Below are 69421 nucleotides of genomic sequence, written 5' to 3' on the forward strand. Positions count from 1 at the left end.
AAAAAAAAAAAAAAAAAAAAAAACCCAAGACTAACGTCTTGGGTCTCTGGTAAATGTGTCTCCAAGAACTACTGATTCTCAGTAAATCTTCACTAAGACCCTGGTTAAGCTTCAAGATTCTCCTGGGCCCTTCAGCCATATTTTGGCAAGTATACAACATCCACCCCTAGAGACAACTATTCCTACAATGTCTATTAGTCTATTCTCTCGTTTCTTTCCCTCCATAACTATTTCCACTTCTTTCCAAGATTGAATATTCACTTATTTGAGTAGATGCTATCCTATTACTTCTCCCTTCCAAATATCTCTGAATTCCAAGCCCTTCTCTCCCACAGCCTCCTCTGGTTCAGGTCTTTAACATGTCCTCCAAAACTGGAGCTCCAACCCTGTTTTGTGCCATGAACCTTTGGCAGCCTGGTGAAGCCCATGCATCAAATAAAAACATGGAATTACAAAGAAGACAGATTATATGGAAATATAGGTGTTAAAATATGTTTTAAATCATGATATAATAATTTGTACTTCTTTATTAACACATTAAATAACAGAATCTAGCAGTGGTTCTAATTACCTTAATTGTGAGGTAATGATGAGGATAAATAATATATTTACAATCTCTATAATGTAATATGAAAAGAGTTGCTGGCAAAATCACAGGCCTGTGAATACTACTGTGGTTTGTTACCAATTGCATACATATCAATCGGTGGTTAGTGAAAATAAATATGTAATTTTAAAAATCCACAGATTCTCCTCCCCGAATCCTCTGCCCTAGATCATGGACACTTAACTGGCCTCTCTGCCTCTGTTCTAACCAGAACAACTACTCAAGAGGCCAACCTCAGAGCACTTCAAAAATGCATCTCTTATCAAGTCTCTTCCCTGTATAATGACTTTTGTGGGTCCCTATCATTCACAGTAGCATTCTCTTCCAGATTGTAGAAATGGAGCTCATTTGAAATGCATTCCTGGACCTCCTTTGATTTTGGAGGTCTGGGGTGAGCCTGGGACTCTGTATTTTTAAAAGCATTGTGAGACAGTCTTGCACTGGTGGTCTACACACCAGACTTTGCAAAACAAAATAGAGTCCGAACTCATATAAGTATGGCCTTCGATACCTTCACAGTCTGCCTCACCGTGTCAACCTTTCCAGTTCTATTCCAGCCTCGTACGGTTTCCATTCATTCCCAAACAGTCCAGGACTTTCCCACCTCCCTCTCTGGAGAATGGTCTTCCCTCCCACCCCTCCTGCTGCTTCTGGTCCACAACATACAGGCATCCCTCTGCTTGTTTCAATCTTACTCATTATTCAAGGTCAATAGGAACTTTTTCCGTAAAGCCTGAATTCTCCCTGACTTCGTCACTCAGGCTGAAACAATCTTGTTCTCCCTGACACTTTCCAATCATACTATGTGTAATTATGTCAGGTCTCTGCAAAGGCAGGGGGCTTCAAACTCAGAGCTTCCTAAAAGATTGCTGTGAATTCGTTTAGCATTCACCATACACAAGAAGAAGGAGAAAGTATTGAGCAGCAATTTAGGTACTAGGTAAACTAGTCACTAGGGGAATAAGACAATGTCCTTACTTGCAAAGAGTTTGTGTTCCCTGTTCATCTTCCTCACTGTTTATCTACTCCAGCCCTTTCTAAACAGTCCTGAAGTAATCTATTTCAGCCCACATTAATCTTTTATTCTTTGACCCCGCCCCTAGACGGATAATCAGAATCAGGCTATTTTGGCATTCATTCATTCATTCACTCACTCAATCATGGTTTATTGAGCTCCTATTATGTGCTAGGCAATATGATAGTCACTGGGTATATGTAACATGGGAACAAGACAGTAATGCCCTCAAAGTTCTTAGAGTGTCGTTAACCGCTCTCTCGTTGCTATTTTTGTCTCCCTCGCTAGGCTGGAAGCTCTTTGAAAGCAAGGAAAGACTTGTATTTTTTGTAGTCTTCACTGCCACTAACCTAGCACATTGCTGACATAGCGAGTGTTCAAATACCCTTGAAAGAGTGAGTAAAATACTTCTTTTCCACGCCGCCTTTCCCATTCAGAGCTTCCCTTACCTGATACTGCTGATCTGAAGGAAAAGGAGCCTCTTTGTAGTGCCCTCGGGAAAAGCTCCTTCGAGAGCTGGAGGTGGGAGTTGGACTCTCCTCTCTCAGAATAACAAATCGCAAGGGCACAAACCGCAGCAACTCTGCCGACTGTTGCTAGGACGCATCCGTCGCTAAGAGAAAAGAGGCGATTCCTCTGTGAGATTGACAGAGAACCTCTACCAATACAGTGTCCGCTTCCTAACAGTCTCTTTCAAAGCAGGCTTGTGATTGGTTGCCACGATGTGACGTCACTTAACGCTAACGGGTGAGGCCCGCAGCTTTCCACTACTAAGGAAAGAGTTTTGTGGCTTCGGTATATTGATGACAGTGGCCCGGCCTGACCCTAGGTCTGACAAGCTCGGTCCATGCCTCACACCCACCGCAATCTCACCCAGAGAAGAATCTTTTTGGGATGTGGACCCTAGGAACCAGGAGAGGAGATGTTAAGAAGTCTGCCCACTCAGAATCCTTTCGGGCAGCTTTCCTGCCCACCCTGGAGCTGGGCCCTCCTAGGGAGTGGAGAGGAAGCTGCGCTCCACTGAGTGTCGTGGGCGCCCCAGAACCCTAATGGGTTACATTTCCCTCTTGTCAGAATAACTTTTGTTTATAATTTGATTCAAGCTTAAGTATGAGTCTCCGGGGAAGAAACTTGAATCCGTGAGTAATCCAAGGTTCATTTTAACTGTGATTAGAAGTCCTGTGAGATTCATACAGTGAAGCTTAACTCTCTGAACACTGTTCTCCTCCTTTCCCTTAAAAAAAATTATAACTGCCTAATTTGTAAAGTGGCAGAATTTAATAAAGTAATGTAATTGGCTGCTGTAATTGGTCTAAATTAATTTTTACACTCAATTTAAATAAAATATTTAATTGTGAAGAGGCTGATCATTTATAACATATGAGACTTTAGGGGGCTGGTGCGGTGGCTCACGCCTGTAATCCCAGCACTTTGGGAGGCCGAAGCGGGCAGATCACGATGTCAGGAAATCAAGACCATCCTGATTAACACAGTGAAACCCCGTCTCTACTAAAAATACAAAAAATTAGCTGGGCATGGTGGTGCGTGCCTGTCAGTCCCAGCTACTCGGGAGGCTGAGGCAAGAGAATTGCTTGAACCTGGGAGGTGACCGTTGCAATGAGCCAAGATCCGTCTTAAAATAAATAAAGAAATAATAATAATAACGTCCTAATTTGTAAACTGGCAGAATTTAATAAAGCAATGTAATTGACTGCTGTAATTGGTCTAAATTAATTGGGAAGAGGCTGATCATTTATAACATATGAGACTTGAAGGATCCTGAATGAAGATTTTCACATAATGTGCAGACAGATCATATAGATTCTTTCAAATTTCTGAAAAATTTGTGTTCACAAAATTCAAATAAATTTTACAATACAAATTATGAAGAAAAAAACAGAAAAAGAGGTATTATCTAAACATTTTTCCAGCTTGTCCACTCCCAGGCACTGGAAGATTTGTTTTCCCCTGGGCTCAGTCTTGAGTCTTCTTTTCTTACTCTTCGCACTCTCCTGGTGGCATCAGCATCATATATTCCCCTTAGCTTCAGCCATTACCACTAAACACGCCAGACTTCCATTTCTACATTCTCAGCCTAACATATCTCTTAAATTCCAGACCTGAATTTCCTCTAGCTACTGGACATTTCCAACTACCTGTCTAGTTCAGTTCATGTTGTTTAATACATGCTAAATAAAGATTAAATGTAGTGAATGAATGAATTGCCATAGCACCACAACTTAGCAGAGCCAAAGTCAATTCATTTTCTTTCAGGAAACTGTTTTTCCTTCTTTATTTCCTACCCTAGGTAATAGTGTCATTGTCCATCAGTTGCAAAACGAAATGTGAAAGTCATCCTTGACTCCTCTTCTACTGCCCACAGTCAACATATCATTAAGTCCTGTCATTTTTCTTTCTTAACTGTCTCTCAAATAATCTATTTTCTCTTAGCCATCCTCTGCCTCTGCCTTATTTCAGATATGCCTTGTCTCTCACTAGACGGTAGCAATAGTCTTTTGACTTGTTCTATCTCTTTCCCTCTAATTTATTTGCCAAGTTGCCACAGAATTTTCCAAATCATAGTTTGAATTCTGACATCACCCTGCTTAAATACGCTCAAGCTGGCATATGAAACTCTGTATAAACAGGGTTCCGCAAGACACTGGAAATAAATCTGAAAGGTAATTAGTTATTTTTCTAACCTCATTTCCTGCCTCCATCCCCAGCCCAACCCACATTTTAGTCCACTGCTTCTTAATTGAAGACCCATAACAGCCAAGGAGCAGGAAATCACAGGGGCCAGGAGTGAGTAGTAGGTTGATGGAAAGAAGGTTTATAACATGAAATAGACTCCTGCAACTGAGATATATTTGTTTCATATAAAGAATTTATGAAGTTTTTGCATTTGGCTCTGCAATGAATTCATGTTTGTTTCAATTTTTTAAAAAATGTCTAAAGCCACTATTAACTAAAATTGACAGAAAATTGAATAAACACAAAGAAACCTTAGGCAACTGTGACATGCTCATCCTGTGGTTTTGCACAGCCCCTGACATACTGCTGTGCAGGTCCAGGAGTGTGTGGGTCTCAGGTTGAGAGTCAGAGCTCTGGTTACCCAGCTCCTGACTGGTCCCCATGTGCTGTGCTGGGTTACAACTGTGTGTCTGCTTATTCCGCTGCCTCAATTTCTGCCTCTACCTCCATCTGCAATGCCTTTCTTCATCCTCATTACTTGGTAAATGACTATTTATTTTTCAAGACCCAACTCAAATGTCACCTTCTCTGTCCAGCCATATAGGCAGTCAGTAGAATTAGACACTCTTTCCTCTGTTTTTCCATTATAGCAAGTATTACATTGTGTTGCAATAGCTTGTTTACATAGATGTCTGCCCCTCTAGACTTTAAGGCAGGGATGGTGTCTCATTACTTTATATTTCCTTTACATCCTTTATATCACACTGTCATATAGTGTCAAACATAGGTTTTGGTTTGTTGTTGTTTAGAGAGGGGATCTCACTATGTTGTCCAGACTGGTTTTGAACTTCTGGGCCCAAGCCTTGGTGTCCCAAAGTACTGGGATTATAGGTGTGAGCCGCCATGGCTGACTGGACATAGGTATTTAATGAAGCATATATTTAATTATGTAATTGATTTACTATTCTTGCAAGTAAATCTAAAAGAAGCTCTCTAAGAGAAGCTTCTTTGTATTTTTCTAAATAATTTGCTTTCCATAAAAAAAAATTATAATCCTTCACGGTCAGATTTAAGGAAGTAAGAATTATAACCTTGTGATCTGGCTGAGACAACAAGCCCTTCTGTCATCTTTTCTTTAGAGACATGCCAAGGGGATGTCTATTTGATGGAATGAGTCATAAGTCACAATACTAAGAAAGTTAAAAGTTAAATTGGAAATGTTTAGAAATTTCTTCATGTTACAAATTCATGATTGATTGACTACCTATTCTTTCATGGGAGTGGTCAGAAATGAAATATCATCATGGTAGCTAGTGGATATGTCCATGCTCTTCCAGGGGAGGTTGAATTGAATTTCCCTGAAACTTGAAGATATGTAAAAATTAATTTTAGTTTTATTGATTGAGCAAACATCTACAGAGTCAAGAAGTCATAATTGAAAATATTTCCCTGATTCTTTAAGGACATCTTGATAAGTTTCAGATTGGGTTTACAAAAGGATCATCTGATAAATTGATATGAGGTAGATTTTTACTACTTATTATTTCGGTGAGTGACTCATCCTTTTTATGGATTATTTTTTAAAGAGTTAGCGCAGGTCTCTTTAGGCGTGGAGGACCCTATTTTATGCCTGGAAGGGAGAAGTTTTCTTGTTTGAGCCCTAAACTGCTGGGATTACTACATATTTTCCAAGCGCTTGGGGAAACTACCACAACCTATTGCATGAGGAAGCGAGAAGCATTTGAAGAGTACTCAGCTTCAGAAAGGAGAAAAAGAGACAAAAAAGCCTGACCCTGGGACGAAGATTTAGCTGTTGGAAGAAAGGGCCAATTTTTGCAATTCTAGAAAAAAACGGACTAGAACATTAATGAGAAATTAGGATCTATTCAACATTAAAGTCAGGAGAAAGGCATTCTTAACTGCACAGAATGGCTTGAGTCTACTGGAGACTAAGGAGGACACAGGCCCCACATGGCTCCAGAATTGCTGGCCCTTCCCATAAGAGAAGGCAGGGCTCCAGCACTCATCTGCAGTCTGCAGGCAGCAGGTATCTCCAGAAGGGCCAAAGAGAGAGCTGTGGAGGTAAAAACAGGGCCATGTGGTAGCAGAGTGAACTTACTTGTCAATACGGCTGAGACTTAACTCCCTACACCTAGAAATAGTTGGTGGTGGGAGAGTCATTGTATGGTAGTGATAGACCTACAATATCATAACACATTAAAAGTCAGTGAATATCAGTTTTACATGTATAATTTTTATTGTCGTTAGAACACTTAAATATTGTTTAAAGTGAAGTCACTCAACTATTGTATTTAAATAAGGAAATTATGTTGAAGCCTAAATTTGTCACTTTCTGCATAGGTGACATTAAACAAGTTATTAAACTCTCTAAATCTCATCTGCAAAATTTGGGATGATAATGCTTTCATCAGAGCCAGGCCAGATAAAGGGCAAGAGCAACCACATTGAGTAACCAAGGGTGAGGGCAACCAATGCTGCCCTAAGGGGCATTCTTCAAAAGATACCAAACTTCCCTATAGTGAATTGTGAATAGGTTGTCAGTTAGTTTGGGTTTACATAGGGAAAATTTTACATGCCAGGAGAGACATAAATGTATTCTTCTCTCAGCCAAATAGCTTCAGATTTGAAATAAAATCTATGTTAAAAAATTTTGCCATTAAAGGTACCAATCATGAGGGTCAACCAAAAGGCAATACTCCCATTCCTGAGTTCAGCCTGCTTTGATACCTACATTTTGATTTAATTTTTAATTTTTTCAAGATGGAGTCTTGCTTTGTCACCCAGGCTGGAGAGCAGTGGCATGATCTTGGCTCACTACAACCTCAGTCTCCCAGGTTCAAGTGATTCTTGTGCCTCAGCCTCCTGAGTAGCTGGGATTACAGGTGTGTGCCACCATGTTCAGCTAATTTTTTTGTATTTTTTAGTAGAGATGGGGTTTCACCATTTTGGCTAGCCTGGTCTTGAACTCCTGATCTTAAGTGATCTATCTGCCTGCCTTGGCTTCCCAAAGTGATGGGATTTTGGGCATGAGCCACTGTGCCCGGCCTGATACCTACAGTTTGAATAGTTTGGCACTCCCCAAAAGTTGTCTAGTTTGGAAAAGTGTATTTTTAATAAGTTATTTCAAATGTAAAGAAAGAATATATATGTTTATTAACAGAAATCAATTTTTCCCTATTTCCACTAGAAAAATGGTGAACACATTTTTAAGGGGTATTAGTATGAAAGGATGCCAAATTACTAGCCTGTCCAGATTGCCCACAGATTTTAATCTGTCCCTTCCTCATAGCATTGCCATGAAAAACAAGATAGTGCCTCAAATGTGGCATATTCTTAATGAATACTTGTGGAACCAGAATTAATCAAAATTCTGTTCCAAATGAATGTATAGACATTACCTCTGTCCTTTGGTGACTATTAAAAGTAGATTTGAATATCCAACTGTCTACAAGACATTTCCACTTGGATGTTTAATACATAGTTATCTAAAGCCTGGCCTTTCCTTCAATGCTAGCCAGGAAATATTTGCTACTAGACCACTAGTTTATGAAATAATTGTTACCCATCTGCATTTATGAAATACTTGTTACCCATTTCAGTAAAAGTAGTACTGAAATTGGGAGTTTAAAAACTTTTTAGCAAATTGACACAGTAACTTCATGTTATGTATGAACAAAATTGAAGTTTGTATTTCAAACGTCCTTATTTCATTCTTTTAGCAATTTATTTATGTTGTAATTTTACAGGATTATTAGTCTGTGAAAGAAATGAAAACAAAACCAAGTCAACTAACCCTTTAACAGATAGTCTGAGAAGCACTTTATAGACACTTCAAAAACACTTTAAAAACTGAACTACTGGTTCTCCCTAGATACCTGCTCTTCCTGCCATCTTCTTCATCTTAGCTGATGGCAATTTCATCTTCAGGGTCACTGCACAAACTTAAGAGTCATCCTTCACACCTTTTCTTCCATCCTTCACACTTTTAGGATATATTTTCAACATTGCAGTCAGAGGGATGCACTTTTAAAACAAGTCATATCATGTCAGTCTTCTGCTCAATACCCTCCAACAGCTCCAATTTCACTCCATTTAAAAGCCAAGGTCCTCACAATGGCCAAGGTCCAGCATAACCTGGTTCCTGTTATTTGCTTCATTTCCTACCATTACTCCCTGCAGCTCACACCACTGCAGACATACTGGTGTCCTTAAGGTTACTCAAACACACTAGGTAGGCATCTCCTCTTTTGCATTGGCTGTTCCCTCTGCCTGGAGAACTTAAACAAGATATCCTTCAAGTTTTTGCTAAAATGTTAACTTTTCAGTGAGGCCTACTCTCCACTGTTTTTAAAATGCCAACTTCTCAGCACTCCTCGGTCTCCTTTCTCCACTTTATTTTTACTCATAGTATTTATCACCTTCTAACACACTGTGTACTTATGTTTGACTGTTTTTGTCCACTAAAATGTAAACTCTACAAGGGCAGGGATTTTTGCCATGCTTACTCCTCCTGTCCCAGTGTCTAAGTCTATGTTAGCATACAGAAGGCATGCCACAAATATTCATTAAAGGATTTGGAACAACCACCTTGGAGAGTAATTTGACAGTATATATTAACTAAAAATGAATACCTCCTATAATCTAGCAATTCTACTTCTGGATATTTACCCTAGAGAAAATTTTACAGACATGCATAAGAAAATGATTCATGGATGTTCACTGCTGAATTTTTTTGTTTTTTGTAATGGCAAAAGATGGCAGCAACCTAAATGTCCATCAGTAGTGAAATGCATAGAATGATATGGTATAATCAATAAAATAGCATACAGCTGCTAAAATAAACTTGAATGAATATAGCTTAAGACAAAATGGTAAGGTAAGTGTTAAAGATTAGGTACAGAGCAATGCTATCTTTGTAAACAAAAACATGCATGAATGATTCCTATATATAATGGGAACACATATTCAAGAAAAGTATTACAAATGGACTGAAATGATTCACACCAATTCATGATAGAAGGTTACACTCGGGGAGGGTTGTTGTATTAGTCCATTCTCAGACTGCTATAAAGACACTACCTGAGACTGCGTAATTTATAAACAAAGGAAGCTTAATTGACTCACAGTTTCACATAGCTGGGGAGGCCTCAGGAAACTTATAATTATGGCAGAAGAAGCAGGCATCTTGTTCACAAGGCGGCAGGAGAGAGTGTGAGTGTGTGAAGGAGGAGCTGTCAAATACTTATAAAACCATCGGATCTCCTGAGAACTCACTATCATGAGAACAGCCTGGGGGAAACCGCCCACATGGTCCAATCACCTCCCACAGGGTCTCTCCGTTTACAGGTGGGGATTATGGGGATTACAATTCAAGATGGATTTGGGTGGAGACACAGTCAAACCATATCAGTTGGTTAACTTTATAATGCTTTATTCCTCATAAATTAGGAAGGCCAAAAACAAAAGAAAATGTAAAATGTATTCAATTTGGGGGGTTGTGAGTATTGAATAGCATTAATGTATTGTTATTTTTGTAGTTTTCTGTATTTGAAATTTTCTCAAAATTAAAAAAAATCATCTTCTAGACTGTAAGATCCTTAAGAACAGCACTATATTTTATTAATATTTTCATTGACAGTATCTAATACCATTACTGGAAAATAGGAGTCCTCAATAAATACTTGCGGAATATGTATGTGTTAAATAAACAAAAATTTTACTGAGAGGCCGGGCGCGGTGGCTCAAGCCTGTAATCCCAGCACTTTGGGAGGCTGAGACGGGCGGATCACGGGGTCAGGAGATCGAGACCATCCTGGCTAACACAGTGAAACCCCGTCTCTACTAAAAAAAATACATAAAACCTAGCTGGGCGTGGTAGCGGGAGCCTGTAGTCCCAGCTACTCGGGAGGCTGAGGCAGGAGAATGGCGGGAACCCATTGGGGAGGCGGAGCTTGCAGTGAGCGGAGATTGCGCCACTCACTCCAGCCTGGGCAACAGAGCGAGACTCTGTCTCAAAAAAAAAAAAAAAAAAAAAAATTTTTATTGAGAAAAAAAGAAATTAAGGGGAGAAAGATAAATGGTACAGATGTAAGAAGACAGAAAGGTAAAAACTATTTTGGGTTTACAAATGTGTGATTTAATATTCACGCCTCCTGACACTTTCAGCTGAGCTACCTTACTCTAAAACAGATAGGAATTTTGAATACGAAGGTAGGGATGTGAAAAAAGCTCCCTTTCATCCAGCAGATATGAAGAATGTCATAGAGATCTACTGGCTTGAGATTCAGGAGCAAAAAATTGGAATTCTTGAAATCATAAGTTACTTTGTAGTTTTCATAACACTTTACATGTTTCATAACACTTTACATGTTTTAAAAACATAATGAGTAACCATAATAATAAACTGAATCTTTTCTGTGCTAGAATTATACTAAAAGTTTCAGAGGTTTCTTTTGGTTTAAAAAAGATAATAAAAGCATGATTTATTATTATTATCAGCCAACATACTGAAGAAGAGTTTGTATTTGATTATATATGATAATGATCATAGATATTTCATAGTAAAAATCATTAAAAGAAGGAAGCATTAATGCAAAATAAATTCCAAATAAAAACTTCTAAATTTTAATTAAAAATAATTCTTCAAATGACAATTTAAAACACATAAATCAATTTCCTTATCTGATATATTTCATCTTTGCTTTGTGACAGATATTCCAAATGAGAAAAAATTTCTTTCATTTTGCACTTGATGTCAGTTCACTTGTTAAACGTGCTTCCAAAGTATTATCAGATTGGACATTGGAATATCTGTTGCTTTATATAAGCTCATTTACTTTTTTAACAATAAAAATTTTTGTTTTACAAAGAACGATACCCTTTAGTGAATATTCAAACTCTGGAAAATACAGAAAACGAGATTGGGTATTCAAATACAGTCATGCATAGCTTAATGATGGGGATACATCCTAACAAATGCATTGTTAGGTAATTTTGTCATTGTATGAACATCATAGAGTGTACTTACACAAACCTAGATGGGATAGCTTTCTATACACCTAGGCTATGTAGCGTAGCCTATTATTCCCAGGCTACAAACCTGTACAGCATGCTACTTTACTGAATACTGTGGGCATCTGGAACACAGTGTTTAGTATTTGTGTATGTAAGCATAACTACACAAAGAAAAAAATAAAACATACAGTCAAAATATGATATAAAAGATTAAAAATGGGGGCTGGGCGCGGTGGCTCATGCCTGTAATCCCAGCACTTTGGGAGGCCTAGGCAGGCGGATTGCAAGGTCAGGAGATCGAAACCATCCTGGTTAACATGGGGAAACCCTGTCTCAACTAAAAATACAAAAAAGTAGCCAGGCTTGGTGGCGGGCGCCTGTAGTCCTAGCTACTTGGGAGGCTGAGGCAGAAGAATGGCATGAACCCGGGAGGCGGAGCGTGCAGTGAGCCAGGCTTGGTGGTGGGCGCCTGTAGTCCTAGCTACTCGGGAGGCTGAGGCAGGAGAATGGCATGAACCCGGGAGGCGGGGCATGCAGTGAGCCGAGATCACACCACTGCACACCAGCCTGGGCAACAGAACGAGACTCTGTCTCAAAAAAAAAAAAGATTAAAAATGGTACACCTGTATAGGGGACTTACCATGAATGAAACTTGCAGAAATGGAAGTTGCTCTGGATAAGTCGGTAGGTAAGCAGTGAGTGAATGTGAAGGCTTAGGTCATTATTGTACACTACCTTAAATTATAAACACATAGACTACACTAAATTTATTTTAAACATTTTTTTCCTTTAATAGTAAGTTAATGTTAGCTTACTGTAAGTTTTTTATTTTATAAACTTTTATTTGAGATAGGGTCTTGCTCTGTTGCCTAGGCTAGAGTGCAGTGGCATAATCACGGCTCACTGCAGCCTCCACTTCCTGGACGCAGTGATTCTCCCACCTCAGTCTCTGGAGTAGCTGGGACTACAGGAACATGCCATCATCCCTGGCTAATTTTTAAAAATTTTTGTAGAGATGAGGTCTCCCAGTGTTGCTCAGGCTGGTCTCGAACTCCTGGACTCAAGCAGGCCTCCTGCTTTGGCCTCTCAAGTGCTGGGATAAACAGGCATGAGCCACCTCTCCTGGCCTAAAAATTTAAATTATTTATTCATTTATTTATTTTTCATTGCACAATGGAAATGGTATGAACTTTTATTTATTTATTTTACTTTTATTTTTTTTTGAGATGGAGTCTCCCTCTGTCACCCAGGCTGGAGTACAGTAGTGTAATCTCAGCTCACTGCAACCTCCGCCTCCCGGGTTCAAGTGATTCTCCTGCCTCAGCCTCCTGAGTAGCTGGGTCTACAGGCGCCCACCACCAAGCCCGGCTAATTTTGGTATTTTTAGTAGAGACAGGGTTTCACCATATTGGCCAGGCTGGTCTCGAACTCCTGACCTTGTAATCCACCCACCTTAGCCTCCCAAAGTGCTGGGATTACAGGCGTGAACCACCGTGCCCAGTCAAACTTTTAAAATGATTAAATTTTCCTTTGTAATAACACAGCTTAAAACACAAACACATTGTACAGCTATACAAAAATATTTTATTTATATCCTTATTCTACAAGCTTTTTTCTATTTTTCAATTTTTTTAAACTTTTTTTTGTTAAAAACTAAGACAAAAACACACATTAGCATACGCTTACACAAGGTCAGGATTAACAATATCACTGTCTTCTACCTCTACATCTTATCTCACTGGAAGATGTCCAGGGGTAATAACAGGCATGGAACTGTCATCTACGATAACACCATCTTCTTCTGGAATATATCCTGAGGCTATCTGACAGCTGGCTTGTTTTTTTTTTTCAAGTAGAAATATACTCTAAAATAATGATAATAGTATAGTAAATATGTAAGCCAATCACATGGTTGCTTATTATCATTGTCAAGTATTATGTACTGCACATAACTGTATGTGCTACACTCTTATAGACTGGCAGTGCAGTAGGAATTTATTTACACCAGCATCCCCACGAATAGGTAGATAACGCATTGCTCTACAACGTTACTGTGGTGACATTACCACATCACTAGGCGATAGCAGTTTTTCAACTCTGTTATAATTCTTATGAGAGGTGTTGTGTACATAGTCGGTTGTCCACCAAAATGTGTTATAATAGCATTTGGATATTCTAGCAACATCAAAAGCATCACATAGAATCATATGTTGAGGCCAGGTGCGGTGGCTAATGCCTATAATCCCAGCACTTTGGGAGGCCAAGGTGGGCGGATCACCTGAGGTCAGGAGTTCAAGATCAGCCTGGCCAACATGGTGAAACCACATCTCTACTAAAAATACAAAAATTAGCTGAGCATGGTGGCATGTGCCTGAAATCCCAGCTACTCGGGAGGCTGAGGCAGAAGAATCACTTGAGCCCGGGAGGCAGAGGTTGCAGTGAGCTGAGATAGAGCAACTGCACTCCAGCCTGGGCAACACAGCTAGACCTTATTTCAAAAAAAAAAAAGAATCATATGTTGAAATTAGCAATGTAGAGACTTGTTTTACTTCCAACACTTATTTCTTGCAATACCATTAATTGGATTAACACAATATATTCTATGAGTATAAATGTATTGATGTTTATCTACAAGAATGACTCACTGACAAGTCCAGAAACACACACTTATAATATTGTAAAAGTTAAAAGCAAGATTGACTGGATAAGATCTTAAGTGCTTCTCTTTTATGTGCTCCTCTCCTGCTTTCTAGGAATGTTTATGTAAACCTTTCATGTCAGCTTTCCTGCCTTTCTTTTGACTTGGTGTCAGTATATTCCTTTAAGCCAGTAAAATCATTATGTTGATTGTTAAGGTTTAATATTCCCCTTTACATTGTTTTAACATCTTTGTCAGAAATCAATTGACCATATATGTGTGAATCTATTTCCAGATTCTATTTTGTTCCATTGCTTATGTGTAGTCTATATGTCTCTCTTCATCAGTACCAAGTTGTCTAGCTTAAATAGCTTTATAGATACAGGTAGAATAAATCCTCCAGTTTTATCTTTCTTTTAAAAAATTGCTTTGGTTATTCTTGATTCTTTGCATTTGCTTCCATAGGAATTTTAGAATCAGGTTGTCAATTTCTACAAAACAGTTGGCTAGAATTTTCATTGAGATTGGGTTGAATCTATAAATTAACTTGGTGAAAACTGACATTTTAATAATATTGATTCTTGTAATTTATGAACATGGTTGATATTTTCATTAAGTCTTCCAATAAAAAGGGGGAGTCAGCATTTATAAGCACATCGCATATGCTTGATACAGTAATGGGTGCTTTACATGTATCGTATTAATTAAAAATCACCATTCCTTTTACTAGCTAGATTGTGTTAGGGACAAGCTGCCCCAAAAAAGCTTCTTGGTACTGCCAACACCCCCACCCCCACCCCCGCAAACCTCTCTGTGTCACCCCTCCCCTTCCCCCAAATCTTTTTACATTTCTAAGCCCTTATCTAGGCACCGCGGTGAAGCCAGCAGACTTTTACCTATCAGGCCTTGCTGCTATAAAGCAAACCCAATTACAAACCATCTGGACCGCACAGTGGGAGGTCGTGGGAAGCATAAATAAATTTTACCTACACCTCTGGTACCATAAACGTCACGAGGTGATATGTGGCAGAGTAAACCAACAAACAACGTTAGGGTCTCTCTCCCCCATATAAACCCCTCATTTTGTAAGCTCAGGGCTGCCTCTCTGTAATGGAGCAGCCGGGAGGTTGAATAAAGGCTTGCCTGAACTTTGTCTGTCTGTCTGTCTCTCTCTCTCTCACTCACTCTCACTCTCTCTCTCGTTCTTTCTCTCGGCTAACCTTACAGATTGCACATAAAAGGAAAAGGGGTTGAGAGAAGGTAAGTAACTCCCTAGAGACCAGTAAGTGGCACAGAAGGTTATTTGGGCCCTCATCTGCCTGAGTTCAAACCCTGGCTTTTTCTGTTCACTGGTCCTTATAACTCAGCTAAAACGAGGGTTAAGCAAGGGCCATCATTTATGACTGTGAACCTCTACAAAGTTCAGATTGTTCCTGAACAATCAAGCATTTCAAACTCTTACCATCAAGTAAGGAGATAGCGTTACATCGTGTGTAGGCATATGGGGATTAAAGATTACATTGTATTTCCCAAATTGCACTTGAGAATTGTGTCAATTATATCCTTTCTGTTCTTGTTCATGGTATGCGGGATCTACCTTGTTCACGGTATGTGGAATCCAGGTTAATCAACAGCATAAAATTCTTGTACCCTGTTGCAAAAATTTATTAGTAATCCATGCATACTGGTTTAGGATTTGAAAACAGGTTTTATAAAAGGTTTGCCAGGTATCGACCTAATTTCAGGAATACCCTAGTAGGGAAATTCAGTGACCTTTACCAACTTACCCGTGACCAAAAAAAAAATAAGTAAAAATTAAAAATCAGAACGAATCCAAAGTAATTATAATTAAAATTAACCAAAGTTTCTGATCCAATCCTGATAAGGGGTATTAGGTTTAATATTTAAGGATAATTTATGAAGAAAAAGATCACGGTTCAAAGTCTACTTTAGGTATTTCTATTTACATTTTTTGGAAAAGCTTCCCAGGACTCTTTCTGCCCCAGCCCTCAATCTACAGAGGAGTCTAGTCGACTGTCCACTCATTTCACAGCACTTGTCTGAAACTAGGAGACCCAGGGAGGGAACAAGGTTCAGGCTTGAAACTCTAAGACATTCAAGATTTCACCTTGTATGCAAACATCACAATGGGAGGCTGCAGCGGGGCCTCACACTCACCGGCGCTAGGAGCTATAGATCCCGCACCCGCGGAGCCCGGCAACCACCTGAGGGGCCTCGACCAGGAGGGGGTGGCCCCCCGGCAGCTCCTGAGCAAAGCGGACAAACCTGAGCAGGGCGGAACGGGTTGCTCAGGGAGAAAATGAAGAGAGTCATAGGTGGGGGTGGCAGAGAACGGGCACAACGCCGGCTTCCTCCGGACGGCCTCCTGCGTCCCACCTGTGCTCCTGAAAGGCGGCCCCCGACAGCGCGCGGCGGGAACCCGAGCCGGGAGTAGGGTCACGAGTTAAAGCGGCGGGGGCGGGAGGATGCGCGGGCGGCGGACGGGGCGCTCTCCTCCCTTCTGACCCTGGGCGGAGCGGGGCTCCAGGTTGCTGGAGCCGCTCGCTGACTCTTCCTGCGCTCTTGCTGCGGACACCGGAGCTGCGGCCGCTCCCCGCTGTCCCCCAGGTAAGCCCGCCGGGCGCCGCCCCGGGGCGTCGAGTGTCGCGGGAACGGCGCCGGCAGCGCACAGGGAGGGGCCCGGGAGGCCGGGAGGCAGCGAGCCGTCGGGGACGCCGCGGGAGGGCCAGGCCGGGCCGGGCAGTCGGCGCCATGGAGGGCAGGCGGGCTTTAGCTGGGCGCGAGATGCAGCTGTTCCGCGCCGCCCCCACACCGCCCGCAGGTCAGTGGAGGTGCGCGCCTGCCAGGCCCGCCCGGGGCTGGGCGGGTGGGGGTGCTCTGCTCTTCAGTCCCCCTCCAGGCCGCCGCCCACCTGTGGCCAGGGCTCAGAAGGCTGGAAGCCACCTCCGCCCGGAGCCCCTGCGCTGGAAGGCTTTGATACCGGCCGAGGCTCCAGATGGCCTTGAGGCGGCTCGGCCGGCCCCTCTCAAGGCGGACTCTCCCCCTGTTAGAGGTGGGGGCGGCTGGAAGTGGGGGCTCAAGCCCGGGTCGCTGCGCTGACTGAAAGCAGCCGCCAGCCGGACTGCGGCCGTCTGAGCTCAAGGGCCGTGCCCGGGGATGGCAGCGACCGCTCCGGGACATCGCTGCAGCCCTCCGGCTCTTTCTCGCACAGACTACCCGACATAAGTGTCAACCCTTGTTTGTTTGTTTAAAAAAAAGAAAAAAAGAGAAAGACTGGTGAGACCAAAGTTTTGTGTCTGATGAAGTGGGAAAGCGCTTCTGAAAAAACGAGGTTGCCTAACTTTGTCGCCGACTGCGAGGCCTTTCCTATTTATACAGTCCCGGGCTTTCTCCAATTTTCTACAGCTTCCTCCAATCAAGCCTCTGCCCGCCAGGAATAGGTAACCTGTGTGTGTCCGTTTGCTCCTTCTAAGAGCATGCCTGATAGATACTTCGGTAGCCTCTCCGGATGGCCCCTTCGTCGGGTAGCCTCTCCTGCTGGGGCCCTTCGCCCACCTTGCCTCCCGCGCCTGTGCTCCGGGTGAATGTCAAAGGTGGCTGGCTGCGAATACCTCCTTCAGCTGCTGGGGTTCCCGAAAGTTTGCAGTTTTTAAAAGTGCACCCTCTGAAGTGCTTTTCAGACTGGGTAAAGCTAACGTTTCCAAGGTCAGCAGCCGGTCCTGGTGAATGAAATGTCTTCCGGGACAACTCGTTGTGATGTGCTGAATAGATGCTGGCTGGCTTGTTTTCTCTTTGTTCCTGTGGGTTACTGTTACATGGTGTGTGGCTAGTTTGTTTAAAATTTAATTTTCTCTGTATCAAAGTGGAAAGGGCTTAGTGTCAATATACAATTCACCAACATGCTTGATTATTAACAGCTTCATCATTATGTTGGTGTTCATATGCGAGCTTTGGTGAACATGAAATCATCTGTGTTTTAAGTCCTATAGATAAAGTCTCCTTAAATGCTGGTTAAAATATCCTGCCTTCACGAAAAAATGCTCATCATCACTCGCCATCAGAGAAATGTAAATCAAAACCACAATGAGATACCATCTCACACCAGTTAGAATGGCAATCATTAAAAAGTCAGGACACAACAGGTGCCGGAGAGGATGTGGAGAAATAGGAACACTTTTACACTGTTGGTGGGACTGTAAACTAGTTCAACCACTGTGGAAAACAGTGTGGCGATTCCTCAAGGATCTAGAACTAGAAATACCATTTGACCCAGCCATCCCATTACTGGGGATATACCCAAAGGATTATAAATCATGCTGCTATAAAGACACATGCACACATATGTTTATTGCAGCACTATTCACAATAGCAAAGACTTAGAATCAACCCAAATGTCCATCAGTGACAGACTGGATTAAGAAAATGTGGCACATATACACCATGGAATACTACGCAGCCATAAAAAAGGATGAGTTCATGCCCTTTGTAGGGACAGGGATGCAGCTGGAAACCATCATTCTCAGCAAACTATCACAAGAACAGAAAACCAAACACCACATGTTCTCACTCATAGGTGGGAATTGAACAATGAGATCACTTGGACACAGGAAGGGGAACATCACACACCGGGGCCTATTGTAGGGAGGGGGGAGGGAGGAGGGATAGCATTAGGAGATATACCTAATGTAAATGACGAGTTAATGGGTGCAGCACACTAACGTGGCACATGTATACATATGTAACAAACCTGCACGTTGTGCACATGTACCCTAGAACTTAAAGTATAAGAAAAAACCCAAAAAACCTGCCTTTTTGAAGGAAGTAAAACTGTTGAGTGAAAATCCTAATTTATTAATAATTTTCTTTCCTTTATGCCTTTACCTAAGAATTACTGCATTTATGCTTTGACAGGCATTTTAACACACACACAGGAGCCACACTTTAATGAGTTATATCATAATTATTTCATTTTGAAGGTACTGCATATGCCATACAGTAAATATGTTTTATGGTTTATTCATCCAGCAGTATCGTTATTAATCTCTTCATTAATCAAGAGTTTAAAAACCTTCCCCATGGCTATTCTTTATAGCCAGTATCTATTGTTTGGAGATGTTGGGCTTGCTAAGAATGCTTGAATTGGAATCAAAAGTGAGGTTCTAGACTTGGAAAGCAGCATGGTATCTAACCAGTGACTGTAAGAAATTGTGTGAATGCAGGTTGCAATTTTCCTCCTTCATTGCTGAGTACAAGTTATTCTTAAAATGTCAAATAAAGCCTGCCTTTCTATTCTGTATGGAAGAACCCTACTCATGGTTTGGGGTATTTTACTTTGGACAGGTTTCCATAGTATAATATCAGTCTTAGTCTGAGGGAAAATCCAAGACCCATCCCAGTCTCTAGAGTGACTTCTCCGTCAATTTGAAAAAGCTGATTCTGAAGACAATCAAACCAGCCCAACCCAACCCTTTTCAAACGCACCGGCCTCCCCAAATAGATATGAAGTACTTTGAAAATATGCTATAAATATAAGGCCTTCAATAAAAAGTCCTTACAAGTGATGCCACAGACTGGGAATTAGGCTTAAATTGAGGGCCTACTTTCCCCTTTGTACCACAGTTATGTTTCCTGAGGCACATACTGCCCCTTAAAGAACCTTTCTAGGAAGCCGCTCTGTCGGCTGTGGGTGTTAGGCAGGTGAGTCTGCTTAGCACTAGACCCTATGCAAATGCTTTGTTTGCTGTTTTATTTAATGGTCACTACAGTCATAACTATTTAATTCTGGCTACAATCGTAGAAGGGTAGGTGTTATTCCCATTATTGCTGGAGAGGAAACTGAGGCTCAGAAGGGCTAAATGATTTCCTTGAGATTGCAGAAATGTCAAGTTATAGAACCAGGATTAGAAACCAAACTGATTCTTGGTTCTTTACACCCTGCTATCTTTAACTCAGTGGTTTTAAACATTTTTTGATAATCTGTGAAAGTTTTAGTTACTTCCCAGGAAAAAGTGTCCACAGCCACATACATGAAAGTTTTCATATAACTTCAAGGCCCACGTACCCTCTGAAGTCCTTCCCCCTGGTCCTCAGGTCTCTGATCCTGCTCTAACTATACTGAGTGAGGCAGAAAACATATACATTCTCTATATATGTACATATAATCTTTTACTATTGGGAGCAGCCCTTGAATTTGGTGACTTTGAACTATGTGAAAATTCACTTTGTAATTAAAACAAATAAAAAAGTGATGTCTTACATTAGAACTGATTCTGTAAACATCTAAAATGCTGTTTAGAGCAATGGTGCTTATTTGAAACCAGAACTTCTATTTCGGCTTCTTCCTGCAGTATCAAAGAATATGGACTTGTGTCTTTACTCACTAAATGGAAATGTTGGTTGGTGTTTTTTTTTCCTCTAGAGATGGCAAATCCTGAGGTAGTTATAAGTAGCTGCAGCTCTCATGAAGAGGAAAATCGCTGCAATTTTAACCAGCATACATCTCCATCTGAGGAGCTTCTATTAGAAGACCAGATGAGGCGAAAACTCAAATTTTTTTTCATGAATCCCTGTGAGAAGTTCTGGGCTCGAGGTAGAAAACCATGGAAACTTGCCATACAGATTCTAAAAATTGCAATGGTGACTATCCAGGTAAGTATCTCAGATCATGAGTTTGGTGAAAGCCTCTTTTAATAACAAAGAGAACTATGGACAGTGTTTTTGTTTTTTAAATATATATAACTTTTAACTACATGCATAATGTAGAACAGTAACAGATAAGAAAACATACAATCTTCGACCCTTCTGTCTTCAACATTTGTGAAAGAGTTTGGCTTCTTTTTTCTTAGTTTTTTTCTTCTCGTGTTTCCCTTGGTTATAATTTTAGTCACATAATCTAATTAGTGTTCAGGAAAGGAAAACTAATATTTGACTTCCAATGAAGAGGTTCAGCTGGTTTCTAAATAAGCCATGGAAACTAGTGTTGTCCAATATTAGGACTTTCTTTTCCTTCCTAGTTAGATTCCTGGGAATTTCTTTCTTCAGAAACTTAAAGGGCTCCTGCTACAGGCAAATTCTTAGGTTCTTACCACCCTGTGATCATGAGACCCATGCAATGGAAGAATGTGAAGTTAACTAACAGAAGAGGAGTGGCAGGAGCTAGTGAAACACAGGACCTCTTTTTAGTTCAAAGGGAGCTTTTAAATCTTATTTCCTTGGCTTCTTTTAATATTTTTATGGGGGAAGGAGGAACCATATTTTATGATTCTTAATATATACTGGTTGTGATTTACTGTTATGAAAATATGTTTTCCCGTTGGTGAGAGTAATTATCTCTTGCTAAAAGCAAAGGGCAAAATAAAATCAGATTTTAATGAGAAAAATCGATGTGATAGGTTTATTTTTATTATTACTTACTCTTCCTAAGTTGGTGAAAAATGCCTAAGTAAATAAACAATTGGTATTGAAGGAGAGATTAAAAAAACAGGATATTACTAATTTTAACTGCTCATTGAGAACAAATGCTTATGATTGTTAGGGAACCAAGGCAATTTCTACAATCATATGAAGTTGGTAGAATTCTTGCTTGTTTCTAATGCTAGATGTTGTATCAAGGGAAACAAACATTTGGTGACTACCCTGTTCCAGTACATTATTTCATTTAATTCTAACATTCCTACTGGCTCCTTTTACAGAAGAGGAAGCTGACATTCATAGAGCTCTTTTAAAGTCACATGGCTTGGCCACGCAGGGTGGCTCATGCCTATAATTGCAGCACTGTGGGATGCTGAGGTGGGTGGATTACTTAAGCTAAGGAGTTCCAGACCAGCCTGGGTAACATGGCGAAAACCCATTTCTACGAAAAAATACAAAAATTAGCCAAGTGTAGTGATCACACCACTGTGCTCCAGCCTGGGTGACAGAGTGAGACCCTGTCTCAAAAAAAAAAAAAAAAAGTCACATGGCTAGTCAGTGGCAATGTCAAGACTTTGAAGGCAGGCATTCTCTCTATTATACACCCTGAAAATGGATGTTCAGTTCTCAGCCAAATATTTGGCAAGTTGAAATTGAAATTCTTAACTTCTGAGTGATAATATGGTGTGTCACAATAGTGAAAAGTTTATGTCTATTGTTTCTTATAAAGGGGAAAAGCCTGTATCAATTGAACATGAATATTTTCTACTCAGAATAATAATAGGTGCCACTTGAGTGTTTGCTGTGTACCAGGCTAAACATTTTATAGATGTCATCATGTTCAATTCTTTTTTTTTTTTTTTTGAGATGGAGTCCCGCTGTGTGGCTCAGGCTAGAGTACAGTGGCACCATCTCAGCTCACTGCAACCTCTGCCTCCTGGGTTCAAGCGATTCTCCTGCCTCAACCTCTCGAATAGCTGGGATTACAGGCACATGCCACCACGCCTGGCTAAATTTTGTATTTTTAGTAGAGATGGGGTTTCACCATGTTGGCCAGGCTGCTCTTGAACTCCTGACCTCAGGTGATCCATCCACCTAGGCCTCCCAAAGTGCTGGGATTACAGGGTGAGCCACTGTGCCTGGCCCATACTCAATTCTTAAAACAAGCTGGAGGGTAGGTAGTAGTATCCTCATTTCACAGAGGAGAACAATGAGGGGCTTGATAAGGAAAAGGACCCTATCATAGTCAGGAAACTAGAAGAGTAGAACTGATATTCAAACTCAGATTTATTTTCTCTAAGATTTATGTTCGTAATTACTTCTTAATTTTTAGGGAGCTCATCTAACCTTCCTATGTTTACTAGGGTGATCAAAGGAAAACTGGCCAATGGTTTAAGATATTAAAGCTGCTAGTAATAAGCATGTAAAAGGTGTTTAGGTAAGTTTTTAAAAGGAACTGAGGGTTTCTTAATTGTGATGTTTCCTTAATTTATATCAGAGCAATCAGACAAGTAGTAGACAAAGACAGCTTTGTAATTGGGCAAATGAGGTGAGCAAATGGTAACAGATTCTCTCAGGGAAAAGGAGGTGGTCCTTGGGTTAAATTGGAGGTTTTGTGTCTGCAGCAGCAAAAGAAAGATGTTTACAATGGTAGACATCCTACTAACAATTTCTCTTTTCCTGCTACCTGGCTTACTCTGAATGACAGCAGTTTTCTCTCAGCCATTGTTATTCCTGTCTGCCACTAAACCTTTGAGGGCAGGGACCAATGTCTTCTCGTTGTATCCTCAGTCCCTAGCTCACTGCTGACACATGAGAGCCAGGTGTGGTGGCTGCACTACCCAGCCTCAGCCATCACTATGATGAAAGATTAAAATTAATAACTATGACCCTGGGTATAAGTAGTCATTTAGTCCTCAGAGCTGAAAGTATACTTTCAGGGCCCCTTAACAAATAATGAGAATATTAACTTTTCAGAGTTTGTGCAGCAACCAAGACCTAAAAATTCACTTGAAAGTAAGGCCTTTATGTCATACATGACAATGATTTTATTGTGACATTGAGTAACTGCCAAACAAAAAACAAGCTTGCTTTTCATATAGGTGAATACTGTATTTTATTCTGAGTTTGTAATATATATTTTTGCCATAATCATATTTGTATTTTTGCCATAATTGTATTTGAATGACTGGTAAGAATATCTTTGAGCATTCTTTGGGGCTGTTTGGTCATCAGCTTCAACAGATGCAAAATCCCCAGAATATCAAGTATAATCTTATTGAGGACAATTAAAGAAGCTCTGCAGAAATGAGTTAGGTGCAGAGTGATGATATGTGTGGGGTGCAGACCATATATCATATGTGGAAGGGAGAGAGGAAAATATTTGTCTGCTCTATTTTTTTCTGATCAAACCCTGAATTACTTTGTGTAGCATGACAGGGTGGATAGAACCTACATTTAGTCTGTCAGACATGGGTTTCAGTTTTGACTATATCAACTGGCTAGTTATGTGACTTGAAAAAATTATGTAACTTCTCTAGGCCTCACCTCTAAAATTGGTGTATTAGGAATGTACAGCAGGATTAGTATGAGGAAAGTTCCCAGAATAGTGTATGGCACATAGGTGGTCAACACTGTTCCCGCCTTCCATATAAAATATACTCTGCCTCACTCTGGGATTTAAGTAAGAGTGTAGTTTCTCAATTTACAGCATGTACAGCATGTGGGGTATGTATGTGCATGTGTGTGCCTGTGTGTGCATGTGTGTATGAGAGAGAGAGAGAGAGAGAGAGAGGTTTGGGTGACAGGGAAGAGAAGATGAAAGAGACTTAGAGTATGGTAAGCTTTTTTTTTTTTTTGAGATATAGTTTCGCTCTTGCTGCCCAGGCTGGAGTACAATGGCGCAATCTCAGCTCATAGCAACCTCTGCCTCCCGGGTTCAAGCGATTCTCCTGCCTCAGCCTCCCAAGTAGCTGGGATTACAGGCATGTGCCACCATGCCCGGCTAACTTTTTAAATTTGTGGTAGAGATGGGGTTTCACCATGTTGGTCAGGCTGGTCTTGAACTCCTGACCTCAAGTAATCCACCTGCCTCTGCCTCCTAAAGTGTTGAGATTACAGGCATGAGCCACTGCGCCTGGCTATATTATAAGCTTTTAGGTATAATTGAAAGGCCTTAGGTTAACATGACAACAGTGCAGTGAAACCTTTTGTGTGTGTGAACAACTGAGTTTCATTTAAAACGCTTAGGTCAATCCTGCATGACTATTAAGGACACATTATGTTAATATACTTTAATTTAAACATGAGTTGAAAAGGTACTTTCCAGTTTTGGTCTTACTGTCATGGTTTTGGTGATTAGACCTAGGACTATAGTTTGGTCATAGGACTTGTACTTTCTTAACTTATTATCCACCTGCTGCAAAACCTTCTTGATGTCCTAGAGAATTCATTTTAAACTCTTCTATTTGTTGTTCAAGCCCCTATACCTTCTGCTCTGCTTTTTCTGCCCATATTTGCCACCCTCTTACCTTTTCTTTTTTTTCTTTTAAGCTGGTCTTATTTGGGCTAAGTAACCAGATGGTGGTAGCTTTCAAGGAAGAGAATACTATAGCATTCAAACACCTTTTCCTAAAAGGATATATGGACCGAATGGATGACACATATGCAGTGTACACACAAAGTGATGTGTATGATCAGATAATCTTCGCAGTGAACCAGGTAAATCAAGCGTGTGCATTGTTTACTTGGGAAAAAGAACAGACTGGAAAAATGGTGGCAATGTACATAATAGAAACTGACATTCAAGTGGAGAAGGGTGAACATTTCTGCTTAGAAATGACACAAATTTATTTTTAATTTTTTAAAAATACTGTCAACAAATTTTTATAAAACCAGAAGTTGAGAAAAGCTTTTGTTTAGTAACAGAAAGGCAGAAACTTTAAAGATTTAATTAAAAGAATCAGAGTTAGGGCTTGGCATGGGAGTCTCAAAGATTAAAATTAGTAACTATGACCCTGGGTGTAAGTAGTCATTAAGTCCTCAGAGCTGAAAGTATACTTTCAGGGACCCTTAACAAATAATGAGAATATTAACTTTTCAGAGTTTGTACAGCAACCAAGACCTAAAAATTCACTTGAAAGTAAGTGAGGCCTTTATGTCATACATGACAATGATTTTATTGTGACATTGACTAACTGCCAAACAAAAAACAAGCTTGTTTCTCATGTAGATGAATACTGTATTTTATTCTGAGTTTGTAATATATATTTTTGCCATAAATAATACTTTTCAAGACCCCAAATTTTTAAATTTTTAGGTGTCATTGAAAGCATCCTTGAAGTCAGCATTCCCAGACTGGGTTAGTTTGCAGAACACATTTCAAAATTATTACAATTCTTCTTCAGAAAATTATTATAGTGTAATCATGGCTATTCATTTTCTAGAGGCAATCTATGCACAGTAAGATGTAAACTGCTAGGATAAAATACATATTTATAGCATGAAGTCTTTCTGTTAGCACTGGGGTTGGGAAAATGAGCCAGAAATCTAAAGTAATAGAAATAAGTTACATAAACTGTTAAACAGAACTATGTCCTACAACTTGTAGGGGGGAAAAGGCATAATGATAGAGATACTCAGTTTTTAGAATTTTAAGTATATTAAGTTTCTCTAAAGCTAGTCTGATCTAAACTGGTAGTTTGGTGTTTTTGGAGGGGGTGGCGGGGAGCAGGATACAGGCAAGAGGTAAAAGTTCATTAAATTTTATTTTATTGAGACAGGATCTCACTCTGTCACCCAGGCTGCAGTGCAGTGGTGCAGTCACAGCTCTCTGCAGACTCAACCTCCTGGGCACAAGGGATCCTCCCACCTTAGCCTCTGAAGCAGCTTGAGGCCACAGGCATGCACCACCATACCTAGCTAATTAAAAAAAATTTTTTTTTTTTTTTTTTTTGTAGAGACAGGGTTTCCCTATGTTGCCCAGGTTGCTCAAACTCCTGGCCTCAAGTGATCCTCTCACCTCAGCCTCCCAAAGTGCATTAAATTCCCTATAAATCATCTTAACCTTTATTTATAAACCTAGACTCAGTCTTCAAAATGTAGTATTTGGCACTTAGGCCATTCTGCTTTTCAGATTTCCACATTCCTTCTGGAAATGCATGTACCTGCTTTATTCTAGTTGTCTTGGTCTGTTCCTTCTGCTACAACAAAATACCTGAGACTAGATAACAGACAAACAACAGAAATTTCTGCCTATTAATTCTGGAGCCAGGGAAGTCCAAGATCAAGCTGCTGGCAGGTTTGGTGTCTGGTAAGGGCTTGCATCTTCTTGCTGTGTTCTTACATGATGGAAGGCAGAAGGACAAAAGGGCCTGGCTAATTTCTCCCAGCCTTTTATAAGGCCAGTAGTCCTATTCATGATTGTTGGCCTCCTAAAGACTTCACCTCTTAAGACTATCATATTGGGGTTTAATTTCCAACATAAGAACTTTGGAGGGACACATACATTCCATGTATGACTCCCTACTATTGATTCCCTACTGTTTTCTAAGGTGATTTACTGTTTTTCTAAGCAGCAGTACTTACTTTTAGCTGAAGATAAAAAGTGTCTTGATCAAAATTTTTATGAATAAGTAGGGTTTTGAGTGTTAGTGAGTACAGTTCTCTTTCATGCTTCTGAGAAATGAATAGAAAAAAATGTGAATATTTTCTATTTTATTTTTTATTTTTGAGACAGGGTCTCACTCTGTCACCCAGGCTGGAGTGCAGTGGTGCAATCTTGGCTCACTGCAACCTCTGCCTCCTGGGCTCAAGCGATTCTCCCATCTCAGCCTCATGAGTAGCTGGGATTACAGGCTCCCATCACCATGCCCAGCTAATTTCTTTTGTATTTTTATTAGAGGCAAGGTTTCACCATGTTGGCCAGGCTGGTCTCGAACTCCTGATCTCAAGTGATCTGCCCGCCTTGGCCTCCCAAAGTGCAGGGATTACAGGCATGAGCCACCGCACCTGGCCAAAATGTAGATTATTTTTAAAACGGGAAGGATCTTTGTTTTCTGTAAAGAAAGAGTTTCCTTACTTAATAGTTGACGTGAACTATTAAGTAAGTTGAGGTGAACTATTAAGTAAGTTGAAGTGAACTGAGAGGAACTGACAAATAGGGCAGTGGCATCTCAATTCTTAGAAGCATATCCATAACTATTAGTTATCCTCAAGGGTTTACCCCAAGATGTCATCCTACTGGATAATCTCCAGGGCTCATTCTGATCCAATACTGTGATTATAACAGCACTGCTGTTTATTATATATGCTTCTATATTTGAATGTGAGAGACCTACTTATTTTCTTTTTGGGCTGTCTCCTGGCTTTCGTCTTATTTCTTCAATAATTTTGGGGTCAGCTTTATTGGTTCTTTTTCTTTCATCTGCCTCTTAAATTTGAGCAGTCCTCAAAGCTTGGTCCTTTTCCTGCAGAAACGACCTTCACTACCCAGCCTCAGCCATCACTATGATGAAGGGACTCCCAAGTAGTTGCCAACACTGCCAGACACCTACCTCACAAGCACTTCAGAACTGCCCATCCAAGAGCAGCTTCATAGTCTCCTCCCACCCACTCCCTAGGCTGTTTCTCCTTTCTGGTCTTCTGGCTTAGGTTGAAAGGCCTCAGGGTCTTCCTGGAATCGTTTATTCTTGCAGCTCAAACATAGTTTATAACATCCTATTTCTGGATGGCTTCCTTTCTTTCCTACCCCCCTCCCCTACCACCTCTTGCTTTTGGTGTCACAGCATTTAGCTAAGGACATTTAACGTGTTTTTATATTATCACCCAAAGGCTGACCTGGGACCCATGGATCTGACTGAAAACTTCTTCTCTCAAGGCAGAACTGCAGAGACCAGGAGGGATGGATGCCCAGTCTAGTTAAAGCTCCACCAAAGCCTTGGCCACTTGGCTGCTCTGTGCTGTCTCGCCATCGTTAGTTCCAACCATCATCTCATACCACATTTCTGTCCCGTAACCCTCTGTCTTGGGCTCTAGAGCTGCCCTCTAGCTGGACACAGCCCTGCTGCTTCCCTAGATTACCCACTTCTTGCCAGATGCTCAGACCTACACAAAGAGCCATATGAAGAGCTCAAGGAAGTCTGGCTATAGCATATATAGATAATGTATATATTATATAATTTAACCATGTGGTGTATATAGGCATAATGGTAACAGGTACCTGCAGCCATGGGCCTCAGACCTTTCACAGTTCAAGACCTTAAAAGGTTTAAGACATAAGATTCTGTGGTCAGGAGTTTCAGCCATTTAGGGGATTCCTGTGGGGACTGCCCCACAATTACACCTGGACTCTGGGAGGGTTGTAGGGCCGCATTGCAGCTATGACTGCGCTTCGTGACCCCTGCTTGCCTTTCCCGATTTACTTCCCATTACACATCATATGTTCTAGGCACACTGGTCTACTGGGTACCTTAAATGGGAAACAAAAATCTCAAAACTGAGTATCTCCAGCATTATTCTACTTTACCCCTATATGCCAAACGCAATGTTGTTTACTAGCTTAGGAAGCTTGCTTCTATTACCGTAGATTTCTGGCTCACTTTCCCAATCCTAATGCTAACAGAAAGCTTGGTGCCATAATCATCTATCTTATCCTGTTTACCAACTCACTGTGCACAGATTAGCTCTAGTAATGAAGAGCTCCATCGCATTATTGTAATTTTTCACCTCACCATTCACTTGACAAATATTTGAGCACCTACTGTGTGCCTGCAGGGCTGGTGTTAGAGCAGTGGATTGATAAATTCCCTGTCCTATGGAACTTGCATTCTAATGGGGGAGATAGATTTTAAACAAGTTTAACTAAAATCTTTTGGTTTAGGGTAATGATGAGTGCTATGAAGAAAAATAAACCAGCATAAGGCAATAACAGTAGTCTCAGAGTGGTCAGAAAAGGCCTTTCTGAAGACTTGAAATCTTGGGGAGAATATTTCAAGCTGAACGAGTGGCAACAGCAAAGGCCCTGAAGCTGGAAAGCGTTTGGTATGTTTGAGAAAATGCAAGGGAGGCAAGTATGAGGGGGCAGAGTTAGGGCCAGAGGAGCTGGGGCCAGGTCTCTCAGGACATGTAAAGGAGCTCTGAATTTTATTCTGAGAGACAGGAAGCCATGGAAGGGCTTTTGATAGGGGAGAGACAATGATAATATACATAAGCAAAATCTAACATGTATTCACTCAAATATTTATTAAATAGTATCTATTGGCTGGGCACAGTGGCTCACGTCTGTAATCCCAGCAGTTTGGGAGGTCGAGGCGGGTAGATCACGAGGCCAGGAAATCAAGACCATCCTGACTAACACGGTGAAACCCTGTCTCTACTAAAAAGTACAAAAAAAATTAGCCGAGCGTGGTACACGCACCTGTAACCCCAGCTACTCAGGAGGTTGAGGCAGGAGAATCGGTTGAACCCAGGAGGTAGAGATTGCAGTGAGCTGAGATTATGCCACTGCACTCCAGCCTGGGTGACAGAGTGAGACTCCGTCTCAAAAACAAAAACAAACAAACAAACAAAAAATAGTATCTATTATGTATCAGGCACTTTTTTTGTGTGCAGGGGTACTGCAGTGAACAAATAAAGTTAAGGAGGTAATATTCTCATTGGAAGAGCCAGGCAATAAATAAGTATATAAGAGCATCTTCTGTCAGTTTGTAATAAGTATTGTGAAATGTAAAATAAAGCCAGCAAAGTGAATAGCTAGAGGTGGTTGGAGAAGGTCTTTTTGACAAGGTGACATGTAAACAGACAGCAGACTAAAGAGAGGGCATGCAGCCTGTGTCTATCTCAAGGAAGAACCTTTCAGATAGGAAGAATAGCAAAAACAAGAGTCTTGAGCAGGGTATTTTGGATATCACTGTTCTAAGGGCTGTACATGCATGAATTCATTCATTCCTTATAGCAATCCTATGAGTTCTAGATGGAGACTAGACTAAGGTGAGAGGGGATATTGTAGAGGCAGAGGCTTAATTTGTCCAGGGAAGAGAGGATGGTGGTTTGGGCTAAGGCCATATCATTGAAGGTGATGAGAGACAGTCTTATTTGTGGTGAGGAGGCTCAGATTTTTAAGTGATTCTTGTGTGGAGATAATTTGAAAGTCATTTATGACTTTCAGATGGACTGGAAGTACAGTATAAGAGGAATTGACAAAAGGATCTTTCCTAAGTTTTGGCCTGAACAACTGACTGACTTACAGAATAATTTATTGATACCGTGGAAGAAGCAGGTGTTTCTGTGTGCACATTTACTAGAGATTCCTCTTAGACATCACAGGCATCATGTAGGCAGATTGCCATCCATGTGTGGTATTCAGTGGAAAGGTCAGAGCTGGAAATGCAAATTTGGAAGCTGTCAGCATAGAAGTGGTATTTGAAACATGGGACTGGTTGAAGTCAGTTGTGGAGAGAATGTGGATAGAGGTCATGGCCTGAATCCAAAGATACGCCAAAATATAGAGGTCAGCAGTGGGAGGATTCAGCAAAGGAGACCAAGAACAAATAATCAGTGTCCCAGAAGTCAAGTAAAGAAAGTATTCCATGTAGGAGGAGCATTCAACTGTATCAGATACCATGGAGATATTAAGTTATAGGAAGACTGAGAACTAGGCATCAGATTTGGTAATATGCTGCTCATTAGTGACCTTGACAAGGTCCAACTCAAAATCCATCCCATATTAGAAATTATTGTCTTCATTTGTTATAGTATGCTTCACACATATCTTTTAGCAGATTTTCTATGTGTCGATCACACAAAGTTGTTAATTTCAAGAATGACAGAATGACCAATTGTACCAGACATATTGCTCCAAAAACACTTCGTTTTGGAAACATGTCTGCAGATATCCATTAAGAATTTAAGATGACAGTTATTCCAAGGCACCATAAGATTCTTACTTGTAAAAGTAATTTTTTTTTAAATGTAGAGGACCTGCTAGGATAGGCAATATTGCTATAAAGGTGATTAAATTATAACATTGCAAAGATAAAGGTTAAACCAATACTTTCTTAAAAAAAAGTTCTGGCCGGGCGCGGTGGCTCAAGCCTGTAATCCCAGCACTTTGGGAGGCCAAGATGGGCGGATCACGAGGTCATGAGATCGAGACCATCCTGGCTAACACGGTGAAACCCGTCTCTACTAAAAAATACAAAAAATTAGCCGGGCGTGGTGGTGGCGCCTGTAGTCCCAGCTACTCGGGAGGCTGAGGCAGGAGAATGGCGTGAACCCGGGAGGCAGAGCTTGCAGTGAGCTGAGATCCCGCCACTGCACTCCAGCCTGGGTGACAGAGCGAGGCTCCGTCTCAAAAAAAAAAAAAAGTTCTGCTGGCTAGCCTATAATAATTGTACCCCACTTCTTATACTACAGTGTTAAAGTAGAACTCTGACCTTACAGGAGATAGTTTAAAGATAAATAACATATGTATTTACATTGAATGTCATAGTCAGTTCCTAAACATAATTCTTTAAGGGAGGAAAGAAACGCAAAGATTAAGTGGCTTCAGACTTTAATTTTGCAGATAAGGAACTAGAAGGTCAGAAAGTTTGTCACAGAAATGAGGCTTGAATCTAGACTAACTCTAATTCGTGATAGCCCTTTGCCTTCCTAGTGCACAGCAGCAAGTCACTTACCCTGTTTATCAAGGTGAATGTCTCTATCTCAAGGGGGAGGTGGGAACCTGCCAGTATCAGAGGTGGGGAGGGAGAGGAGTTATGGCTTCACTTCTGCCCTGGCTGGCATTCCCATTTTCTGTTTCTCGTTTTGGTTGAAGTACTTGCAGCTATACAATGTCTCCGTTGGGAATCATGCTTATGAGAACAAGGGTATCGAGCAGTCTGCTATGGCAATCTGTCAGCACTTCTACAAGCGAGGACACATCTACCCTGGAAATGATACCTTTGACATCGATCCAGAAATTGAAACTGGTGATGTTCTTCTATAACATAGAACTTCAATTTTTAATGCCTCAATTTATATTTAAAATTAGTAATTTCATCTTTGAAAACATTGATTTGGTCTGTGCTATTAGGACATAGTAAGAATGATATAGGAGTTATTATGTGTCATGTACTGTTCTGAGCCCTTTACTATAACTCAAGAATCCTCAAGAAAACCCAGCAAGTCAAGGATTATTATTATCCCCTTTTATAGAAGACTAAAGTATGGCTCAGAGAGTTACATGGTCTGCCCAAGATGGAGCTAGAAGAGGCAGTGCTGAAATTTGGCCCAGGCTGTTTGTGCTCTTAGCTACCGTATTATACCATCTCTTGTGCAGGACATGCCAGTGAAGTATTAATAGATAGATATTATGCTTGTAAAACATTATGCTTGCAAACTCTTGGTGTATAACTCTTGCCCCAATATCGCTTCACTATCATGCATCTTTTGGGGCAGATTGAAGGGGAGGAATGAGAATCAGAACATGGAATAGCATGGCTTATTCTTCTTAGCAAAGTTCTATTTGCAATTATACCTAAAATATTAGCTTAGGTCATTGAGTTAAAAAATAAGTATTCAAATACTTTTAACAACAGCCACTAGGATTCTTTTTTTCAAGAGGTAATACTGATAATAGTGCCGACTAGTGAAAACTTTCTAAAATGCTGTCTTCCCTTTTTGGTGTGTGTGGGGGGGTGTGTATTGAAGGAACATTGTTAGCACATAATGTTTTAAAAATAGATCCTTCAAACTGCTTAGAAAATATTACTGTAATTGCTGCAAGTGCTTCAAATCCTATGCTTAGGAAAGAAAAATGGGGAGGGACTCAAAGTTTAGGCTTAAAAACGAAGAGAGCATTTATATAACATTAACAATATAGAGTTCAGATCTTTGTCTAGCCTCCATCCACTCCAGAAATGTTGTGGCCACGTAGGTCTTAAAAACAAATGAGTCATGTGTTATCAATGTTCATTTAGCTTTTAAAATTTTAATTCAGAAAAATAATAGAATCTGAATAACTGGTCTTAAATGTAAGCCTTTCGAAATGCAGTCTTATTTATTAAAGTACTGTATCATGTTTTTGTTCCTTTCTATGGCAGAGTGTTTCTTTGTAGAGCCAGATGAACCTTTCCACACTGGGACACCAGCAGAAAATAAACTGAACTTAACACTGGACTTCCACAGGTGAGGGGAGCAGATAGGAGTATAACTTATGTTTGTATGTATATATTGCCACAGAACTAAAATCGCCTCTGTTTTCTAGACTCCTAACAGTGGAGCTTCAGTTTAAACTGAAAGCCATTAATCTGCAGACAGTTCGTCATCAAGAACTCCCTGACTGTTATGACTTTACTCTGACTGTAAGTGTGGGCCAGTCTGAATTTGGTTCCAGTCTGGAGAAAAATTGTTTTATCTGATTATGTTTCATATCCTTGGATTATGGTGTGATAAAAAATATAGGATATTTTCACTTTAATGTGCATAAAGGAAACATTGATACATCTAGCTCTATTTTGCTATAATAATAAGTTTACTTGTTAATTATGTCTTCTGCACCTCTGTATAAGTTCTGGGAGAGCAGGGACCTTGTTTTGTTCACTGTACTATTTCTAGTACCATGAACAGTGCCTCGTATAGATTTTCAAACACAAAAGGAATAGGTGTTTTTAGGTTCTGTGTGGTTGGCTCTCAGCTGTCTATGGCTAGCTGTCAGCTAAAGGTTACTGCCAAGGGTTCCTGTTACTTAGTTTCCTCACCATGGATGTTTCCATGTTTGGGGTTTGTAGTATATGCCTTTAACGTATTACAGTCTACCTTCAAGTTATACCACTGCATACAGTGTAAGAACCTTATGACAATGTACTTCCATTTCTCCCATCTTGGCCCTTGTGCTATTGTGGCCATATAATGTATTTCTACATGTGTTATAAACCCACAATATATGTTATTATTTTTTCTTTAAAGAGTCAATTAAAAAGTGATTTAAAGTGATTTAAATAATAACAAAAACATCTTTATATTTGCCCATGTAGCTACCATTTCCAGTGTGCTTCATTCTGTGTAGCTCCCAGTTTGCATCTGGTATTATTTTCCTTCTGCCTGAAGGGCTTCCTGTAACATTTCTTACAGTACAGGTCTGCACTTTCCGCTTTTGTATGTTTAAAAAAGTATTTTGCCTTCCTTTTTAAAGTTCTTATTAGCATCTTTTAAATAAAACTTTTACGAATACATATTTATGGGGTACAGGTGATATTTTGATGCAAGCATTCAGTGTGTAATGATGAAATAAGGGTAATTGGGACAACATTCACCACCTCAAATATTTATCACTTCTTTATGTTTGGAATATTCCAAATCTACTCCTTTATTTATATTGAAATATAAAATAAATTATTAACTATAGTTGCCATATTGTGCTACTAAACACTAGATCTTATTTCTTCTATCTCACTGTATCTTTTTTTTTTTGAGATGGATTCTCACTCTGTTGTCAGGCTGGAGTGCAATGGCATGATCTCGGCTCACTGTAACCTCTGCCTCCCAGGTTCAAGCGATTCTCCTGCCTCAGCCTCCCAAGTAGCTGAGACTACAGGCACGCACCACTACACCCAGCTAGTTTTTGTATTTTTAGTAGAGACGGGATTTCACCATGTTGGCCAGGATGGTCTCGATCTCCTGACCTCGTGATCCACCCGCCTCGGCCTCCCAAAGTGCTGGAATTACAGGCATAAGCCACCACGCCTGGCCGTCACTGTGTCTTTGTACCCATTAACTAACCCTTATTTATCCCTCACGCCTCCCCAGTGCCCTTTCTAGCCTCTGGTAATCATTATTCTATTCCAAGCCTTCCTTTGCTAAAGGTAGTGCCCCTGGCTATAGAATTCTATCTAGGTTGACTGTTTTTTTCTTCAGCACTTTAAAGATGTTGTTCTTCTAGCTTGCATTGTTTCTGATGAGAAATCTGCTGTCATCTTTATCTTTGTTCTTCTCTATGGGATATTTTTTCCCATCTGTTGGCTTTTAAATTTTTCCTTTATCTCTGATTTTAAACAATTTGATTGTGAAATGCTTTGGTGTTGTTTTCTTAATGTTTCCTGTGTTTAGGTTTCACTGAGCATCTTGGATCTGTAGGTTTATGGTTGTCATTATATTTTATATTCAGCATGATTTCTTAAAATATTTTTGTCACTCGCCCCCACCTTTTCAGAGATTCTGAGACAAATATGTCTGTATTTGATTACTTGGAGTTGTCCCATAGCTCACTAATGATCTGTTTGTTTTATGTTTCAGTTTTTTTCAGTGTGTTTCATTTTTGATAGTTTCTGTTGCTGTATTTTCAAACTCACTATTTTTTCTTCTGTGCTATCTAATTTTTTCTAATCCCATCCATTATTTTTCCTCTTTGTTTGGGATTCAGCTTACTGAGATGTGATTGACATTAAGCCCCAGTTTTTTAATCAATAGATATTTAGTGAGCACCTATTATTTGTACAAGCCAGAAGGGCCCTTTGTGTAGGAAAAGCATGGCTTCTCCGTGGCAAAGATTTCTGACTCAATCAGTGACTGAGCGTCCTCCTTACACGAGGCCATAGGCTGGGTCTTGCAGCCATTAGGGATATGGGCAGACACTGACTATGCCCTCAGTTGCTTGTCAAAGAAAGAAGTCTACAATCCCTCGTGAGGAGAAATACAGTGATTGAACTTTTAAAAGTCATTTGAAATCTTGTATTTGAAGTGTTTCTGATGACCCCATATGGAGAAGCTTCAGTACAATTTATTTAAATGACAGAGTTTTCAAAGAACTTTTTTTCTTCAGGACTTGAGACAAAGAGAAGAGGCAGAAATGAAACGGAATGATTTTCTTGCCTTGCCTTCTCTGTCCTTGCATAAGGAGGACGGTAGAACTATGGAAGGTGTTCTGGCCTAGCTTTTCCTCCTTGGCCCCTGGTGTCCTGAAGTGGTTATTCTTGAAGCAAGATGTGACTGCTGACTCCCGGTCACCAAACCATTTATAATACATGTGGTGCCAACGTGACTAAGAAATCTAGACCCAGAATAAAAATCAAAAAAGCTCCACTTGAAATGTCTTAAAGCAAAATAATGAGCCTTTGTATTAGAAAAAATTATAGCAGCACTGAAAATCTACCCCCACCTGAGGTCCTGCCGGAATTTGGGAGAAAGCACAGTTGCACCAACTCTTGCTCATATGATGAAGGTATCTGGAGGTACTTAGAGTGGAGAGCAAGAAGAAGTGCCCTTGTTATATAAGTTATTTGGAGTGGAAATGCTGTCCTAGACATATAACATTTTAGAGACTACAGAGTCTCTGTAGAAGATCTAGTTCATCCTTCTCATTTCACAGAGAAATGAAAGGAACTTCCCATGGTTGAACGGAGTTAGCAACAGATTGGAGATGAGAATCTGGGTCTCCTGTCGCCTTGAAAGAATTGTTTCCTAAATATTGTGTAGATGTTTCTTGGTTTCAAAAACTTTACGTATGTTTTTGACTGTTTTCCTGTCTTCACAGATAACATTTGACAACAAGGCCCATAGTGGAAGAATTAAAATAAGTTTAGATAATGACATTTCCATCAGAGAATGTAGAGACTGGCATGTATCTGGATCAAGTAAGTGATACGCATTACTAGTTTTCAGAATGGTTATTAAATAATGGAAAATGGTTATTAAAACACTACCCTCTGGATATGTAGAACAGCAAATAGAAGATTAGACCATTTTTAAGTCCCTAAACCTCTACTGGTGTTTCAGGCAATATGTGAGTCACTAATAACTGACATGGCCTTCCTCTCCTTGTGCCCTCACTTGCCCACTCTTGACCAAGAATGTACTCACAGTCCCATGCCACCAAAACCCTACATACACCCTCCCAGACCAACACTGAGTGCATGCTGTATACCTACTTCCACCTTAATTTTCTTCATTTTAATATTTTAACATGCCCTTAAGATAGGCAGGATCCTTATTTTTACAGATGAAGAAACTAAGGCTCAGAAGCCAGGGGCAAGTCGGGTAGGATGTGACCCTGAAGCATCCCACATATTACGATTGTCTTCAGTCCATTTAAAAGTATACTAAAAGAGGAAAGGATCTATTCTTAGAAATATGGACAAGAATTCAGGTGTAGACCAAATACTGTCAAGAATCTTGGAGCTGGAGCTGGAGAAATTGCCTGAAAAGAATTTATCTAATTTTCTAGTCCCTCATAAGTAACATAATGGTACATTGTACTGGACTTAATGGTCACTAGATGAGGAATTCTCAGATTCTAATCAGCAGAAGAATCATCCTGGGTACCTGCTGTGATGTAGTTTCCCCAGCTGTATGCAAGCCAATAGGTCTGGGGTCTAGAAATGTATAAATAGGCCTTATTCAGACTATACTTGGATAATCACAGTTCTAAAGTTTCTTACTAATTGATTTGCCAAGTTCAGACGTAATAATGAGAAAGAGTACATAAAATGAAGTGTTGCCATCATGGTATTTTTTTCACTAATAGGTGACTTCAAATATATGAGGCTCTTGATTCATATTTGAAACACAAGCCTGTTTCGTCATCTGTATACTTCGTAATGCTTCTCCACAAACACCAGAATAAGGAAAATGAGGGCGTACACAAGTGTCTGGCACCTAGGCATTCTCTCAAATGTTTGTTTTTTAATTTTTAAGTTTCTCTAAAATCAGTTTACACATTTATGTAGTAATTATGCTCCTTGGCAGATATTAATGGGATGCTTCATCACAGAACTAGTCTTAAGTACTTTCTTTTGTTGTCAGCAGAGAGCAGTCTAACTTGTTAAATAGAGACAAGCTCTGTGGCAGAGTGTGTACAATGGCTGACACCTCTACCCACCTCTCTCCATTGGCTCCACGCATGCTGGCCAGGACTTCACACTTTCGATTCTCCAAAATCTCCTTAAGGGTGGCTCTTTCTTACCACTCAGGTTTCCGCTAAAACCGCCTGCTCCCTCACTGAGGCCTTCCTTTACTACGCAATATAAATCAACCTCTCTGCTTCCACATTGCCCCACACTAACCTCCCTCATATACAGCAGTAGTTCTCAGACTTTAGCATCACCTGGAGTGCTTGCAGAAACCCAGTTTCTGATTCAGTGGGTCTGGAATAGGACCTGAGAATGTGCATCTCTAACAAGCTCCCCAAAAATGCTAGGAACCACTGACATAGAGTGATGGACACTGGAAACAAACTGCACAGATTTCCCCCAACTCTTCCACTGACTAGCCCTGCAGCTGTGCGGAAATCATGTGACCTCTCTGTGCTTCAGGTTTCTTACCTGCAAAGTGGGGATAATCATGCTTATCTCATTGGAGTTGCTGTGAAAATCAAACAGGTTAACACATATAAAGTGTTTAGAGCTATGCTTGGCAAGACATGTGCTCAATACACGTAAGCTATTGTGATTTATCTTCTTTCTATTACTTACTCCTATTTGAAAGTATTTCGTTATGTGTTTGTTTACTTCTTTGTAGTAAAATAGACGTTCCACAAGATCAAGGACCTTGTCTATCTTGTTCACCACTGTATCCTAACATCTAGAAAAATGTCTGGCACATAGTGAATGCATAATAAATATTTTATACCTAAATAAGTATATTTTAATAGAATATGCAGGGAGGTGGGCCTGGGCATGGTGGCTCATGTCTGTAATCTCAGCACTTTGGGTGGCTGAGGTGAGAGGATCACTTGAGAGACCAGGAGTTCGTGACCAGCCATGGCAACAAAGTGAAACCTTGTGTCTACAAAAAAATTTTAAAATTAGCCCAGTATGGTGGCACATACCTATAGTTCCAGCTATGAGGGAGGCTGAGGTGGGAGGATTGCCCTCACCTGGGAGGCTGAGGCTGCAGTGAGCTTGATTGTGCCACTGCATTCCAGCCTGGGCAACAGAATGAAACCCGATCTCAGGAAAAAAATATATAAATTTATGCAGGGAAGTAATTGTATTAAGAACAAAAGACCACAGGCTTATAATTAAAGATCTTGAAATGATCTTTAATTGTGTGGTGATTTTTTTTGTTTGTTTGTTTGAGACAGAGTCTTACTCTGTCGTCCAGACTGGAGTGCAGTGGCATGTTCTTGGCTCATTGCAAGCTCTGCCTCCCAGGTTCACACCATTCTCCTGCCTCAGCCTCTCAAGTAGCTGGGACTACAGGCACCCACCACCACGCCCGACTAATTTTTTTGTATTGTTAGTAGAGACGGGGTTTCACTGTGTTAGCCAGGATGGTCTTGATCTCCTGACCTTGTGATCCGCCCGCCTCGGCCTCCCAAAGTGCTAGGATTACAGGTGTGAGCCACCGCGCCTGGCCCCAGTTGTGGTAATTTTTTAAAAGAAGGACTTTTACCCTTCTTTAAATACTAATTGGAAGAACATTTATCAGGGCTTCTTTGTTGTCTTACCAGAAAGAATGCTTGAATTATTTAAATGATTCTAAAAAGAAGATGTCACCATATCAATGTCCCACCACATAAGCACCATGTAATCCTCTTTGCTTTCAGTGCAGAAGAACACTCATTACATGATGATCTTTGATGCCTTTGTTATTCTGACTTGCTTGGTTTCGTTAATCCTCTGCATTAGATCTGTGATTAGAGGACTTCAGCTTCAGCAGGTAGGGAATGTTGCTTTCTAGGACTGCTACTGACATTTTGACTGACAGAGACATTCACTGTGCCTCCCCTCTTTTCCCTAAAGGAGTTTGTCAATTTTTTCCTCCTCCATTATAAGAAGGAAGTTTCTGTTTCTGATCAAATGGAATTTGTCAATGGATGGTACATTATGATTATTATTAGTGACATATTAACAATCATTGGATCAGTTCTAAAAATGGAAATCCAAGCTAAGGTAATTTTTTTCCTAATCATGCTATTGTTAGTGTCAGATTTGCATTAATGGTAATGTATTTTTCCAGAATGTGAGAATTTTCAGAATGAATTGTTTTTTCCAAACTGTATATCAAGTAGACTTGAAATTGGTAATGGTAATTTTCTTAAATCTAGTCAGGAGGTCTCTTAGGCAGAGTTTTTCAAAGTGTGATCCACAAACCATTGCATCAGAATCACTGGGTGCCTGGTAAAAATGTACCATGTTACACCTACTGAGTTCAGACTCTTCAGCAGGGCCTATGAATTCTTACACACACCAAAATTCATACACAACCAAGGTAACTAAGGTAAGAGTTTTTTTTTTTTTAAATCTTACAAGAAATGCTCGAATCTTTAACAAAAATGAGTGGGGCTGTAGGGGAAAGTGAGGTCAAGGCACTATGGTGTGCATGCTTGCGTTTGTTTCCTCCGTCCATTCAAAGTGAGAATGCTCCCATTTTCTTACTTTCCCATTGATGTGCTACAAGCTTATCCATTTTAAGACTAACCTAGCCTAAAAATAAACTGTCCCACAAAATAAAAGTCAAATTAAAAAACTAATAGCGTTCAAACTAATCTTGCTCAAACTTATGTTTCCCTAGTCTTGATGCAACTGATTGAGTCACCTGGGGAGTTGGTTATAAACCTGGGCAGAGACCCCAAATGCAATGGCTCAGAGAAGATAGGAGCTTATTTCTCTCTTATGTAATAGTCAGGATGGGTTTTACAGATTGGTGAGTAGCTCAGTGTCTCACAGTCATTCAGGTGCCCACGCTCCTCCCATTTTGTTTCTCTGCCACCCCTTAAGGACTTGCCCTGACTGCATGATTACTGCTGTGTTGCCTCAAACAGGTTGCAGCTTATGGGAAGCAAAAACACGGTATGGTGGAAGCTCTCCCATAGAGCGATGGCTTGGCTCAAGAGCAGCCAACTTTATTTCTGTACATATCCTACTGGATAGAATTTAGTCAATCCTAACTGCAGAGGGAGCCAGGGAACACAGCCCATGCATGTGCCTAGGAAGGGGAGAATGGCTTTAGGTCGACACTTAGCAGCTGCCACTATATGTGGCTATAGTGTGTATTATTGGAATAGATGTTTAACTTTAGGGACAAATAAACAAAAAACCAAAACAACAAAAAAGAGGAGTAAGGGGAGAGATGTGCAGCAAATCTTTATTTTTTACCAACCTAAATTATCATTAATTTCAGTGAACCCTAAATGGTGTCTAACAAAATATCTTTCTATATTTTTCTAGACTATTCACTGTCTCTGCCTCACAGATGATCATATCATGTTTTCTTCTTTTCTGAAACCTCTAATACCCTTGTTCTATCCTCATTCTAAGCTGATGACCTTACTTCCTATTTCACAAAAATAATAGAAAAAAACACAGAATTTCCACAAACCCCCACCTAATTTATCTGCCTCCTGCCATCAGTGCCCATATACTGTGCTTTTTTTCTGTGGATATATTATTTAGGCCACTATTCAAGGCCAGCCCTTCCCACCTGCCTACTAGAGGCCATCACCACTTGTTTATTCACGGGCACAGTTCCAGCTAGTTTTCCTTCTCTTGGGGATCATCAGTTTCCCTCTCTCTACGGTCATTTCCATTAGCATGTTTTTGCCCCTTTTCTTAAGAGATAATATCTCAACCCTAATTCCTCCCCTTAACTTACTACACTTATTTATTTAGCAAAATATCTAAAAAAAGTAGTTAATCTTGTTTCTGATTCTGATTCTCCCCTCCCCTACCTGTTTTTTTTTTTTTTTTTGAGGCGGAGTCTCGCTCTGTCGCCCGGACTGGAGTGCAGTGGCCAGATCTCAGCTCACTGCAAGCTCCGCCTCCTGGGTTTACACCATTCTCCTGCCTCAGCCTCCCGAGTAGCTGGGACTACAGGCGCCCGCCACCTCGCCCGGCTAGTTTTTCTATTTTTAGTAGAGACGGGGTTTCACCTTGTTAGCCAGGATGGTCTCGATCTCCTGACCTCGTGATCCGCCCGTCTTGGCCTCCCAAAGTGCTGGGATTACAGGCTTGAGCCACCGCGCCCGGCCCCACCTGTTTTTTTAAAGAGATAGGGTTTCACTCTATTACGCAGGCTGGAGTGCAGCAGCGCAATTATAGCTCACTGCAGCCTCAAACTTCTGGGCTCAGGCAATCCTCCCACTTCACAGCCCCCCAAAATCTCATTCTTTCTATGTCTGTTCCAATCAGGCTGCCCTGCCATGCCAAGGAAAGTGTTCTTTTCAGCGTCCTCTCATGGTGATAAGTCCAATAACCAACTATGTACCCTCATCCTGACCTAGCAGCAGCTTCGAACACTGCCGAGCACATGCTTTCACTGGACTATCACCTGGTTTTCCTTCTGAGTCACTAGCTGGTCTTCTGACTTGCCTTGGCTGGTTCCCTCTCATCTCACCAACCTATTAAGGTGATAATGCTTCAAGGCATAGTGCTTGGACATCTTCTCTGTCTGCCACTGTCTTGGTAATCTCATCATGTCCCATAGCTTAGTATCTATATGCCAATGATTCCCAAATCTATACCCCCACTTAGAATTCTTCCCTGAACTCCAGATTTGCATATCCACCATCTAGTCTATATCTCCACTTGGATGTCGGCTTTTCCTTTCAAATTTAACACACCTAAAACAGAACATCTAAAGTCAAAACCCACCTCTGCAGTCAAAACCTGCTTCTCCTATAGCCTTTCTAATTTCAGTTAATGGTAACTCTCATCAGTTACTCAAGTCAAAAATCATGGATTCATCACAGACTCCTCTCTTTCACTAATCTCCTCTTTCCCATATCTAATCCAAGAGGAAATCCTATTGTTTTACCTTCATTGGCCAGGCACTGTGACTCTCATAATTCCAGCACTTTTGAGAGGCTGAGGCGGGAGAATGGCTTGAGCCCAGGAGTTCCAGAGCAGCCTGGGAAACACAGTGAGACCCCATCTCTATGAAAAATAAAAAACATTAGCTGTCAAGGTGGCATGTGTCTGTAATCCAAGCTACTTGGGAGGCTGAGGCGGGAGGCTTTCTTGAGCCCGGGAAGTCAAGGCTGCATTGAGCTGTGGTTGTGACACTGCACTCCAGCCTGGGTGACACAGTAAGACCCCTGTTTCAAAAAAAAAAAAAAAATCACCTCATCAATTCCACTATTACCAGCCTGGTCGAAGCTACCATCTCTCATTTATATTATTGCAATAGCCTCCTCACTCCTTCAACAACCTGCTCTCAACCACAGCAGCCAACATCTGATCATGTCACCTCTGTTTGTGGTTCTCAAATCTCCCCAGTTGAGTTAGAGGAAAAGACAAACTTGGTGAGTGCCACCTTATCTCTATAACTGTATACTTTTTCTGTTGCTCACTCCAGCCAGATGCACTATCTTGCCAAGCACCCTCCTGTCTCAGGGCCTTTGCACTTGCCAGTCCCTGTGCCTGGAAGTCTTCTCCCCTAGATTTTTCCCTGATTTGCTCCATCCCTCCCTTCAGATCTTTGCTCAAATGCCTCCTTTTTAGTGAGACCTTCTCTGGTCACTGTATTTAAAATGACAAACCCATACCCATTCCTCATCCCCTCCTCTGAATTTTCTCTTCAGCAATTATCAGCAGCAAATGTCCAAAAGTTTCTATTAACTTATTTCTATTGTCTCTCTCTTCCCTCCACTAGAATGTAAGCTTTATGACAGCAGAGAATTTTATTTGTTCACTGCTTTATCCTTAGCACCTAGAACAGTGCCTGACTCATAGTTACCTCAATATTTATTGCCAAATGAATTTCTGCTTTATAATCTGATTACATTTTTCCACTTTGTCTTAGAGTCTAACTAGTTATGATGTCTGTAGCATACTTCTTGGGACTTCTACTATGCTTGTGTGGCTTGGAGTCATCCGATACCTCGGTTTCTTTGCAAAGTACAATGTAAGGAATTCCACGGATCTCCATGCTGTTGGTATTTCTCTCAAAGTTATTGCACTGCTTTGGCTAAAGGACAAAGTGATTCTAATGGCCTCTCTTGCTTTCCCAGCTCCTCATTTTGACCCTTCAGGCAGCGCTGCCCAATGTCATCAGGTTCTGCTGCTGTGCAGCTATGATTTACTTAGGCTACTGCTTCTGTGGATGGATCGTGCTGGGGCCTTACCATGACAAGGTACTGATAAACAACTTTTTTCCTATTACTATTAAGCCGTTAGCATAGTGCCAGTGGCTTGTTATCCTTTTTCAATGAACTCCTTTTATTTTGTGATTCAGCTTAAAATGTTGAAGGTAGTATATCTAGTGCCATATTTATAAAGTGATAGGGTGTGACCGGCTTGAGAGAATATTTGATGTACTCAACTGTCTCAAATTCTTTCTTGCAATATATCAGGTAATTAAGTTCCGTTTACCACCAGTGAAGTCAAGTTTAGTCAATTTGATTCATCAGTATATCCAAGAGCAGTCTATTCAGATAAGCCTTCTCAAAATGTGACTTTATTTAAAAAGTAGCATAGGGGGAAACTTGTAGAAATATTTGAAAATTTTGTTACTACAGCTATAGTTTGGAATATTATGCCCTTAAATGAAATAAACTTTAAAATGAAATGTATGAGCATGCATGGTTGGGACCTGGGTATCTCTGCACAGGCATTTCAAGTTATCTTTTAAGGTAAAGGGCAGATGCAAGGCTTGATTCAGAAAAGCACTGAGGGTGCAGACCAGCTCCTGCATTTGATTCAGGCTACTCCAAGAGAAAGCTGCTTGTCCCAGGAAAGAAATAGTAGGCTTATATATGTTATATGCATCACAAAGCAAATGTGTGTGGTTACCTCAGGTTATTTGTTTGAAAATGGTAACTTGGGTTATCTGGTCCCATTATCTTTATTATGATGTCATGAACAGAGGTCTCCAATGGGAAGGAACATGGAATAAAGTGAACTTTTCTCTTTTCTTTTTCCAGTTTCGTTCCCTGAACATGGTCTCTGAGTGCCTTTTCTCTCTGATAAATGGAGACGATATGTTTGCCACGTTTGCAAAAATGCAGCAAAAAAGTTACTTGGTCTGGCTGTTTAGTAGAATTTACCTCTACTCATTCATCAGCCTCTTCATATATATGATTTTAAGTCTTTTCATTGCACTGATCACTGATACATATGAAACAATTAAGGTAGGTTTATCAAGAGCCTTAAGTAGTAGCATTGTCCTATAACTTGTAGTGTAGCAGTAAAATTCAGTACCTAATGGCAGAAGAAAAGTTGATGGAGTGTTACTTTCTTCAGGATAGCAAAAAAAGGACCTTATTTTTAGGGACTGATAAACAGAAATAGAGGGAAAATTGAATGTTGAAAGTCTTAGTCTCTAAGTAGTTACGCTTTCTCACACAAGCTTTCTAACCTTTTATTAGAATTATAAGGGTCATTAGAAGTCTGGGGGGTAAAGAGTGAAAAACTAAATAAAGAATGAAAAGGGTTAGTAGATACTGAGTGAATAAAACATATGGCATTTCAGAAAGCCAAAATATTGTGGGGAACACAAAAAATCCAATTTTCATAAAGAAAAATTGACCCCTTTGTTTGGAGTGTACTGTAACTATGCCCATTGCTCTTTGCAAGGCCCTGCAGGGCACAAGCCCAGGGCCCAGCCTCCAGAAGAGCAAAAGGATTAATGGGTCCAGTACTAGCACGTAGCTTTATACAGTCAGATACCTGAACTGAAAAACTATTGTCATTCATATAAGATCTTTTAAAAATCAATTTGAGCCCATTGAAATATGGAAAGGCAGAATAAATATCCACATATGTTTACATTTCCAATAACCTTATACTGTTAGGTATATTTGTGGCATAGACACTTCCACTTGGGGACTTTTCTTTCTGGGTATGAGAGGAGTAAAGAAACATGAAGCCATGTGATTGGCCCTAGAGATAAAGAGAATGCCTTGGTTTGGAGCTGATAATGATGAATACTTTGCTCATGAAGCCAGGGCTGTGACTTCATCCCTACTGAACAAGATTTCAGGGACCAAATGTCCTCCTTGCTCTCTCATCTGCTCAGCAGATGTGTCCTTCGGATCACCAAGGCAACTGGGAAAGAATGTAGTTGTAACTTCAGATCCTTCCAAATGGTACTCTAAAAGTTCACTGCCTCCAACTCTGCATGCAGAGAACTATGTGTTATTCGAGGGTGACATCTGAGAGCTCTAAGGGTAACATGAGTTTTCACCTTTGATGACATAAGCCTGAAACTCATATTTTAGATGCTAACCTCTGTCCGTGGGCTCAGGGCCCTTGCCAAATGGGCAAGCTAAGTTACTTTTGATCCTTTCTAATCATGGCATGTCCTAGAAATTTTAGGTCCCAAACTGATATAAATATGAGGCCCTTAAACAAACTTGTCTGCCTGGAAGACTGACTCCAAAAGGGTGTGCAGATTGGAAAGTTCCCTTACAGCATTCAGACCTTTGTCCAGACACCTGGGCCAGCTCAGGAGAGTCCAAGACTGTGCTGAGGTCTTCTGGGCAAGGTCAGGGATTTCCATCTCTTAGCCTGCTAGAAAACCTTGTTAATTTAAATCCACTGGGCTTCTTGTGGCCTGAACCATAGTCCTTCGAAAATGCCTGCATCACACTGGTCTGGAAGTCACAGGCCTACAGGGCAGAGTAGTGACAGAGGTTCTCCGACTTGGGATGGGGCTGACTCAATTCTCCCTGGAAGGACAACTAAGACTTAGACTCAGTGTGCCCATTTGGGTTTCAGTGGACCCAGAAAGAGAGCTCAGGTAGGCAGCTGCAGAATCCCAGGCCCACTTTACCTCTGCCAAACCTGAGTGACTCTAGAGGCTACATCTCCTTGCAGGTACTCGGAAGTAACTATACTCTGTAGAAACCCCCCCTCCTTGCCAAATGATCCATTTTGAATTTGGAATGAAGCTGTTTTCAAGGGGCTTATTAATGAAAGCTTTTAACATGCTTCTGTTTAGCATTACCAACAAGATGGTTTCCCAGAGACTGAACTTCGTACATTTATATCAGAGTGCAAAGATCTACCCAACTCCGGAAAATACAGATTAGAAGATGACCCTCCAGTATCTTTATTCTGCTGTTGTAAAAAGTAGCTATCAGGTTTATCTATACTTTAGAGGAAAATATAATGTGTAGCAGAGTTGGAAGACTATATGGATATTCTGAGATCAGATGTAGTATGTTTGAAGACTGTTATTTTGAGCTAATTGAGATCTATAATTCACCAATAACTGTTTATATTTTTAAAGAGCAATATTTAATGTCTTTGTAGTTTTATGCTGGGCTTGTTTTTAAAAATAACTTCAATGAGGAAAGCTATTGGATTATTATTATTTCTTGTTTATTTTGCCATGGCTTTAGAATGTATTCTCTGTGCCTCTCTTTTGCTCTGAAACTCTTGCTTCCCACTATTCTGATTGTGTGGACTGTATAATCAGTGGAAAACAATCCCTGGTCTGACTGTGACTTCGGACAACTCAGTAACCCTGGCTTGGACCACTCTCAGGGGTCCAACCTTGAGAGACGGGGGGGTCATTACCATATATACAGTAATCATTGCATTTTAAAATCTTCTCCTAAAAGGAAGAGTAAGAGTGCACCAGAATGAGAGTGTGCCAGCTAACAATGTGATACAGCCATGTGTCACTTAGGACAGAGATACAGTCTGAGAAATGTGTTGTTAGGTGATTTTGTCATTAAACATCATAGCAGGTACTTCCATAAACCTAGATGGTATAGCTTACTACACACCTAGGCTATTTGGTATAGCCTGTTGGTCCTAGGGTACAAATCTGTACATGTTACTGTAGTACTGAATACATTAGGCAATTGTAACACAATGGTAAGTATCTACACATAGAAAAGGGACAGTAAAAATATGGTTTTATAATCTTCTGGGACTACCATTGTACATGCGGTACGTCGTTGACCAAAACATCGTTATCCAGCATATGACTGCATTTGGTTATGAAAGGCAACTGTTATTTGATTCTGCTTTTAGTCCTTAAGAGGATCAGGTTTTTAAATACTCATTTACAAGTTTTCTATCCTCTTTCAGTGTTAAAGTAGAAAGTAAAAAGAGTATCTTATACATGCATGAAATTAAAGCATATACCAAATGCATTTTTGATCAAGTAGTGATTATTTTATTAGTACTTGAGCAGCCTGTTAAAACTAGTGATGTACTATACCTTTCATAGGCACATTATGTCTCACAGCAAAGTGTTTTGGGGTGAGAGGCTGTGGTTTCATGGGGCAAGGTTCTATAACTCACATTACAGATATTTCAGGGCTGGGCACAGTGGCTCATGCCTGTAATCCCTGCACTTTGAGAGGCCAAGGCAGGAGGATTGCTAGAGCCCAGGAGTTCAAGACCAGCCTAGGCAACATAGTGAGACTCATCTCTACAAAAAATAGAAAAAACTAGCTGGCGTGGTGCATGCCTGTAGTCCCAGCTACTTGGGAGGCTAAGGCAGGAGGATTGCTTGAGCCCAGAAGTCGACTGCAGTGAGCTGTGATCATGCCACTGCACTCCAGCCTGGGTGACAGAGTGAGACACTGTCTCAAATATGTATACACATATATATACGTGAAAACAATTATGCTTAAAATTTTAAAATAAGAGAAATGTGTGCTGTAAAAAGACATAGAAATAGTCTCTCCTCCTTATAGACTGCCTTATAGACTGCTAATTGAGAACTGCACGGATTTTCAACACATGAATATTTATTGTGTTTACTGTTTATTCAAGTAGAAGTGAATTCAATTATATGCAGTAAAGATCTCAAAGCAAACTTTTATTAAAAACACTGATTTTTAAATTTCTAACTTTGTTTTACTGAGATTTTATTATTTAATCATAATGACAGTCATAATAATGACTCCAGGTGTTGAAATGGGAGGTTTTATAATAGGTATAAGTTGTTTCTGAAGTACCTGAGGCTTTAAGAAATAAAAAAATCTAAATATCTAAGTGACTATTTTGGGGACAGTTCTAATATTTATAATACAATCATTTTTAGAAATTACTAGAATTTTATGTGAGTTTTGAAATAATGTTTATTATCTGATAAATCCTTTTCTTTACACCTTGTGAGATTTTTAGACTAACAGTACTTCAATGGAAACATGAAACCACTGACCCACTGTTGGGCCTGGAGTTTTGCTTTGCTCTGAAGTCATTATGTTTCTTCTGTAGAATCACAGCCAGTGACTTGGTGCCTTCACATCTCTCTCCTGATTCTCCAGGCTCTCTTATTGTGGCAGGAGTCCCTGATAAATTCCAAGAGCTCTTCTGTCTACTGAAAGAAATAGCACTGACTGACTTTTTTGAACTGTCCTCAAACCAGTAAAATGGCTTGATCTCGGTAGGCAGATAAATTATGGGCCAGTCATTTTAGAGTTCTCCTTACATGTATATATGTACCATAGAGAATGCCAAGGTAGTTGTAAGAAAGAACATAGAATTGAAGTCATTTTTTTCTTCCAGGCTTCTAGTCTCTTTAGCCCAGGAAATCAGGGCTGGATTTTTGTCGATGATACCCCCTTTTTCAGGAAGTCAGATTCTCTGTCCCCTCCTCCTGCCATAATGATTTTCAGGGTTGTAAGCATAAGGGGATTTTTTTTTTTTTTTTGAGATAGAGTCTTGCTCTGTTTCCCAAGCTAGAGGCTAGAGTATAGTGGAGCAATCTCACCTCACTCCAACCTCTGCCTCCCAGGTTCAAGCGATTCTTGTGCCTTAGCCTCCAGAGTAGCTGAAACTACAAGCACACACCACCACACGTGGCTATTTTGTTTTGTATTTTTAGTACAGACAGGGTTTCACTATGTTGGCCAGGCTGGTCTTGAACTCCTGTCCTCAAATGATCTGCCCGCATCAGCCTCCCAAAGTGCTGGAATTATAGGTGTGAGCCACCGCGCCCAGCCCACTGGGGGATCTTGTTAAAATTATGAATGTACAGGTAATACCAGCAGAGATATTCGTTCTCTCTCTCTCTCTCCCCTCTTTCGTTCTTTCTCTCTTTTCTTTCTGTTTCTCTTTATCAAAGCTTAAGCATAGATTCTTATTCATCATGTCCTGGGGGAGGCCAGGAATCTGCCATTTTTAGCCGGCACACAAAATGATTCCGATACAAGTGGTTTGTGGTGGCTGCAGGGTCCAGAGCTTGACCGGGAACAGATAAATCCCTTTGTTGGGGCTACAAATAAGAAGTTGTTTATAAGTCTCAGGATTCAGAATGGCCTTCTATCACTCAAGAGAGAAACCACAGTAGTCAAGAAAGAAACCCCAAGAAAATGGGTTTATAGATATCAATGTGGATATTTTAGTATTTGTGTCTGTAAAAATCAGTTTTGTACAGACACTGATTTTGCTGCTACTACATTTTTTTCAACAATTCAGGTGCCATTTTCTTTTTTCACTCAATAAAGTTTTAAATTATCTAATACATATTGAGTTTTAATTTTTTTATCCCACCGCACTATTTTCAAATTAATACATACAAATAGGTGTATGGATTAGAACAAAAAAGGTAAAACTCATTATTTGCAGATATTATGATCTACATAGAAAGTCTAATAGAATCTAAATAACACATGGGTCAAAGAAGAAATATCCAGAGGCTGAGGCAGGAGGATCACTTGAGCCCAGGAAGTCAAGGCTGCAGTAAGCCACGATTGTGCCACTGTACTCCAGCCTGGGCAACAGAGTGAGACCTTGTCTCAAAAAAAAGAAAGAAATCTTGAGAAATTACAAATTATTTTGAACGAAATACAAACTCAAACAAAAATGGTAAAGAATTGTGGAAAACAGTAAAAGCAGTGCCTAGAGGAAAATTTATAGCATTGAATGCATATATTAGAAAAGAAGAAAGATGTAAAAATCAATCTCCTAAGCTTCTACCTTACAAAATGGACAAAGAGCAAGTTAAATCCAAAGGAAGTAGAAAAAAATATAAATAATAGCAGAAATTAATGAAGTTGAAAACAGGAAATCAGTGGAGAAAATCAACAAAACCAAAAGCTGATTCTTTGAAAAGACAGATAAAATCAGTAAGCCTATAGCCAAGCTAAGAAAAAATAGGGAAGATGCAAATGACTAATACTAGACATGAAAGAGGGAGCATCACTACCTATCCCACGGGCATTCAATGGATAATAAAAGAATATTACGAACAAATCTATGCCTGCAAATTTGAAAACCTGGATGATATGGACCAATTCCTTCAAAGACACAATTGCCAATTGACAAAACTAACACAAGAATAAACAAACAATATGAATAAGACTCTAGTAAACAAATGGAATCAATAATGAATAACCCTCCAAAACAGAAAGCACTGGGCCCACATGGTTTTACTGGTGAATTCTACTAAACATTTAAGGAACAAATTATACCAATTCTGTATCATTTCTTCCAGAAGACAGAATTAGAATACATCGTAATTCATTCTGTGAGACCAGCATTAACATAATATCAAAACCAGAGAGATATTATAAGAAAAGAAAACTAAAGAACAACATCTCTTATGAACATAGATGCAAAAATCCTCAACAAAAATATTAGCAAGTCAAATTCAACAATGTATGAAAAAATTATATACTATAAGCAAGTGGGATTTATTCTAGGTAGCAAGGCTGATTCAACATTCAAACCTCAATTAATGTAATCCATCACATCAACAGGCTGAAGAAAATATATCATATGATCATGTCAACACATAAACAGCATTTTTAAAAAATCTAACATCCATTCATGACAAAGCCCTCAGCAAACTAGGAAAAAAGGGGAACATCTTCAACTTCATAAAGAACATCTACAAACAATAACTAGGGTTAACATCACACTTAATGGTGAGAAACTTAAGAAGTTTTCATGCTAAGATCAGTGACAAGGCAAGGATGTCCCCTCTTAACACTTTTTCAACATCATACTAGAAGTTCTAGCTAATGAAATAAAATACAAAAAGGAAATAAAAGGTATTCACATTGGGAAAGAAGAAATAAAACTGTCTTTGAGATGACATGATTATCTATGTAGGAAATCTGAGAGAATTAAAAAAATCTCCCGGAACTAATAAGTAATTATAACAAGATTGTAGGATACAAGGGTAATATACAAAAAGTCAATCACTTCCTTGTATATCAACAATGAACAACTAGAATTTTAAATTAAAAACACAATACCATTTGTAGAAGTATCCCCCAAAATGAAACACTTGGCTATAAATCTAACATTATGTAGAAGTTCTATATGAAGAAAACTGGTAAAACGCTGATGAAAGAAATCAAAGAACTAAATAGGTGGAGAGAGATTTCACGTTTATGAATAAGAAGGCTCAATATTGTCAAGATGTCAGTTCTTCCTAACTTGATCTATAAATCAACACGACCCCAATTAAGACCCAAGGGAGTTATTTTGTGGATATCAAAAAAATGATTTTAAAGTTTATATGGAGAATCAAAAGACCCAGAATAGACAACACAATTTTGAAGGAGAGGAACAAAACAAAACAAACAAAAACACTGCCTGATGTGAAGACTTACTATTAAACTACAGTAATCGGCTGAGCACAATGGCTCACGCCTGTAATCCCAGCACTTTGGGAGGCCAAGGCGGGTGGATCACCTGAGGTCAGGAGTTTGAAACCAACCTGGCCAACATGGTGAAATCCTGTCTCTACTAAAAATAGAAAAAAATTAGCTGGGCATAGTGGCAGGTGCTTGTAATCCCAGCTACTTGGGAGGGTGAGGCAGGAGAATCACTTGAACCTGGGAGGTAGAGGTTGCAGTGAGCTGAGATCATGCCATTTGCTCTCCAGTTTAGGTGACAAAAGCGAAACTCCATCTCAAAAAATATATATAAAATAAAATAAATAAAAAATTAAAAAAAACACAAAAAACTACAATAATCAAGGTATTGGTGAAAGAATAGATAAGATAAATGCAACAGAATAGAAAGCCCAGGGGCCAGGGCGGTGGCCCATGCCTGTAATCCTAACACTTTGGAATGCCAAGGTGGGTGGATTGCTTTGAGCCCAGGAGTTTGAGAACAGTCTGGGCAACATGGCGAAACCTCTTCTCTATAAAAAATACAAAAATTAGCTGGGTGTGGTGGTGTGTGCCTGTAGTCCCAGCTACATGAGAGGCTGATGTTGGAAGGTTGCTTGAGCCCAGGAGTTCCAGGCTGCAGTGAGTCGAGGTCATGCCACTGCACTCCAGCCTCCAGCCTGGGCATCAGAGTGAGAGCCTGTTTTTAAAACAAGAATAGAGCCCAGAAATATACCCACATTAATATAGTCACCTGATCTTTGACAAAGGAGTAAAGATAATGAAATGGAGAAGATAGTCTCTTTAACAAATGGTATGTTAATAACTGGACATCCACATGTAAAAAATCACGAACCTAGACACAGACCTTTCACCCTTTACAAATATTAGGTCAAAATAAATCATGGATGTAAATGAAAGGGGAAAAATAAAAACTCCTAGATAATAACACAGGAGGAAATCTATATGACCTTGGGTTTGGCAATTACCTTTTTTTTTCTTTTTTTCTTTTTTTTTTGGCGGGGGGTGGGGACAGAGTCTTGCTCTGTCGCCCAGGCTGGAGTGCAGTGGCACGATCTCGGCTCATTGTAAGCTTCACCTCCAGGGTTCACGCCATTCTCCTTCCTCAGCCTCCAGAGTAGCTGGGACTACAGGCACCCACCATGACGTCCAGCTAATTTTTTGTATTTTTAATAGAGATGGGGTTTCACCGTATTAGTCAGGATGGTCTCGATCTCCTGATCTCGTGATCCGCCCGCCTCAGCCTCCCAAAGTGCTAGGATTACAGGCGTGAGCCACCATGCCTGGCCACCTTTTTTTTTTTTTTTTTCTTAAAAAGAGTTTATTCAAGCCACTATTTGAATATTTCTCTTTTTTTCCACTTTTTAATATTTCAATAGCTTTTTGGGGAACAGATAGTGTTTGGTTACATGGATAATTTCTTTAGTGGTGATTTCTGAGATTGGGTGCACCCACCACTCGAGCAGTGTACACTCTACCCAATGTGTAGTCTTTCATCCCTCACCACCTCCTACCCTTCCTCCTGAGTCCCCAAATCCATTGTATCATTCTTATGCCTTTGTGCCCTCATAGCTTAGCTCCCACTTATAAGAGAGAACATACGATGTTTTGTTTTCCATTCCTGAGTTACTTCATTTAGAATAATGGTCTCCAACGCCATTCAGGTGGCTGTAAATGCCATTATTTCTTTCCTTTTTATGGCCGAGTAGTATTCTATTGTATATAGATCACATTTTTTTATTCACTCATTGATTGATGGGCATTTCAGCTGGTTCCATATTTTTGCAATTGCGAATTGTTCTGCTATAAACATGCATGTACAAGTGCCTTTTTCGTATAATGACTTCTTTTCCTCTGGTTAGATACCCACTAATGGGATTGCTGAATCAAATGGTAGGTCTGCTTTTAGTTCTTTAAGGAATTTGGACTGGGCATCGTGGCTTACACACTTTGGGAGGCTGAGGTGGGTGGATCAATTGAGGTAAGGAGTTCAAGACCAGCCTTGTCAAAATAGCGGAACCCCCATCTCTACTAAAAATACAAAAAAAAAAAAAAAAAATTAGCCGGACATGGTAGCATGTGCCTGTAATTCCCGCTACTTGGGAGGCTGAGGTGGAGGAAGAGCTTGAAACCGTGAGGCAGAGGTTGCAGTGAGCCGAGATCACTCTACTACACTGCAGCCTGGGTGACAGAGCAAAATCCTGTCTCAGAAAAGAAAAGAAAAAAAAAGGAATTCCCATACTGTTTTTCCATAGTGGCTGTACTAGTTTACATTCCCACCAGCAGTGTAAAAGTGTTCCCTTTTCACCAAATCCACGTCAACATCTATTATTTTTTGATTATGGCCATTTTTGCAGGAGTAAGTTGGTATCGCATTGTGGTTTTGATTTGTATTTCCCTAATAATTTGTGATGTTGAGCATTTTTTCATGTGTTTGTTGGCCATTCGTATATCTTCTTTTGAGAATTGTCTAGTCATGTCCTCAGCTCAATTTTTGATAGGATTAATTGTTTTCTTGCTGATCTGTTTGAGTTTCTTGTAGAGTCTGGGTATTAGTCCTTTGTCAGATGCACAGATTGCAAAGATTTTCTCCCAGTCCGTGGGTTGTCTGTTTGCTCTGCTGATTGTTTCTTTCACTGTGCAGAAGCTTTTTAGTTTACTTAAGTCCCATCCATTTATCTTTGTTTTTGTTGCTTTTGTTTTGGGTTCTTGGTCATGAAGTCTTTGCCTAAGCCAATGTCTAGAAGCATTTTTCCAATGTTATCTTCTATAATTTTTATGGTTTCAAGTCTTAGATTTAAGCCTTTGATCCACCTTGAGTTGATTTTTATATAAGGTGAGAGAAGAGAATCCAGTTTCATTCTTCTACATGTGGCTTCCAATTATCCCAGCACCATTTGTTGAACACAGTATCCTTTCCTCACTTTCTGGTTTTGTTTCCTTTGTTGAAGATCAGCTGGCTATAACTATTTGGCTTTATTTCTGGGTTCTCTATTCTGTTCCATCAGTCTATGTACCTATTTTTATATCAGTATCATGTTGTTTTGATGACTGTAGCCTTAGAGTAGAATTTGAAGTTGGGTAATAAGATGCTTCCAGATTTGTTCTTTTTGCTTAGTCTTGCTTTGGCTATATAGGATCTTTTTTGGTTCCATGTTAATTTTACGATTTTTTTCTAGTTCTGTAAAGAATGATGGTGGTATTTTGACAGGAATAACATTGAATCTTTAGATTGCTTTTGGCAGTATAGTCATTTTCACAATATTGATTCTACCCATCCATGAGCATGGGATGTGTTTCCATTTGTTTGTGTCATCTATGGTTTCTTTCAGCAGTGTTTTGTAGTTTTCCTTGTAGAGGTCTTTCACCTCCTTGGTTAAGTATATTCCTAACTTTTAAACATTTTTTGCAGCTATTGTAAAAGGGGTTGAGTTCTTGATTTGATTCTCAGCTTGGTCACTGTTGTATAGCAGTGTTACTGATTTGTGCACATTGATTTTGTATCCTGAAACTTTAATGAATTCATTTATTAGATCTAGGAGCTTTTTGGATGAGTCTTTAGGGTTTTCTAAGTATATGATCACATCATCAGTGAACAGTGACAGTTTGACTTCCTCTTTGCCAATTTGGATGCCCTTTTATTTCTTTCTCCTGTCTGGTTGCTCTGGCTAGGAATTCCAGAACTATGTTGAATAGAAGTGTTGAAAGTGGGCATCCTTGTCTTGCTCCAGTTCTATCAACTTTCCCCATTCAGTATAACATTGGCTGTGGATTTGTCATACATGGCTTTTATTACCTTAAGGTTTGTCCCTTCTATGCTGATTCTGCTGAGGGTTTTAATCCTAAAGGATGCTGGATTTTGTCAAATGCTTTTTCTTTATCTATTGAGATGATCATTTGATTTTTGTTTTTAATTCTGTTTATGTGGTGTATCACATTTATTGACTTGCTTATGTTAAACCATCCCTGCATCCCTGGTATGAAACCCACTTGATTATGGTGGATTACTTTTTGATACGTTATTCGATATGGTTTAGCTGTGTCCCCAACCAAATCTCATCTTGAATTCCCACGTGTTGTAGGAGGGACCTGGTTGGTGGTAGTTGAATCATGGGGGCAGGTCTTTTCCATGCTGTTCTGGTTATAGTGAGTAAGTCTCATGAGATCTGATAGATTTATAAGGGGAAGTTTCCCTGCACAAGCTGTCTCTGTGCCTGCTGCCATCCATGTAAGATGGGACTTGCTCCTCCTTGCCTTCTGCCGTGATTGTGAAGCTTCCCCAGTTCCCCAGCCACATGGTACTGTAAGTCCGTTAAACCTCGTTGTTTTTTTTTTTTGAGACAGAGTTTCACTCTTGTCACCCAGGCTGGAATGCAGTGATCTTGGCTCACCACAACCTCTGCCTCCCGGGTTCAAGTGATTCCCCTGCTTCAGCCTCCCAAGTAGCTGGGGTTACAGGCACCCACCACTATGCCTGGCTAATTTTTTGTATTTTTTCTTTTTAGTAAAGACAGGGTTTCACCATGTTGGCCAGGCTGGTCTAAAATTCCTAACCTCAGGTGATCTGCCTGCCTTGGCCTCCAAAAGTGTTGGAATTACAGGCATGAGCCACCATGCCTGGCCCATTAAACCTCTTCCTTTTGTAAATTGCCCAGTCTCAGTTATGTCTTTGTCAGCAGCATGAAAACAGACTAATACAGTAAATTGGTACCAGTAGAGTGGGACACCGATGAACAGATACCAGAAAATGTGGAAGCAACTTTGGAACTGGATAACTGGCAGAGGCTGGAAGAGTTTGCGGGGTTAAGAAGCAGACAGGAAAATATGGGAAAGTTTGGAACTCCCTAGAGACTTGTTGAATGGTTTTGACCAAAATGCTGATAAATATGGACAATGAAATCCTGGCTGAGGTGATCTCAGAGGGAGATGAGGAACTTGTTGGGAACTGGAGCAAAGGTGACTCTTGTTATGTTTCAGCAAAGAAACTGGTGGCATTTTGCTCCTGCACTAAAGGTTTGTGAAACTTTGAACTTGAGAGAGATTATTTTCGGTATCCAGTGGAAGGAATTTCTAAGCAGCAAAACATTCAAGAGGTGACCTGGGTGCTGTTAAAGGCATTTAGTTTTTATAGGGAAACAGAGCATAAAAGTTTGGAAAATGTGCAGCCTGACAATGCGATAGAAAAGAAAATCCCATTTTCTGAGAAGAAATTCAAGCTGGCTTCAGAAATATGAATAAGTAACAAGGAGTCAAATGTCAGTCCCCAAGACAATGGGGAAAATGTCTCCAGGGCAAGTCAGAGGCCTTTGAGGCAGCCCCTCCCATTACAGGCCCAGAGATCTAGGAGGAAAAAGTGGTTTCGTGGGCTGGGCCCAGGGTTCCTCTGCTGTGTGCAGTCTAGGGACTTGGTGTCCTGCATCCCAGCTGCTCTAGCGTGGCTTAAAGGGGCCAACATACAGCTTGGGCTGTTGCTTCAGAGGGTGGAAGCCGCAAGTCTTGGCAGCTTCCACATGATATTCAGCCTGCAGGTGCACAGAAGTTAAGAACTGAGGCTTGGGAACCTCCGTCTAGATTTCAGAGGATGTATGGAAATGCCTGGATGCCCAGGTAGAAGTTTGCTGCCAGGGTGGGGCCCTCATGGAGAATCTCCATGAGGGCAGTGTGGAAGGGAAGTGTGGCATCTGAGCCCCCATACAGAGTGCCTACTGGGGCACCTCCTAATGGAGCTGTGAGAAGAGGACCATCATCCTCCAGACTCCAGAATGCTAGATCCACTGACAGCTTGCACCATGTACCTGGAAAAGCCACAGACACTCAATGCCAGCTTGCAAAAGAAGCTGGGAGGGAGGCTGTACCCTGCAAAGCCACAGGGACAGAGCTGCCCAAGACCATGGGAACCCATCTCTTGCATCAGTGTAACCTGGATGTGAGACATGATGTCAGAGGAGATCATTTTGGAGCTTTAAGATTTGACTGCCCACTGGACTTGCATGGGGACTGTAGCCCCTTTGTTTTGGCCAATTTCTCCCATTTGGAATAGCTGTATTTACCCAATGCCTGCCTGGAACCCCACCATATCTAGGAAGTATCTACTTTGCCTTTGATTTTACAGGCTTATAGGCGAAAGGGACTTGCCTTGTCTCAGATGAGACTTTGGACTTTCAAGTAAATGCTGAAATGAGTTAAGACTTTAGGGGACTGTTGGGAAGGTATGACTGGTTTTGAAATGTGAGGACATGAGATTTGTGAGGGACCATGGGAGGAATGATATGGTTTGGCTGTATCCCCACCCAAATCTCATCTTGAATTCCCAGGTGTTGTGGGAGGGTCCTTGTGGGGGATAGTTGAATCACGGGGCAGGCCTTTCCCATGCTCTTCTCATGATAGTGAATAAGTCTCACTAGATCTGATGGTTTTATAATGGAGAGTTTCCCTACAGAAGCTCTCTCTTTTCTTGCTGCCATCCATGTATGATATGACTTGCTTCTCCTTGCCTTCTGCCATGATTGTGAGGCTTCCCCAGCCACATGGAATTGTAAGCGCATTAAACCTTATGCTTTTGTAAATTGCCCAGCTCGGTTATGTCTTTATCAGCAGTGTGAAAATGGACTAATACACTGCTGTATTCAGTTAGTTAGTATTTTGAGAATTTTTGCATCTATGTTCATCAGGGATACTGGTCTGTAGTTTCCTTTTCTTGGTATGTCCTTTCTTGGTTTTGGTATTATGATGATACTGGCTTCATAGAATAATTAGGGAGGATTTCCTCTCTGTATTTTTTGAAATAGTTTAAATAAGATTGATACCAATTCTTCAAATATCTGATAGAATTCAGCGGCGCATCTGGTCCTTGACTTTTTTTTGTTGGCAATTTTAAATTTACCATTTCAATCTTGCTGTCTGTTACTGGTCTTTTCGGAGTTTCTATTTCTTCCTGGTTTAATCTAGGATGGTTTTGTGTGTATGTGTGTATATGTGTGTATATATGTATATACACATATATGTATGCATATGTATGTATATATGTATGTATATGTATAGCTGTATAATACACATGTATGTGTGCATACACACACACACACACACACATATATATATATATATATATATATATATTTGAGACAGAGTCTTACTCTGTTGCCCAGGCTGGAGTGCAGTGGCGCGATCTCGGCTCACGGCAACCTCTGCCTCCTGGGTTCAAGTGGTTCTCCTGCCTCAGTCTCCTGAGTAGCTAGGATTACAGGTGCACACCACCATGCCCAGCTAATTTTTGTATTTTTAGTAGAGATGAGATTTCACCATGTTGGTCAGGCTTGTCTTGAACTCCTGACCTCAAGTGATCCACCCACATCAGCCTCTCAAAGTGCTGGGATTACAGGCATGAGCCACTGTGCCCAGCCCTTCTAGGAGGGTTGTATATTTCCAGGAATTTAGCCACCTTCTCTAGGTTTTCTAGTTTGTGCACATAAATGTGTTCATAGAAGCCTTGAATGATCTTTTGTATTTCTGTGGTATCAGTTGTAATATCTTCCATTTCATTTCTAATTGAGCTTATTTGAATCTTCTCTCTTCTTTTCTTGGTTAATCTCACTAATGGTCTATCAATTTTATCTTTTGAAAGAATCAGCTTTTTGTTTCATTTACCTTTTGTATTTTTTTTGTTTCAATTTCATTTAGTTCTGCTCTGATCTTTGCTATTTCCTTTCCTCTGCTGGGTCTGGGTTTGGTTTGTTCTTGTTTCTCTACTTCCTTGAGGTGAGATCTTAGATTGTCAATTTGTGCTTTTTCAGACTTCTTAATGTAGGCATTTAATGCTATGAACTTTCCTCTTAGCACTGCTTTTGCTGTATCCCAGAGGTTTTGATAGGTTGTATCACTATTATTGCTCAGTTCAAATAATTTTTTAATTTCCATCTTGATTTCAACCCAACAATCATTCAGGCACAGATTATTTAATTTCCATGTATTTGCATGGTTTTGTGAGTTCCTTTTGGAGTTGATTTCCAATTTTATTCCAATGTGGTCTGAGAGGGTACCTGATATAATTTTTATTTTCTTAAATTTATTGAGACTTGTTTTGTGGTCTATCATATGATCTATCTTGGAGAATGTTCTATATGCTGATGAAAATGTATATTCTGCAATTGTTGGGTAGAATGTTTTGTAATATCTGTTAAGTCCATTTGTTCTAGGGTATAGTTTACATCCGTTGTTTCTTTGTTGGCTTTCTGTCTTAATGACCTGTCTAGTGCTGTCAGTGGAGTATTGAAGTCCCCCACTATTATTGTGTTGCTGTCTATCTCATTTCTTAGGTCTAGTAGTAATTGTTTCATAAATTTGGGAGCTCCAGCGTTAGGTGCATACATATTTAGGATTGTGATATTTTCCTGTTGGACTAGACTTTTTATCATTATATAATGTCACTCTTTTTTAAGTGTTGTTGCTTTAAAGTCTGTTTTGTCTGATATAAGAATACCTAGTCCTGCTTACTTTTGGTGTCCATTTGCGTGATATATCTTTCTACCCCTTTACCTTAAGTTTACATGAGTCCTTATGTGTTAGGTGAATCTCTTGAAGACAGCAGATACTTGGTTGGTGAATTCTTATCCATTCAGCCATTCTGTATCTTTTAAGTGGAGCAGTTAGGCCATTTACATTCAACATTATTGAAATGTGAGGTACTATTCTATTCATCGTGCTAGTTGTTGCCCATATACCTTTTTTTTTCATTGTTATTGTTTTATATGTCTTTTGAGATTTATGCTTTAAGGAGATTCTATTTTGGTGTATTCTGAGGTTTTGTTTCAAGATTTGGAACTTCTTTTAGCAGTTCTTGTAGTGCTGTCTTGGTAGTGGTTAATTCTCTCAGCAATACTTTGTTTCCTTCATTTATGAAGCTTAGTTTTGCTGGATACAAAATTCTTGGCTGATAATTGTTTTGTTTGAGGAGGCTAAAGATAGGACCCCAATCCCTTCTAACTTGTAGGGTTTCTGCTGAGAAATCTGGGATTAATCTAATAGGTTTTCCTTTATAGGTTACTTGATGCTTTTGCCTCACAGCTCTTAAGATTCTTTCCTTTATCCTGACTTTCAATAACCTGATGACTATGTGCCTATTTGATGATCTTTTTGTGATGAATTTCTCAGGTGTTCTTTGAGCTTCTTGTGTTTGGATGTCTAGATTTTTAGCAAGGCCAGGAAGGTTTCCCTTAATTACTGCCTCAAATAAGTTTTCCAAACTTTTAGATTTCTCTTCTTTCTCAGGAACACCAACTATTCTTAGGTTTGGTTGTTTAACACAATCCCAAACTTCTTGGAGGCTTTGTTCATTTTTTATTTCTTTTTTCTTTGTCTTTGTCAGATTGGGTGAATTTGAAAGCCTTGTTTTCAATCTCTGGAGTTCCTTCTTCTATGTATTTGATTCTATTGTTGAAACTTTCCAGTGTAGCTTGCATTTCTCTAAGTCTGTCTTTCATTTCCAGAAGTTGTAATTGTTTTTTATTTGTGTTATTTTTTCTGGAGATTTTTTTGTCCATACTCTGTATGATTGTTTAAATTTCTTTAAGTTGGTTTTCACTTTTTTCTGGTGCCTCCTTGAGTAGCTTTACAATTGACCTTCTGAATTTTTTCTCTGGAAATTCAGAGATTTCTTCTTGGTTTGGATACATTGCTGGTGAGCTAGTGTGATATTTTGAGTGTTGAAGAACCTTGCTTTGTCATATTACCAGCATTGTTTTTCTGGTTCCTTCTCATTTGGGTAGACTATGTTAGAAGAAAGATCTGGGGCTCAATGCTGCTGTTCAGATTATTTTGTCCCATGGAGTGATCCCTTGATGTAGTACCCTCCCCCTTCCTCTAGGGATGGGGCTTCCTGAGAGCTGGACAGTGATTGTTTTTGCTGTTGTGGGTCTAGCCACCTAATGGAGCTTGGGCTCTGGGCTGGTACTGGGGAATGTCTGCAGAGTCCTGTGATGTGATCTGTCTTCAGGTCTCTCAGCCATGGATACCAGCACCTGCTCCAGTAGAGGTAGTATATGAGTGAAGTGGACTCTATGAGGGTCCTTGGTTGTAGTTTTGTTTAGTGCACTGGTTTTCTCAAATGCTTTCTCCAGTCTTTTCTTATATGGGCGCTAGGGCACTAATTGCCCCAGGCTACAAGCCTCCCCACTGAGAAAGCCAGCAGGGCTTTCAGGCCCCACCCCTCACAGCTTGCCACTGCTTCTGTGGTCCTATCTGTACTTTCCGTCCATCTCCCTCCCCTGGATTCTGCCCAGGAAAATTCACACTTGGTCAAAATTATTACAAAGCTCAACTGGAAGTTTCCTTCTCCCTGTGGTCCTTCCCCAATTCCACTGGCAACCCTCCCCAAAGACCCCAGTGAGATAAAGTCAGAAATGGCTTCCCTGGTGACTGGGAGCACCTAGAGGGCTCTTCCCACCGCGGCTTCTACTTTTATATTTTGCTCAGCTGTCTAAATTCATTTTAGCTCTAGGTAAGGTTAAATCCTTCTCCCATGATCTGGATTTTCAGGTTCCCCAGTGAGGATGTGTGTTCAGAGGTAGACGTTCCCCATTCACACTTTGGGCACTCACCATTTTTCAGCTGTCTCACAGAGTTTGCAGCCACAAGCCACTTTTTCAAAGGGTCTGTGAATCCTTTCAGTGTTCCTGATATGTTCCTGTGGTAGTTCTTGGAGCAAAAGCTCATGATGTCAGTCTCCACATGCTGTTCTGTTCATCTGAGTGGGAGCTGCAAGTTAGTCCTGCCTCCTATCTGCCATTTTTTTTTTCTTGGAGCCTGACTTTTTAAACACAACACTGAAAGCATGATCCATGAAATAAATAATTGATAAATTGGTCTTCATTATAATTAAAAATTTCTACTCTGTAAAAGATATCATCAAGAGAAAGAGAAGACAAGCTGCAGACAAGGAGAAAAATACTTGCAAAAGACACATCTAAAAAAAGTATTGTTATTCAAAATATATAAAGAACTCATATATCTTTCTTGTTGAGATGAGGTTTTGTTCTATTGCTCAGACTGGACTGCAGCCTTGAACTCCTAGGTTCAAGCAATCCTCCCGCCTCAGCCTCCTGAGTAGCTAGGACCACAGGTGCATACCACCAAACCCAGATAATTAAAAGAAAATTTCTTTCATAAAGACAAGATCTCTCTTTGTTGCTCAGGCTGGTGTTGAACTCCTGGCCTCAAGCGATCCTCCCATCTCAACCTCCCAACGTGTTGAGATTACCGGCATGAGCCACCAGGCCCAGCCTAAAGAACTCTTAAAACTCGACAATAAAAAAATAAACAACCCCATTAGAAAATAAGCAAAGACCTGAAGAGATACCTCAGTAAAGAAGACATACAGATGAAAAATAAACAAGATACCACTACACACCTATTAGAAAGGCCAAAACTTGTAACACTGAAAATTCCGAATACTGGCAAGTATGTGGAGCAATAGGAACTCTCATTCATTGCTGGTGCAAATGTAAAATAATACAGCCACTGTGGAAGACAGGCAATTTCTTACAAAGCTATGCTTTTACCAGACAATCCAGCTATTGTACTCCGTGATATTTAAAAAAAAGGAATTGAAAACTTGTCTACACAAAAACCTGCACACAGATATTGAAAACAGCTTTATTTATAATTGCCAAAACTTGGAAAAAAACAAATGTCCTTTTGTAGGTGAATGAACGAATACACTGTGATATATTCATTCAATGGAACATTATTCAGTACTAAAAAGAATTGAGCTATCAAGCCACATGAAGACAAAGAAGAAGCTTAAATGCAAAAATGCCAAATCCTTGAATGAAAAAAAAGCCAATATGAAAAGGCTACATATCATATGATTCCAACTATCTGAAAAGGAAAAACTATTGTGAAAGTAAAAAGAAGAGTGGTTGCCAGGGGCTGGAGGGAGGGATGGATAGATGGGGGATTAGGTAGTGTTTCCATCAGTTTGGGCTGCTATTACAGAATACTATAGCTGGGGCGGCTTAAACAACGGAAATTGATTTCTCATAGTTCTAGAGGCCACAGAATCCAAGATCAAGGTGCTAGCACATCTCGTGTCTGGTGAGGGTGCTCTTCCTGGTTTGCAGACAGCCATCTTCTTGTTATAATCTCATATGGTGGAGAGAGAGAGATCATCTCTCCCCTGTCTTTTCTTATATGGGCGCTAGGGCACTAATTGCATTCATGAGGACTCGACCCTCAAGACCTAATTACCTCCTAAACGCCCCATCCCCAAATATCATCACATTAGGGATTTAGGTTGCAACATATACATTTTGGTGGGGAAGGGGTATTGGTAAAGTGGGGACAAACATTCAGCCCACAGCAGGCAGTGAAACTATTCTGTATGATACTCTGGTGGTAGGTATGTGTCATTATACATTTGTCAAAACTTACAGCCTGCACACAAGTGTGAACCCTAAAGTATGGACTTTGAGTGATGATTTGTCAATGTATATTCATCAATTATAACAAATGTACTACTCTGGTGTAGAATTTTAATAGTGTGGGAGAGGCTATGGGTATGTGGAAGCAGGGAATATATAGGAACTTTGTACTTTCTGTTAAAGTTTGCAATAAGCCTAAAACTGATCTAAAAATAGTCTATTTAAAAAAAATTAAAAGAAGAATAAATATTTCATAATACATGGAACACAGCCACTCTATTCTTTACATACTGTGTATGATTATGTTTACACTAGATAGTTAAATAGTTGTAAAGGAGAAAGTACAATCCACGAACCCTACATATTTATATCTGACCTTTTACAGAAAAAAAATAGCCAACCCTGAATTATAAGACAGCTTGCTGAAAACTGGTTTACTTGATGTTAAAAAATCGGGGTGCATTAATATCTCCCACCACATGCAAAGTTGAAGTACAATGGAATTTGATATGAAGGATAAAACTATTACAGAAAATACAGAAGAATGGTGAATTAAGAGTAGAGAACAACTTCTTTAAAAAGATCATAAAAGCACAAGCTATAAGGATTAATATCCTTAATTTTGATTTCCTATACCAAAATTAAGGACTTTCATCCAAGGAAGAACACATGGACAAAAAGATAGATGACAACTGGAAGAAAATACTTATAATGTTTAAAACTGGCAAGGAATTAATATCTACAACATACAGAACACTACTTGCAACATTTTGGAAAGTGTGAAAGTAGGTTAAAAAAAAGATTATCATTTTTCTCTTATTTTATTTTATTCTCCTTCCCCATATTCTTCACAATAAATTTTTTTTGCCTGCCCATCCTAGAAAATTAAAATTGTTGCATTTCTACTAGCCTGTCTCACATTTTCTTTTCTTTTCTTTTTTTCTTTTCCTTTCTGAGACTGGGTCTCTGTTGCCCAGGCTGGAGTGCAGTAGCGCAATCTTGGCTCACTGCACCTCGACCTCCCAGGCTCAGGCAAGCCTCCCAAGCAGCTGGAACCACAGGCGTGGGCCACTATGCCGAACTAATTTTTGTATTTTTAGTAGAGACGGGGTTTCGCTGTGTTGCCCACTCTAGTCTCGCACTCCTGGGCTCCAGTAATCCACCCTCCTTGGCCTCCCAAAGTGTGGTATTACAGGTGCGAGCCACTGTGTCCGGCCTATCTCACACTTTTTTAGACGACTTTTTAAAAATTTCCTTTTTAACACTAAATCAGTGAAACTTACACATGAAGACAAACTGCTAGAGAAATTTAAGACCTTTAGGTTGTAAAATTAAAATGTCATATTATAAAACACTGCTGAGCAAAAGATTCTTGTGTTATTTGGTTATTGGTCATTACAAATTTGAGTCAGGGCACAAAACTTTTTGTGCTATGATATTCAGAACAGAACAGATGCTTGAAAGGATTAACACAGCACAAAACAATGTCTATTACTACCCACTGAAAAATAAGCCACGATCTTTACCACAAACAAGTGACTTTTTGAAAGTTAAAAACTTAATGCCTACTGAGAATTAAATTTACTAATTGAGAACGATTAGATTCGATGGCTGAAAACTTCAGTATGTGTTATATTTATAATAAATCCTTCAGTCATCTGACTCCAGTAATTTTCCACTCACTCTTCTCCCCCCTCAATTCCTGCACACACTCAGATTAAATATTTCTGAGAACCTTGCTACTTACAGAGTGGGACCAGCAGCAGCAGCAGCATCTTCTTGCTAGAAGTGCAAAACCTCAGGTCCTACTAAATCAATCTGCTTCAATAAAAACTCTCGTGACTCATGTGCACATTAATGTTTGAGATCCCCAGATCTCCTTTTTGAAACTATTTCTCCCTGTACAGGGGTCCCCAAAACCCGGGCTCCAGACTGGTACAGGTCTGTGGCCTGTTAATAACCAAGCCGCACTGCAGGAGGTGAGCACTGAGCAAGAGAACAGCGGTTCTATTTGATTCTCAAAGGGACACAAAGGGGCAGAAGCCCTACTGTGAACTGCGCATGCGAGGGATCTAAGTTGCAGGTTGTGTGCTCCTTGTAAGACTCTAATGCCTACTGATCTGAGGTGCAACAGTTTCATCCCGAAAACATCCTCCCCTCAACCCCCTACCTTCCGTGGAAAAAAATCACCAGTCCCTGGTGCCAAAAGGTTGGGGTCTTACTATGTTGCCCAGGCTGGAGTGCAGTTGCTATTCACAGGCTGGATGACCGCGCACCTCCGATGAAAGCGGCTCAAAACCAAGGCATTTTTGCCTAATAACCCCTTGAAAGTGACTTAAAAGAGGGTCAATTATGTATGCTTTTATGTACATAGTCTGTCCAACTGCTTCTACCTGGACAAGCATATTAAAATTGTTACCTGGCAGAATATTATTTGCCTGAGCTAAACCCGGAGATCTTTTAAACGCTTGCAGACTCATAGAGCCTGGCACTGCGGACTTTGCTGCTGCTACCTCGTGAAAAGGAGGGGTATGAGCTCTAGGAGGCTGTCGGCCACGTCCAAACTATCAAGCCAACATCACTAGAAGCCGAACACGGCTTTTGGTCATGTACTGCCTGCCGACTCTTATCTCTAAGATTCATGAACCGCAACCGATTGTCTGTTCGGTTTCCCACAGGCGACTTCCTTTCACGCACAAAGAGGGAAGAGCAGCGGCGGCTGCCGCAGGGCGCTGGGGTTGCGAGTCCAGCCCTGGGGTCGTGCGCCCTCCCTCCGCGCCCGCCGGACGCTCCCTCCTGGCTCCCTCCCTTTCATCCCGACGCGGGCGCAGGGCGACTCGCTTCTCCTATTCCTTGCGCATCCGTCGCACTTTTTTTTTTTTTTTTTTTTTTGAGACGGTGTCTCGCTCTGTCACCCAGGCTGGAGTGCAGTGGCCGGATCTCGGCTCACTGCAAGCTCCGCCTCCCGGGTTTACGCCATTCTCCTGCCTCAGCCTCCCGAGTAGCTGGGACCACAGGCGCCCGCCACCTCACCCGGCTAGTTTTTTGTATTTTTTAGTAGAGACGGGGTTTCACCGGGTTAGCCAGGATGGTCTCGATCTCCTGACCTCGTGATCCGCCCGTCTCGGCCTCCCCAAGTGCTGGGATTACAGGCTTGAGCCACCGCACTTTCTAAGATCTCAGAAACATGGCCCCTGTCACAGACCTTCGTGATCGTGCACTTTAAAGAAAAGCCAGAATGAATGAACTTGTCCGAATGAACTTGTCAGTTTAATGTGACGTCTTCGAGGGAAAGGACCATGTCTTTGTCATCCCAGAGACCACAATACCCGACGGTCGGCTTGGCGCTCAGTGTTTCCCTAAGCATTAAAACAGGAACAACGGACAAATGAATGCATGTGGAAACAAGAAAAGAATGCATAAAAGAGTGAAGAAAAGAGGGGGCCAGGCATAGTGGCTTAACCTGTAATCCTAGTACTTTGGGAGGCCGAGGCAGGAGGATCACTTGAGTCCAGCAGTTCAAGGTTGCAGTGAGCCGTGATCGCAGCTCAGGCGACAAGTGAGACCCGGTCTCCCCATCCCTTCCCCCCTTACCCCAAAAAAGGCAGGAGCCCCAGTGGGCCAGGCGTGCCAGGTGCGGCCGCCCGGGGGCAGTGTGGAGGGTGCGTGGGCCACTTTGCCTCAGCGACCACCGCTCTGTAAGGCGCTTCTCAGGCAGACACCCCGAGCCAAAGCGGGCCGCACCGCAGCGCTGGGCACTTGGGTGGAGAGCGTGGGGGCCGCAGGCCCGCGCCGAGACAGGTGTAGCCGTCCCATGCTCGGCGTCCTGCCGCTCCCCGACGGCACCATGCCTCCAGGCATGGAGGTGCTAGACCTGCCAGTGTGGAACCGCTTCTCGGGCCTGTCCTGGGGGCTGCACCACAGGTCAGTGTCCCCGGGCGCCTCTTGGCGCGCTCCACGCCTCCCAGGGGGCCCCACCGCCGCCCCCTTTCGGGACTACTTACTTCTTCGGTTCTTCTCGCGCGCGCCTCGGCTCCATCCCCTACGGCCCCCACCCCGCCTCCGCGTCGTCGACCCCCTTCTCCGGGAGCGCGAGGAGGCTGGTCCGCTGACGCGTGGA

General features: G+C 40.6%; 2 protein-coding genes across 4 annotated transcripts in view; one reads left to right on the forward strand and one right to left on the reverse strand.

The window, feature by feature from the left end:
- The window catches only part of WDR63 (WD repeat domain 63), a 74748-nt gene extending 72495 nt beyond the window's left edge, over positions 1 to 2253 (reverse strand). Inside the window, exon 1 of the mRNA XM_011956112.1 lies at positions 2072 to 2253. The gene's annotated coding sequence lies outside the window, so the exon portion shown is untranslated. The remainder of the gene's footprint in view (positions 1 to 2071) is intronic.
- A 14219-nt stretch (positions 2254 to 16472) lies between these two features.
- MCOLN3 (mucolipin 3) lies at positions 16473 to 48442 on the forward strand. Of its 3 annotated transcripts, XM_011956113.1 has the most exons (14): positions 16528 to 16617; positions 17416 to 17828; positions 20429 to 20658; positions 24973 to 25140; positions 32237 to 32390; positions 33504 to 33588; positions 33668 to 33764; positions 36932 to 37031; positions 39944 to 40056; positions 40140 to 40289; positions 44140 to 44241; positions 44348 to 44470; positions 45260 to 45466; positions 47278 to 48442. In XM_011956113.1, the coding sequence occupies exons 2-14, from the start codon at positions 17780 to 17782 to the stop codon at positions 47410 to 47412; spliced, it is 1713 nt and encodes a 570-aa protein (XP_011811503.1). In that variant the 5' UTR covers positions 16528 to 16617; positions 17416 to 17779; the 3' UTR covers positions 47413 to 48442. The 3 variants fall into 3 exon arrangements, with proteins under 3 accessions (XP_011811504.1, XP_011811505.1, XP_011811503.1); XM_011956114.1 differs by lacking the exon at positions 17416 to 17828 and having other exon boundaries at positions 16473 to 16617; XM_011956115.1 differs by lacking the exons at positions 17416 to 17828; positions 24973 to 25140 and having other exon boundaries at positions 16473 to 16617.
- The last annotated feature ends 20979 nt before the right edge of the window (positions 48443 to 69421 follow it).

The sequence above is a fragment of the Colobus angolensis genome, unplaced genomic scaffold (genome assembly GCF_000951035.1).
Source record: "Colobus angolensis palliatus isolate OR3802 unplaced genomic scaffold, Cang.pa_1.0 Scaffold41, whole genome shotgun sequence".
Lineage (NCBI taxonomy): Eukaryota > Metazoa > Chordata > Mammalia > Primates > Cercopithecidae > Colobus > Colobus angolensis.

Coding starts and splice junctions, on each gene's coding strand:
- MCOLN3 (XM_011956113.1), top strand. CDS start 17,780: ATGCTGGCTGGCTTGTTTTCTCTTTGTTCCTGTGGGTTACTGTTACAT. Junction 25,141..32,236: donor TAATCTTCGCAGTGAACCAG/GTAAATCAAGCG, acceptor TTTTGGTTGAAG/TACTTGCAGCTATACAATGT. Junction 33,765..36,931: donor GTTATGACTTTACTCTGACT/GTAAGTGTGGGC, acceptor CTGTCTTCACAG/ATAACATTTGACAACAAGGC.